This window comes from Haliotis rubra, unplaced genomic scaffold (assembly GCF_003918875.1).
Source record: "Haliotis rubra isolate DU_JTF1 unplaced genomic scaffold, ASM391887v1 Scf538, whole genome shotgun sequence".
NCBI classification, from domain to species: domain Eukaryota; kingdom Metazoa; phylum Mollusca; class Gastropoda; order Lepetellida; family Haliotidae; genus Haliotis; species Haliotis rubra.
The window spans coordinates 699,914-772,002 of NW_025767233.1; the positions used below are offsets into that span (position 1 = coordinate 699,914).

At 40.6% G+C, this 72,089-nt stretch overlaps 1 protein-coding gene across 1 annotated transcript; it reads left to right on the forward strand.

Moving 5' to 3' along the window:
* The first annotated feature begins 309 nt into the window (after positions 1–309).
* Positions 310–51,296, forward strand: LOC124253289 (sushi, von Willebrand factor type A, EGF and pentraxin domain-containing protein 1-like). Its single transcript, XM_046687032.1, has 13 exons — positions 310–609; positions 6,216–6,303; positions 6,778–6,972; positions 9,601–9,765; positions 36,630–36,800; positions 37,460–37,633; positions 39,476–39,649; positions 39,925–40,146; positions 44,940–45,099; positions 46,756–46,889; positions 48,526–48,670; positions 50,060–50,168; positions 50,908–51,296. Exons 1-12 carry the CDS (start codon positions 310–312, stop codon positions 50,151–50,153), a joined length of 2,022 nt encoding a protein of 673 aa, XP_046542988.1. The 3' UTR covers positions 50,154–50,168; positions 50,908–51,296.
* Positions 51,297–72,089: the final 20,793 nt, after the last annotated feature.

Consider the following 72,089-nt stretch of genomic DNA (forward strand, 5'->3'; position numbering starts at 1 on the left):
TTGTGTTTTAGTTTGGGTACGAGAATCAGCTTTCCTTGTTACACTAACGACTTATGTTGATCGTAAAAGAGGACTTAATGGTAGGGCTGGTCACACGGTCAATCGACAGTCATCGTTCCTCGATGGTATTAAGTATTAATCGCTTGAATTTCAGATACAAACTCTATAATTCCAGGTTAAGTCGTCATATTGCTAGAATATAGCTGAGAGTGGCGTTAAGAAAATAAAGCAAACACACGCGTACGCACGTACGCACACTGATATCATTGATTGTCTTGTGATGGTGAGACTTGTAACCTTCAGGCAACGATGGCGGCGGCACTAGTCGTCCTCCTGTCATGGGTAGCTCTTGCTGTGGCCAGGAGACAGTGTGGACCAGCGGAGGAGAGAGGCCGATTACGTTTTGCAGGTGTTGTGTTTCATGAAAAAATTCTGAGAAATTCGCAGCAGTGCTTCAACCTTTGCTGGTCAACAACTCCGTGTAAGACTGTGAACTTTTCCTTCAAGACCAGGAAGTGTTCCCTGATGAAAACTAAGCATCAACGCCCAACCGACCTGGACGTAGATTTCAACAATGTGTACGGAGTGGTGTCCCGACCTCAGTGCAAGGTATTGTCCTACTCTCAGTACTCAAAATCTGTCATGTGTCCGACCTCAGTGCAAGGCAGTGTCCTACTCTCAGTACTCAACATCTGTCATGTGTCCGACCTCAGTGCAAGGCAGTGTCCTAATCTCAGTACTCAACATCTGTCATGTGTCCGACCTCAGTGCAAGGCAGTGTCCTACTCTCAGTACTCAAAATCTGTCATGTGTCCGAATCCAGTGCAAGGTAGTGTCCTACTCTCAGTACTCAACATCTATCAATGTTCAACCTCCCTGCAAGTTAGTGTCCTACTGTCAGTACTCAGCATCTGTCATTTGTCCGACCTCAGTGCAAGGTAGTGTCCTAATCTCAGTACTCAAAATCTTCCATGTGTCCCGACCTCAGTGCAAGGTAGTGTCCTACTCTCACTACTCAACATCTGCCATGTGTCCCGACCTCACTGCACGGTAGTGTCCTACTCTCAGTACTCAACATCTGCCATGTGTCCCGACCTCAGTGTAAGGCAGTGTCCTACTCTCAGTACTCAACATCTGCCATGTGTCCCGACCTCACTGCAAGATAGTGTCTTACTCTCAGTACTCAACATCTGTCATGTGTCCCGACCTTAGTGCAAGATAGTGTCCTACTCTCAATACTCAACATCTGCCATGTGTCCTGACCTCAGTGCATTTTTTGTCCTATTCTCAGTATTCAACATATGCCATGTGTCTCGACCTCTGTGCAAGGTAGTGTCCTACTCTCAGTATTCAACATCTGCCATGTGTCCCGACCTCTGTGCAAGGTAGTGTCCTACTCTCAGTACTCAACATCTGCCATGTGTCCCGACCTCTGTGCAAGGTAGTGTCCTACTCTCAGTACTCAACATCTGCCATGTGTCCCGACCTCTGTGCAAGGTAGTGTCCTACTCTCAGTACTCAACATCTGCCATGTGTCCCGACCTCAGTGCAAGGTAGTGTCCTATTCTCAGTACTCAACATCTGCCATGTGTCCCGACCTCTGTGCAAGGTAGTGTCCCACTCTCAGTACTCAACATCTGCCATGTGTCCCGACCTCAGTGCAAGGTTGTGTCCTACCCTCAGTATTTAACTTCTGCCATGTGCCCCGACCTCAGTGCAAGGTAGTGCCCACCTCTCAGTCCTCAACATCTCTCATGTGTCCCGACGTCAGTGCAAGGTAGTGTCCTACTCTCACTATTCAACATCTGCCATGTGTCCAGACCTCAGTGCAAGGTAGTGTCCTACTCTCAGTACTCAACATCTGCCATGTGTCCCGACCTCAAGGCAAGATAGCGTCCAACTCTCAGTATTCAACATCTGCCATGTCTCCGGTAGTGTCCTACAACGAGTTGGTTCCTATATATGCATCTACACACCAGTTGCTTGCAATATGTGCATCTACACACCAGTTAGTTGCTATATATGCATCTACACATCAGTTAGTTGCAATATATGCATCTACACACCAGTTAGTTGCTATATATGCATCTACAAACCAGTTAGTTGCAATATATGCATCTACACAGCAGTTAGTTGCTATATATGCATCTACACACCAGTTAGATGCAATATAGGCATCTACACACCAATTAGTTGCTATATATGTATCTACACACCAGTTAGTTCCTATATATGTATCTACAAACCAGTTAGATGCTATATATGTATCTACACACCAATTAGATGCTATATATGTATCTACACACCAGTTAGTTCCTATATATGTATCTACAAACCAGTTAGCTGCTATATATGTATCTACACGCCAGTTAGTTGCTATGTATGCATCTACACACACCAGTTAGTTGTTAGATATGTATCTACACACCAGTTAGTTATTATGTATGTATCTACACACCAGTTAGTTGCTATATATGTATCTACACACCAGTTAGTTGCTATATATGAAACACACACCAGACACGAGTTAGTTGCTATATATGTATCTGCACACCAGTTAGTTGCTATATATGTATCTCCTCACCAGATAGTTGCTATATATGTATCTACACACCAGTTAGTTGCTATATATGTATCTACACAGACCACACACCAGTTAGTTGCTATATATGTATCTACACACCAGTTAGTTGCTATACATGTATCTATACTCCAGTCAGTTGCTATATATATATCTACACACCAGTTAGTTGCTATATATATATCTACACACCAGTTAGTTGCTATATATGTATCTACACACCAGTTAATTGCTACATATGTACCTACACACCAGTTAGTTGCTATATATATATCTACACAACAGTTAATTGCTACATATGTACCTACACACCAGTTAGTTGCTATATATGTATCTACACACACGACACACCAGTTAGTTGCTATATATGTATCTACACACCAGTTACTTGCTATATATGTATCTACACGCCAGTTTGTTGCTATATATGCATCTACACACACCAGTTAGTTGTTGCATATGTATCTACACACCAGTTAGTTATTATGTATGTATCTACACACCAGTTGGTTGCTATATATATATCTACACACCAGTTAGTTGCTATGTACGTATCTACACTCCATTCAGTTGCTATATATGCATCTACACACCAGTTAGTTATTATGTATGTATCTACACACCAGTTAGTTGCTATATATATATCTACACACCAGTTAGTTGCTATGTATGTATCTACACACCAGTTAGTTGCTATGTATGCATCTACACACACCAGTTAGTTATTATGTATGTATCTACACACCAGCTAGTTGCTATATATATATCTACACACCAGTTAATTGCTACATATGTACCTACACACCAGTTAGTTGCTATATATGAATCTACACACCATTTAATTGCTATATTTGCATCTACACACCAGTTAGTTGTTATATATGTATCTACACACCAGTTAGTTCCTATATATATATATCTACACACCAGTTAGTTCTCTATATATATATCTACACACCATTTGGTTGCTATCATGTATCTATACACCAGTTAGTTGCTATATATGAATCTACACACCAGTTATTTGCTATATATGTATCTATACTTCAGTCAGTTGCTATATATGTATCTACATACCAGTTTGTTGCTATATATGTATCTACATATCAGTTAGTTATTATGTATGTATCTACACACCAGTTAGTTGCTATATATATATCTACACACCAGTTAGTTGCTATGTATGTATCTACACGCCAGTTAGTTGCTATGTATGCATCTACACACACCAGTTAGTTGTTATATATGTATCTACACACCAGTTAGTTATTATGTATGTATCTACACACCAGTTAGTTGCTATATATATATATATATATCTACACACCAGTTAGTTGCTATGTACGTATCTACACACCAATGAGTTGCTATATATGCATCTACACACCAGTTAGTTATTATGTATGTATCTACACACCAGTTAGTTGCTATATATATATCTACACACCAGTTAGTTGCTATGTATGTATCTACACACCAGTTAGTTGCTATGTATGCATCTACACACACCAGTTAGTTGCTATGTATGTATCTACACACCAGTTAGGTGCTATATATGAATCTACACACCATTTAATTGCTATATTTGCATCTACACACCAGTTAGTTGTTATATATGTATCTACACACCAGTTAGTTCCTATATATATATCTACACACCAGTTAGTTCCTATATATATATCTACACACAATTTGGTTGCTATCATGTATCTATACACCAGTTAGTTGCTATATATGTATCTACACACCAGTTATTTGCTATATATGTATCTATACTCCAGTCAGTTGCTATATATGTATCTACATACCAGTTAGTTGCTATATATGTATCTACATACCAGTTAGTTATTATGTATGTATCTACACACCAGTTAGTTGCTATATATATATATCTACACACCAGTTAGTTGCTATGAATGTATCTACACGCCAGTTAGTTGCTATGTATGCATCTACACACACCAGTTAGTTGTTATATATGTATCTACACACCAGTTAGTTATTATGTATGTATCTACACACCAGTTAGTTGCTATATATATATATATATATATATATCTACACACCAGTTAGTTGCTATGTACGGATCTACACACCAATGAGTTGCTATATATGCATCTACACACCAGTTAGTTATTATGTATGTATCTACACACCAGTTAGTTGCTATATATATATCTACATACCAGTTAGTTGCTATGTATGTATCTACACACCAGTTAGTTGCTATGTATGCATCTACACACACCAGTTAGTTGCTATGACATGTATCTACACACCAGTTAGGTGCTATATATGAATCTACACACCATTTAATTGCTATATTTGCATCTACACACCAGTTAGTTGTTATATATGTATCTACACACCAGTTAGTTCCTATATATATATCTACACACCAGTTAGTTCCTATATATATATCTACACACAATTTGGTTGCTATCATGTATCTATACACCAGTTAGTTGCTATATATGTATCTACACACCAGTTAGTTGCTATATATGTATCTATACTCCAGTCAGTTGCTATATATGTATCTACATACCAGTTAGTTGCTATATATGTATCTACATACCAGTTAGTTATTATGTATGCATTTACACACCAGTTAGTTGCTATATATATATCTACACACCAGTTAGTTGCTATGTATGTATCTACACGCCAGTTAGTTGCTATATATATATATATATATCTACACACCAGTTAGTTGCTATGTACGGATCTACACACCAATGAGTTGCTATATATGCATCTACACACCAGTTAGTTATTATGTATGTATCTACACACCAGTTAGTTGCTATATATATATCTACACACCAGTTAGTTGCTATGTATGTATCTACACACCAGTTAGTTGCTATGTATGCATCTACACACACCAGTTAGTTGCTATGTATGTATCTACACACCAGTTAGTTGCTATATATGTATTTACACACCAGTTAGTTGCTATATATGTATCTACACACCAGTTAGGTGCTATGTATGTATCTAAACACCAATTAGCTGATATAGATACATCTACACACCAGTTAGTTGCTATGTGTGCATCTACACACACCAGTTAGTTGCTATATATGTATTTACACACCAGTTAGTTGCTATATATGGATCTACACACACCAGTTAGTTGCTATATATACATCTACACACCAGTTAGTTGCTATATGTGTATCTACACACCAGTTAGTTGCTATATATGTATCTGCACACCAGTTAGTTGCTATATACACATGGAAATTGTTTTGCAAAACCATATACTCAAAATATTCCTATAACAAGCATAATTATGATATGAATATGAACGACTATGTAGGGGTTAAAGAGCACAGGTGTTGCGATACTTTTTCCGTGTATGTAAGCCCCGGTTTTGCGGCTTGAATTTAAGACAAGGGCTCGCGTCGCCGTATCATAGCGGTGACAGAAGCTCGAAATGACACTTAGAAATATACCAAGGAAAAGATACGCAAAGATACATTACTGTAAATCTGTGACCGGTTGCTGTGAGAGTTATTACTAATATCACAATGTATTTTGAAAAGAAATACTTTTTACTTGTTGTTTGTGTTATTGAGTACTGTTAGATTGATGCATATACCCAACTAGCTATTACTGCCAAATATAGTCTTTCAGAAACCCTTGTGATGACCGGCCATGCAAAGAAAGCTTCACCTGTTTTGGTTACGACAAAACGCATACATGCGTCCCAGCAAGTGAGTGCCTGTCTCGGTGTGGGTCATGTAGTGGGGGTGACGTAAGTCGTGGGCCTTAGTCGAACTGTGAAAACCTTCGAGCACTGTTATTGTGCTGACAAAGATCCGGACACGCCAGCTTGACGCAACTGTGTACACTGAAAGGCAGCGCCTTTGACCATTGGCCCATCTTAGCCATATCAAACTCGTTTCTTGTTTCCGCCGATGTGAATTTTACACATATTTTACCAAAAAAATTATATAGCCTTTCGTAACCATTTATAGCTGTAGGACACAGCTAACTGTATTTCTGTGACAATTCCTCTTTAACCCCTGAGAATCTCTTTCAAAAGATAAAATTCATAAGTTAGATATGCAAGACCTCCTATCAGATGTTTTAGCTATCCATCTTTAACGCCAATGTTACCATTGCACTGGTCAGCATTAGATGCTAAATGATTCATTTGATAACAGTAAATGTCCGTTGGGTTTTAGAGCCCCCCCGAATCCGATGTCCACCCCCAAAGCCTCTCCCCAATGCCCGTGTACGAGCCACCGGGAGATGGCGCAAGAAAGTAGCAACGTTCACCTGCAAGAAAGGATTCAAGTTCAAAGGGAACAGTAACAGCAGCATCTGTACCAAACATGGCTTGAAAGGCATCTGGAAGGGCCTGGACGGAAAATGCATACGTATGTTTAGGTGTTGTTGCTTTCAGTTGTATCGGCACTGGTGTCGGACCTAAATATAGTGACCCGTGAAGGTCCGGGTTAGAATATTGATCTTCAGTAAACCATGCTTGTCGTAAGAGGCGACTAACGGGATCGGGTGGTCAGCTCGCTGACTTGGTTGACACATGTCATCGGTTTCCATCTGCACAGATCAATGCTCATGCTCTTGATCCCTGGATGGTCTGGTCCAGACTCGAATATTTACAGACCGCCGCATATAGCTGGAATATTCCTGAGTGCAGCGTAAAACTAAACTCAATCACTCACTTATCTTTGCTGTTTCCAGAGACATTAGATGTCTAGTCGACTTGAAACTAATACCTTCTGGACTTACACCGTGTCAAACTTTGCTTTCCGGAAGAACCTTTTCCTGCACACATCCGTGCAGATATTACTTCATGGTACCGATGATAATAATGTTGTTGTTCTGGTTAATCGACCCGGCATCCAATAACAGACTTGTCTTTAAATGTGATCAAGCCTTTTACTTTGTTCATTTGATACCAGTATCTATATACAGACTGATAAAAGTATCTCAACACCTATGACTATCAACCTGCAAAACTCCATTTATTTCGGGCATATCGTAGTTTGAGTTTAGATATGCACGTTCTACGATCACGGGCAAACATCACGTGCAATACATGTGCCCGCCATTAAGTAACTACTAGTATTATGTAACCTGTTCTGTCAGTCTTCTTTGATGGGCATTTTAGAAATGAGTTTAGAAGTCATCACTTGTTTGACAAGGACATTAGAATCTATGTCGAAACGTCGCCCCCACAGAATAAAAGAAGTTGTATATCCATAAAATTATCATTATTCTCCTGATCTGTCAGCTCGATAACGCTGACAATCAATTTATTTCGTTGTTCATAAGCAAAAATGGGGCCTCCTCAACTGCTCAAAGATGACAAGGTATTGATATGCGGAATGCTGGCATGTCGTTGAGGACTATTGCCAAATAAATTGTGGTCATCCACCGACTATCAACCGATTGGGCAGAAGACATCAGTTTGACCTCTCACATGACTCTAAACTTGACCTATTGACCATCAGACAAGCTCTGAATGGACAACGGTACATCGCTGATATTCGAGACAGAGTTGTTGTGCCACATGAACAATATCTGAACGCAGGGCAAATCTTCATGGATGAGAATGCTTGGCGACACATGCTGAGACAACTCAACTTTTGAGTCCAGACCTTCATACCGTAGAGCATGTTTGGATCATTATGGATCACAGAATACGACAGGAAAATCCTTCAGTCCTTCAGTCCTTCAGCAATACCTCAACGTCAACACAGGCTTGAGGTACGTTATTGGTTGCAAGTTACACCCTCCATTATGAGGTCAAAAGAACGCGGAACACCGATATTATAATTCAACGTCAACTTCATTGCGGCTGGCGTCCGATATTGATTACAGCTGGAGGATGGCCGATATTGTAACATGGTCAGGGACGTTATTGCGGTTGGCGGAGGTCACACAATACTGTAATATTGCGGCTGGCGGAGGTCACACCCGATATTGTAATTATTGCGGCTGGCGGAGGTTACACCCGATATTGTAATTATTGCGGCTGGCGGAGGTCACACCCGATATTGTAATTATTGCGGCTGGCGGATGTAACACCCGATATTATAATTATTGTGGCTGGCAGGATTGTAATTATTGCGGCTGGCGGAGGTTACACCCGATATTGTAATTATTGCGGCTGGAGGAGGTTGCACCCGATATTGTAACTATTGCGGCTGGCGGAGGTTACACCCGATCTTGTAATTATTGCGGCTGGCGGAGGTCACACCCAATACTGTAATTATTGCGGCTGGCGGAGGTCACACCCGATATTGTAATTATTGCGGCTGGGGAGGTTACACCCGATACTGTAATTATTGCGGCTGGCGGAGGTTACACCCGATATTGTAATTATTGCGGCTGGCGGAGGTCACACCCGATACTGTAATTATTGTGGCTGGCAGAGGTCACACCCGATATTGTAATTATTGCGGCTTATTGCGGTATTGTAATTATTGCGGCTGGCGGAGGTCACACCCGATATATTATTGCGGCTGGCGGAGGTTACACGCGATACTGTAATTATTGCGGCTGGGGGAGGTTACACCCGATAATGTAATTATTGCGGCTGGCGGAGGTTACACCCGATACTGTAATTATTGCGGCTGGCGGAGGTTACACCCGATATTGCAGTTGTGCTCGGTTATTGATAATTATGTATTGCTACTTGGTGAGGATTGTAGGCCGACACTTGTTAACATCACACGATCATAGTTAGCAGCACTACAAAATTAGTAATTTCTTTGTCATGTCTGCTTGCATCAATAAACTACATTTTTTGGCTTTTAGCTTTAATTTAATTGTGCCTTGAAGGCTAATTTATCCAGATATGAAGTTAAATTCCGGGTTGGATAACTGCCTTTGCTATGGTACTGGTAACATCGTGATGCTATGAGAACTATGGTGTGTTGCCATACTTTGTGCATAGGCTGCATGGTACGTTTTCATTTGGTTTTGCTATTTGCAATTCTAACAAATTTCTTGATACCAGTTGCTTCTCCTGTTTAAAGGTCTTAGGTGTGCCGAGCCGGTTGAGGTAGACAACGCACTGCTGATGCCTGGGCCCACGCTTGCTGGCAGTACCAGGGCATACACCTGCAACAACGTCAACCAGTCCGTAACTGTCATCTGCCACAACAACGAGACATGGAGCAGTCATCATCTGCACTGCCCTGGTAGGTAGACACTGTTCACCTCGATTACGGATTTTAACCAGTGGCGTGCTGGTCAGCTGTAGACAATTTAACATGACACTGAGACCATGTTGGCGACCTAGATTATAGAATGTAACCTGACATTAAGAGTGTCATGTTTGTCTCGAGTGTGTAACTTAACATGACACCGTTTTGCCATCCAAGATGGAAGAATTTCACCATTTCAGTGTGTAATATATTAGGACACTGATGAAACCACGTCGACCTACAGCGTGTAATGTATTAGGAGACTGATGAAACCACGTCGACCTACAGCATGTAATGTATTAGGACACTGATGAAACCACATCGACCTACAGCATGTAATGTATTAGGACACTGATGAAACCACGTCGACCTTCTGCATATAATGTATTAGGACACTGATGTAACCACGTCGACCTACAGCGTGTAATGTATTAGGACACTGATGAAACCACGTCGACCTGCAGCATGTAATGTATTAGGACACAGATGAAAACACATCGACCTACAGAGTGTAATGTATTAGGACACTGATGAAACCACATCGACCTACAGCGTGTAATGTATTAGGACACTGATGAAACCATGTCGACCTACAGCCTGTAATGTATCAGGACACTGATTAAACCACATTGACCTACAGCCTGTAATGTATTAGGACACTGATGAAACCATATCGACCTACAGCGTGTAATGTATTAGGACACAGATGAAACCACATCGACCTACAGCCTGTAATGTATCAGGACACTGATTAAACCACATTGACCTACAGCCTGTAATGTATTAGGACACTGATGAAACTACATTGACCTACAGCGTGTAATGTATTAGGACACTAATGAAACCATATCGACCTACAGCATGTAATGTATTAGGACACTGATGAAACCACATTGACCTACAGCATGTAATGTATGAGGACACTGATGAAACCATATCGACCTACAGCATGTAATGTATCAGGACACAGATGAAACCACATCGACCTACAGCATGTAATGTATTAGGACACTAATGAAACCACATCGACCTACAGCATGTAATGTATCAGGACACTAATGAAACCACATCGACCTACAGCATGTAATGTATTAGGACACTAATGAAACCACGTCGACCTACAGCATGTAATGTATTAGGGCACTGATTAAACCACATTGACCTACAGCATGTAATGTATTAGGACACTGATGAAACCATATTGACCTACAGCATGTAATGTATTAGGACACTGATGAAACCATATCGACCTACAGCGTGTAATGTATTAGGACACTGATGAAACCACGTCGACCTACAGCCTGTAATGTATCAGGACACTGATGAAACCACGTCGACCTACAGTGTGTAATGTATTAGGAGACTGATGAAACCACGTCGACCTACAGCATGTAATGTATTAGGACACTGATGAAACCACATCGACCTACAGCATGTAATGTATTAGGACACTGATGAAACCACGTCGACCTTCTGCATCTAATGTATTAGTACACTGATGTAACCACGTCGACCTACAGCGTGTAATGTATTAGGACACTGATGAAACCACGTCGACCTGCAGCATGTAATGTATTAGGACACAGATGAAAACACATCGACCTACAGAGTGTAATGTATTAGGACACTGATGAAACCACATCGACCTACAGCGTGTAATGTATTAGGACACTGATGAAACCATGTCGACCTACAGCCTGTAATGTATCAGGACACTGATTAAACCACATTGACCTACAGCCTGTAATGTATTAGGACACTGATGAAACCATATCGACCTACAGCGTGTAATGTATTAGGACACAGATGAAACCACATCGACCTACAGCCTGTAATGTATCAGGACACTGATTAAACCACATTGACCTACAGCCTGTAATGTATTAGGACACTGATGAAACTACATTGACCTACAGCGTGTAATGTATTAGGACACTAATGAAACCATATCGACCTACAGCATGTAATGTATTAGGACACTGATGAAACCACATTGACCTACAGCATGTAATGTATTAGGGCACTGATTAAACCACATTGACCTACAGCATGTAATGTATTAGGACACTGATGAAACCATATTGACCTACAGCGTGTAATGTATTAGGACACTGATGAAACCAAATCGACCTACAGCGGGTAATGTATTAGGACACTGATGAAACCACGTCGACCTACAGCCTGTAATGTATCAGGACACTGATGAAACTACATTGACCTACAGCGTGTAATGTATTAGGACACTAATGAAACCATATCGACCTACAGCATGTAATGTATTAGGACACTGATGAAACCACATTGACCTACAGCATGTAATGTATTAGGACACTGATGAAACCATATCGACCTACAGCATGTAATGTATTAGGACACTGATGAAACCACGTCGACCTGCAGCATGTGCTGTATCAGGACGCTAATGAAACCACGTCGACCTGCAGCATGTAATGTATTAGGAAACTGATTAAACCACATTGACCTACAGCATGTAATGTATTAGGACACTAATGAAACCACGTCGACCTACAGCGTGTAATGTATAAGGACACTGATTAAACCATATTGACCTACAGCATGTAATGTATTAGGACACTAATGAAACCACGTCGACCTACAGCATGTAATGTATTAGGACAAAGATGAAACCACATCGACCTACAGCATGTAATGTATTAGGACACTAATGAAACCACATTGACCTACAGCGTGTAATGTATTAGGACACTAATGAAACCATATCGACCTACAGCATGTAATGTATCAGGACACTGATGAAACCACGTCGACCTACAGCATGTAATGTATTAAGACACTGACTAAACCACATTGACCTACAGCATGTAATGTATTAGGACACTGATGAAACCACATTCACCTACAGCGTGTAATGTATCAGGACACTGATGAAACCACATTGACCTACAGCCTGCAATGTATTAGGACACTGATGAAACTACATTGACCTAGAGCGTGTAATGTATTAGGACACTGATGAAACCACATTGACCTACAGCGTGTAATGTATTAGGACACTGATGAAACCATTGATCGACTGATGAAACCATATCCTACAGCATGTAATGTATTAGGACACTGATGAAACCACATCGACCTACAGCATGTAATGTATTAGGACACTAATGAAACCACATCGACCTACAGCATGTAATGTACCAGGACACTAATGGAACCACATCGACCTACAGCATGTAATGTATTAGGACACAGATGAAACCACGTCCACCTACAGCATGTAATGTATTAGGGCACTGATTAAACCACATTGACCTACAGCATGTAATGTATTAGGATACTGATGAAACCATATTGACCTACAGCGTGTAATGTATTAGGACACTGATGAAACAATATCGACCTACAGCCTGTAATGTATTAGGACACTGATGAAACCACGTCGACCTACAGCCTGTAATGTATCAGGACACTGATGAAACCACATTGACCTACAGCGTGTAATGTATTAGGACACTAATGAAACCATATCGACCTACAGCATGTAATGTATTAGGACACTGATGAAACCATATTGACCTACAGCATGTAATGTATTAGGACACTGATGAAACCATATCGACCTACAGCATGTAATGTATTACGACACTGATGAAACCACGTCGACCTGCAGCATGTGTTGTATCAGGACGCTAATGAAACCACGTCGACCTGCAGCATGTAATGTATTAGGAAACTGATTAAACCACATTGACCTACAGCATGTAATGTATTAGGACACTAATGAAACCACGTCGACCTACAGCGTGTAATGTATAAGGACACTGATTAAACCACATTGACCTACAGCATGTAATGTATTAGGACACTAATGAAACCACGTCGACCCACAGCATGTAATGTATTAGGACACAGATGAAACCACATCGACCTACAGCATGTAATGTATTAGGACACTAATGAAACCACATTGACCTACAGCGTGTAATGTATTAGGACACTAATGAAACCATATCGACCTACAGCATGTAATGTATAAGGACACTGATTAAACCACATTGACCTACAGCATGTAATGTATTAGGACACTGATGTAACCACATTGACCTACAGCATGTAATGTATTAGGACACTGATGAAACCACATTCAGCTACAGCGTGTAATGTATCAGGACACTGATGAAACCACATTGACCTACAGCCTGTAATGTATTAGGACACAGATTAAACCTCATTGACCTACAGCCTGTAATGTATTAGGACACTTATTAAACCACATTGACCTACAGCATGTAATGTATTAGGACACTGATGAAACCACATCGACCTACAGCCTGTAATGTATCAGGACACTGATTAAACCACATTGACCTACAGCATGTAATGTATTAGGACACTGATGAAACCACGTCGACCTGCAGCATGTACTGTATCAGGACACTAATGAAACCACGTCGACCTGCAGCATGTAATGTATTAGGAAACTGATTAAACCACATTGACCTACAGCATGTAATGTATTAGGACACTAATGAAACCACGTCGACCTACAGCATGTAATGTATTAGGACACTTATGAAACCATATCGACCTACAGCATGTAATGTATTACGACACTAATGAAACCACGTCGACCTACAGCATGTAATGTATTAGGACACTAATGAAACCATATCGACCTACAGCATGTAATGTATTAGGACACTGATGAAACCACATCGACCTACAGCGTGTAATGTATTAGGACACAGATGAAACCACATCGACCTACAGCATGTAATGTATTAGGACACAGATGAAACCACGTCGACCTACAGCATGTAATGTATTAGGACACTAATGAAACCACATCGACCTACAGCATGTAATGTATCAGGACACTAATGAAACCACATCGACCTACAGCATGTAATGTATTAGGACACTAATGAAACCACGTCGACCTACAGCATGTAATGTATTAGGGCACTGATTAAACCACATTGACCTACAGCATGTAATGTATTAGGACACTAATGAAACCATATCGACCTACAGCATGTAATGTATTAGGACACTGATGAAACCACATCGACCTACAGCGTGTAATGTATTAGGACACAGATGAAACCACATCGACCTACAGCATGTAATGTATTAGGACACAGATGAAACCACATCGACCTACAGCATGGAATGTATTAGGACACTAATGAAACCACGTCGACCTACAGCATGTAATGTATCAGGACACTGATGAAACGACATCGACCTACAGCGTGTAATGTATTAGGACACTGATTAAACCACATCGACCTAGAGCATGTAATGTATTAGGACACAGATGAAACCACATCGACCTACAGCATGTAATGTATTAGGACACAGATGAAACCACATCGACCTACAGCATGTAATGTATTAGGACACAGATGAAACCACATCGACCTACAGCATGTAATGTATTAGGACACTGATGAAACCACATCGACCTACAGCGTGTAATGTATTAGGACACTGATTAAACCACATCCACCTAGAGCATGTAATGTATTAGGACACAGATGAAACCACATTGACCTACAACGTGTAATGTATTAAGACACTGATGAAACCATATCGACCTACAGCATGTAATGTATCAGGACACTGATGAAACCACGTCGACCTACAGCATGTAATGTATTAGGACACTGATGAAACCACATTGACCTACAGCATGTAATGTATTAGGACACTAATGAAACCACATTGACCTACAGCATGTAATGTATTAGGACACTAATGAAACCACATTGACCTACAGCGTGTAATGTATTAGGACACTAATGAAACCATATCGACCTACAGCATGTAATGTATTAGGACACTGATGAAACCACATTGACCTACAGCATGTAATGTATTAGGACACTGATGAAACCATATCGACCTACAGCATGTAATGTATCAGGACACAGATGAAACCACATCGACCTACAGCATGTAATGTGTTAGGACACTAATGAAACCACATCGACCTACAGCATGTAATGTATCAGGACACTAATGAAACCACATCGACCTACAGCATGTAATGTATTAGGACACTAATGAAACCACGTCGACCTACAGCATGTAATGTATTAGGGCACTGATTAAACCACATTGACCTACAGCATGTAATGTATTAGGACACTGATGAAACCATATTGACCTACAGCGTGTAATGTATTAGGACACTGATGAAACCATATCGACCTACAGTGTGTAATGTATTAGGACACTGATGAAACCACGTCGACCTACAGCCTGTAATGTATCAGGACACTGATGAAACCACGTCGACCTACAGCGTGTAATGTATTAGGAGACTGATGAAACCACGTCGACCTACAGCATGTAATGTATTAGGACACTGATGAAACCACATCGACCTACAGCATGTAATGTATTAGGACACTGATGAAACCACGTCGACCTACAGCATGTAATGTATTAGGACACTGATGAAACCACGTCGACCTACAGCGTGTAATGTATTAGGACACTGATGAAACCACGTCGACCTACAGCATGTAATGTATTAGGACACTGATGAAAACACATCGACCTACAGAGTGTAATGTATTAGGACACTGATGAAACCACATCGACCTACAGCGTGTAATGTATGAGGACACTGATGAAACCATGTCGACCTACAGCCTGTAATGTATCAGGACACTGATTAAACCACATTGACCTACAGCCTGTAATGTATTAGGACACTGATGAAACCATATCGACCTACAGCATGTAATGTATTAGGACACAGATGAAACCACATCGACCTACAGCCTGTAATGTATCAGGACACTGATTAAACCACATTGACCTACAGCCTGTAATGTATTAGGACACTGATGAAACTACATTGACCTACAGCGTGTAATGTATTAGGACACTGATGAAACAATATCGACCTACAGCGTGTAATGTATTAGGACACTGATGAAACCACGTCGACCTACAGCCTGTAATGTATCAGGACACTGATGAAACTACATTGACCTACAGCGTGTAATGTATTAGGACACTAATGAAACCATATCGACCTACAGCATGTAATGTATTAGGACACTGATGAAACCACATTGACCTACAGCATGTAATGTATTAGGACACTGATGAAACCATATCGACCTACAGTATATAATGTATTAGGACACTGATGAAACCACGTCGACCTGCAGCATGTGCTGTATCAGGACGCTAATGAAACGACGTCGACCTGCAGCATGTAATGTATTAGGAAACTGATTAAACCACATTGACCTACAGCATGTAATGTATTAGGACACTAATGAAACCACGTCGACGTACAGCGTGTAATGTATTAGGACACTGATTAAACCACATTGACCTACAGCATGTAATGTATTAGGACACTAATGAAACCACGTCGACCTACAGCATGTAATGTATTAGGACACAGATGAAACCACATCGACCTACAGCATGTAATGTATTAGGACACTGATGAAACCATATTGACCTACAGCGTGTAATGTATTAGGACACTGATGAAACAATATCGACCTACAGCGTGTAATGTATTAGGACACTGATGAAACCACGTCGACCTACAGCCTGTAATGTATCAGGACACTGATGAAACTACATTGACCTACAGCGTGTAATGTATTAGGACACTAATGAAACCATATCGACCTACAGCATGTAATGTATTAGGACACTGATGAAACCACATTGACCTACAGCATGTAATGTATTAGGACACTGATGAAACCACATCGACCTACAGCATGTAATGTATTACGACACTGATGAAACCACGTCGACCTGCAGCATGTGCTGTATCAGGACACTAATGAAACCACGTCGACCTGCAGCATGTAATGTATTAGGAAACTGATTAAACCACATTGACCTACAGCATGTAATGTATTAGGACACTAATGAAACCACATCGACCTACAGCGTGTAATGTATGTATAGGACACTGATTAAACCACATTGACCTACAGCATGTAATGTATTAGGACACTAATGAAACCACGTCGACCTACAGCATGTTATGTATTAGGACACAGATGAAACCACATCGACCTACAGCATGTAATGTATTAGGACACTAATGAAACCACATTGACCTACAGCGTGTAATGTATTAGGACACTAATGAAACCCTATCGACCTACAGCATGTAATGTATCAGGACACTGATGAAACCACGTCGACCTACAGCATGTAATGTATTAGGACACTGACTAAACCACATTGACCTACAGCATGTAATGTATTAGGACACTGATGAAACCACATTCAGCTACAGCGTGTAATGTATCAGGACACAGATGAAACCACATTGACCTACAGCCTGTAATGTATTAGGACACAGATTAAACCTCATTGACCTACAGCCTGTAATGTATTAGGACACTTATTAAACCACATTGACCTACAGCATGTAATGTATTAGGACACTGATGAAACCACATCGACCTACAGCATCTAATGTATTAGGGCACTGATGAAACCACGTCGACCTACAGCGTGTAATGTATTAGGACACTGATGAAACCACGTCGACCTGCAGCATGTACTGTATCAGGACACTAATGAAACCACATCGACCTGCAGCATGTAATGTATTAGGAAACTGATTAAACCACATTGACCTACAGCATGTAATGTATTAGGACACTAATGAAACCACGTCGACCTACAGCGTGTAATGTATTAGGACACTGATCAAACCACATTGACCTACGGCATGTAATGTATCAGGACACAGATGAAACCACATCGACCTACAGCATGTAATGTATTAGGACACTAATGAAACCACATCGACCTACAGCATGTAATGTATCAGGACACTAATGAAACCACATCGACCTACAGCATGTAATGTATTAGGACACTAATGAAACCACGTCGACCTACAGCATGTAATGTATTAGGACACTGATTAAACCACATTGACCTACAGCATGTAATGTATTAGGACACTAATGAAACCATATCGACCTACAGCATGTAATGTATTAGGACACTGATGAAACCACATCGACCTACAGCGTGTAATGTATTAGGACACAGATGAAACCACATCGACCTACAGCATGTAATGTATTAGGACACAGATGAAAGCACATCGACCTACAGCATGGAATGTATTAGGACACTAATGAAACCACGTCGACCTACAGCATGTAATGTATCAGGACACTGATGAAACGACATCGACCTACAGCGTGTAATGTATTAGGACACTGATTAAACCACATCGACCTAGAGCATGTAATGTATTAGGACACAGATGAAACCACATCGACCTACAGCATGTAATGTATTAGGACACAGATGAAACCACATCGACCTACAGCATGGAATGTATTAGGACACAGATGAAACCACGTCGACCTACAGCATGTAATGTATCAGGACACTGATGAAACCACATCGACCTACAGCGTGTAATGTATTAGGACACTGATTAAACCACATCGACCTAGAGCATGTAATGTATTAGGACACAGATGAAACCACATTGACCTACAACGTGTAATGTATTAAGACTCAGATGAAACCATATCGACCTACAGCATGTAATGTATCAGGACACTGATGAAACCACGTCGACCTGCAGCATGTAATGTATTAGGACACTGATGAAACCACATTGACCTACAGCATGTAATGTATTAGGACACTAATGAAACCACATTGACCTACAGCATGTAATGTATTAGGACACTAATGAAACCACATTGACCTACAGCGTGTAATGTATTAGGACACTAATGAAACCATATCGACCTACAGCATGTAATGTATTAGGACACTGATGAAACCACATTGACCTACAGCATGTAATGTATTAGGACACTGATGAAACCATATCGACCTACAGCATGTAATGTATCAGGACACAGATGAAACCACATCGACCTACAGCATGTAATGTATTAGGACACTAATGAAACCACATCGACCTACAGCATGTAATGTATTAGGACACTAATGAAACCACATCGACCTACAGCATGTAATGTATTAGGACACTGATGAAACCACATCGACCTACAGCATGTAATGTATTAGGACACTGATGAAACCACGTCGACCTACAGCATGTAATGTATTAGGAGACTGATGAAACCACATCGACCTACAGCATGTAATGTATTAGGACACTGATGAAACCACATCGACCTACAGCGTGTAATGTATTAGGACACTGATGAAACCACGTCGACCTGCAGCATGTAATGTATTAGGACACTAATGAAACCACGTCGACCTACAGCATGTAATGTATTAGGACACTGATTAAACCACATTGACCTACAGCATGTAATGTATTAGGACACTAATGAAACCATATCGACCTACAGCATGTAATGTATTAGGACACTGATGAAACCACATCGACCTACAGCGTGTAATGTATTAGGACACAGATGAAACCACATCGACCTACAGCATGTAATGTATTAGGACACAGATGAAACCACATCGACCTACAGCATGGAATGTATTAGGACACTAATGAAACCACGTCGACCTACAGCATGTAATGTATCAGGACACTGATGAAACCACATCGACCTACAGCGTGTAATGTATTAGGACACTGATGAAACCACATCGACCTAGAGCATGTAATGTATTAGGACACTGATGAAACCACATCGACCTACAGCATGTAATGTATTAGGACACAGATGAAACCACATCGACCTACAGCATGGAATGTATTAGGACACAGATGAAACCACGTCGACCTACAGCATGTAATGTATCAGGACACTGATGAAACCACATCGACCTACAGCGTGTAATGTATTAGGACACTGATTAAACCACATCGACCTAGAGCATGTAATGTATTAGGACACAGATGAAACCACATTGACCTACAACGTGTAATGTATTAAGACTCAGATGAAACCATATCGACCTACAGCATGTAATGTATTAGGACACTGATGAAACCACGTCGACCTGCAGCATGTAATGTATTAGGACACAGATGAAACCACATTGACCTACAGCATGTAATGTATTAGGACACTAATGAAACCACCTTGACCTACAGCATGTAATGTATTAGGACACTAATGAAACCACATTGACCTACAGCGTGTAATGTATTAGGACACTAATGAAACCATATCGACCTACAGCATGTAATGTATTAGGACACTGATGAAACCACATTGACCTACAGCATGTAATGTATTAGGACACTGATGAAACCATATCGACCTACAGCATGTAATGTATCAGGACACAGATGAAACCACATCGACCTACAGCATGTAATGTATTAGGACACTAATGAAACCACATCGACCTACAGCATGTAATGTATTAGGACACTAATGAAACCACGTCGACCTACAGCATGTAATGTATTAGGGCACTGATTAAACCACATTGACCTACAGCATGTAATGTATTAGGACACTGATGAAACCATATTGACCTACAGCGTGTAATGTATTAGGACACTGATGAAACCATATCGACCTAGAGCGTGTAATGTATTAGGACACTGATGAAACCACGTCGACCTACAGCCTGTAATGTATCAGGACACTGATGAAACCACGTCGACCTACAGCGTGTAATGTATTAGGAGACTGATGAAACCACGTCGACCTACAGCATGTAATGTATTAGGACACTGATGAAACCACATCGACCTACAGCATGTAATGTATTAGGACACTGATGAAACCACGTCGACCTACAGCATGTAATGTATTAGGAGACTGATGAAACCACGTCGACCTACAGCATGTAATGTATTAGGACACTGATGAAACCACATCGACCTACAGCGTGTAATGTATTAGGACACTGATGAAACCACGTCGACCTGCAGCATGTAATGTATTAGGACACAGATGAAAACACATCGACCTACAGAGTGTAATGTATTAGGACACTGATGAAACCACATCGACCTACAGCGTGGAATGTATTAGGACACTGATGAAACCATGTCGACCTACAGCCTGTAATGTATCAGGACACTGATTAAACCACATTGACCTACAGCCTGTAATGTATTAGGACACTGATGAAACCATATCGACCTGCAGCGTGTAATGTATTAGGACACAGATGAAACCACATCGACCTACAGCCTGTAATGTATCAGGACACTGATTAAACCACTTTGACCTACAGCCTGTAATGTATTAGGACACTGATGAAACTACATTGACCTACAGCGTGTAATGTATTAGGACACTAATGAAACCATATCGACCTACAGCATGTAATGTATTAGGACACTGATGAAACCACATTGACCTACAGCATGTAATGTATTAGGACACTGATGAAACCATATCGACCTACAGCATGTAATGTATCAGGACACAGATGAAACCACATCGACCTACAGCATGTAATGTATTAGGACACTAATGAAACCACATCGACCTACAGCATGTAATGTGTCAGGACACTAATGAAACCACATCGACCTACAGCATGTAATGTATTAGGACACTAATGAAACCACGTCGACCTACAGCATGTAATGTATTAGGGCACTGATTAAACCACATTGACCTACAGCATGTAATGTATTAGGACACTGATGAAACCATATTGACCTACAGCGTGTAATGTATTAGGACACTGATGAAACCATATCGACCTACAGCGTGTAATGTTTTAGGACACTGATGAAACCACATCGACCTACAGCCTGTAATGTATCAGGACACTGATGAAACTACATTGACCTACAGCGTGTAATGTATTAGGACACTAATGAAACCATATCGACCTACAGCATGTAATGTATTAGGACACTGATGAAACCACATTGACCTACAGCATGTAATGTATTAGGACACTGATGAAACCATATCGACCTACAGCATGTAATGTATTAGGACACTGATGAAACCACGTCGACCTGCAGCATGTGCTGTATCAGGACGCTGATGAAACCACGTCGACCTACAGCGTGTAATGTATTAGGAGACTGATGAAACCACGTCGACCTACAGCATGTAATGTATTAGGACACTGATGAAACCACATCGACCTACAGCATGTAATGTATTAGGACACTGATGAAACCACGTCGACCTTCTGCATATAATGTATTAGGACACTGATGTAACCACGTCGACCTACAGCGTGTAATGTATTAGGACACTGATGAAACCACGTCGACCTGCAGCATGTAATGTATTAGGACACAGATGAAAACACATCGACCTACAGAGTGTAATGTATTAGGACACTGATGTAACCACATCGACCTACAGCGTGGAATGTATTAGGACACTGATGAAACCTTGTCGACCTACAGCCTGTAATGTATCAGGACACTGATTAAACCACATTGACCTACAGCCTCTAATGTATTAGGACACTGATGAAACCATATCGACCTGCAGCGTGTAATGTATTAGGACACAGATGAAACCACATCGACCTACAGCCTGTAATGTATCAGGACACTGATTAAACCACTTTGACCTACAGCCTGTAATGTATTAGGACACTGATGAAACTACATTGACCTACAGCGTGTAATGTATTAGGACACTAATGAAACCATATCGACCTACAGCATGTAATGTATTAGGACACTGATGAAACCACATTGACCTACAGCATGTAATGTATTAGGACACTGATGAAACCATATCGACCTACAGCATGTAATGTATCAGGACACAGATGAAACCACATCGACCTACAGCATGTAATGTATTAGGACACTAATGAAACCACATCGACCTACAGCATGTAATGTGTCAGGACACTAATGAAACCACATCGACCTACAGCATGTAATGTATTAGGACACTAATGAAACCACGTCGACCTACAGCATGTAATGTATTAGGGCACTGATTAAACCACATTGACCTACAGCATGTAATGTATTAGGACACTGATGAAACCATATTGACCTACAGCGTGTAATGTATTAGGACACTGATGAAACCATATCGACCTACAGCGTGTAATGTTTTAGGACACTGATGAAACCACGTCGACCTACAGCCTGTAATGTATCAGGACACTGATGAAACTACATTGACCTACAGCGTGTAATGTATTAGGACACTAATGAAACCATATCGACCTACAGCATGTAATGTATTAGGACACTGATGAAACCACATTGACCTACAGCATGTAATGTATTAGGACACTGATGAAACCATATCGACCTACAGCATGTAATGTATCAGGACACAGATGAAACCACATCGACCTACAGCATGTAATGTATTAGGACACTAATGAAACCACATCGACCTACAGCATGTAATGTGTCAGGACACTAATGAAACCACATCGACCTACAGCATGTAATGTATTAGGACACTAATGAAACCACGTCGACCTACAGCATGTAATGTATTAGGGCACTGATTAAACCACATTGACCTACAGCATGTAATGTATTAGGACACTGATGAAACCATATTGACCTACAGCGTGTAATGTATTAGGACACTGATGAAACCATATCGACCTACAGCGTGTAATGTTTTAGGACACTGATGAAACCACGTCGACCTACAGCCTGTAATGTATCAGGACACTGATGAAACTACATTGACCTACAGCGTGTAATGTATTAGGACACTAATGAAACCATATCGACCTACAGCATGTAATGTATTAGGACACTGATGAAACCACATTGACCTACAGCATGTAATGTATTAGGACACTGATGAAACCATATCGACCTACAGCATGTAATGTATTAGGACACTGATGAAACCACGTCGACCTGCAGCATGTGCTGTATCAGGACGCTAATGAAACCACGTCGACCTGCAGCATGTAATGTATTAGGAAACTGATTAAACCACATTGACCTACAGCATGTAATGTATTAGGACACTAATGAAACCACGTCGACCTACAGCGTGTAATGTATTAGGACACTGATTAAACCACATTGACCTACAGCATGTAATGTATCAGGACACAGATGAAACCACATCGACCTACCGCATGTAATGTATTAGGACACTAATGAAACCACATCGACCTACAGCATGTAATGTATCAGGACACTAATGAAACCACATCGACCTACAGCATGTAATGTATTAGGACATTAATGAAACAACGTCGACCTACAGCATGTAATGTATTAGGGCACTGATTAAACCACATTGACCTACAGCATGTAATGTATTAGGACACTAATGAAACCATATCGACCTACAGCATGTAATGTATTAGGACACTGATGAAACCACATCGACCTACAGCGTGTAATGTATTAGGACACAGATGAAACCACATCGACCTACAGCATGTAATGTATTAGGACACAGATGAAAGCACATCGACCTACAGCATGGAATGTATTAGGACACTAATGAAACCACGTCGACCTACAGCATGTAATGTATCAGGACACTGATGAAACGACATCGACCTACAGCGTGTAATGTATTAGGACACTGATTAAACCACATCGACCTAGAGCATGTAATGTATTAGGACACAGATGAAACCACATCGACCTACAGCATGTAATGTATTAGGACACAGATGAAACCACATCGACCTACAGCATGGAATGTATTAGGACACAGATGAAACCACGTCGACCTACAGCATGTAATGTATCAGGACACTGATGAAACCACATCGACCTACAGCGTGTAATGTATTAGGACACTGATTAAACCACATCGACCTAGAGCATGTAATGTATTAGGACACAGATGAAACCACATTGACATACAACGTGTAATGTGTTAAGACTCAGATGAAACCATATCGACCTACAGCATGTAATGTATCAGGACACTGATGAAACCACGTCGACCTGCAGCATGTAATGTATTAGGACACAGATGAAACCACATTGACCTATAGCATGTAATGTATTAGGACACTAATGAAACCACATTGACCTACAGCATGTAATGTATTAGGACACTAATGAAACCATATCGACCTACAGCATGTAATGTATTAGGACACTGATGAAACCACATTGACCTACAGCATGTAATGTATTAGGACACTGATGAAACCACATCGACCTACAGCATGTAATGTATCAGGACACAGATGAAACCACATCGACCTACAGCATGTAATGTATTAGGACACTAATGAAACCACATCGACCTACAGCATGTAATGTATCAGGACACTAATGAAACCACATCGACCTACAGCATGTAATGTATTAGGACACTAATGAAACCACGTCGACCTACAGCATGTAATGTATTAGGGCACTGATTAAACCACATTGACCTACAGCATGTAATGTATTAGGACACTGATGAAACCATATTGACCTACAGCGTGTAATGTATTAGGACACTGATGAAACCATATCGACCTACAGCGTGTAATGTATTAGGACACTGATGAAACCACGTCGACCTACAGCCTGTAATGTATCAGGACACTGATGAAACCACATCGACCTACAGCATGTAATGTATTAGGACACTGATGAAACCACGTCGACCTTCTGCATATAATGTATTAGGACACTGATGTAACCACGTCGACCTACAACGTGTAATGTATTAGGACACTGATGAAACCACGTCGACCTGCAGCATGTAATGTATTAGGACACAGATGAAAACACATCGACCTACAGAGTGTAATGTATTAGGACACTGATGAAACCACATCGACCTACAGCATGTAATGTATTAGGACACTGATGAAACCACGTCGACCTGCAACATGTGCTGTATCAGGACGCTAATGAAACCACGTCGACCTGCAGCATGTAATGTATTAGGAAACTGATTAAACCACATTGACCTACAGCATGTAATGTATTAGGACACTAATGAAACCACGTCGACCTACAGCGTGTAATGTATAAGGACACTGATTAAACCACATTGACCTACAGCATGTAATGTATTAGGACACTAATGAAACCACGTCGACCTACAGCATGTTATGTATTAGGACACAGATGAAACCACGTCGACCTACAGCATGTAATGTATTAGGACACTAATGAAACCACATTGACCTACAGCATGTAATGTATTAGGACACTAATGAAACCATATCGACCTACAGCATGTAATGTATCAGGACACTGATGAAACCACGTCGACCTACAGCATGTAATGTATTAGGACACTGACTAAACCACATTGACCTACAGCATGTCATATATTAGGACACTGATGAAACCACATTCACCTACAGCGTGTAGTGTATCAGGACACTGATGAAACCACATTGACCTACAGCCTGTAATGTATTAGGACACAGATTAAACCTCATTGACCTACAGTCTGTAATGTATTAGGACACTGATTAAACCACATTGACCTACAGCATGTAATGTATTAGGACACTGATGAAACCACATCGACCTACAGCATCTAATGTATTAGGGCACTGATGAAACCACGTCGACCTACAGCGTGTAATGTATTAGGACACTGATGAAACCACGTCGACCTGCAGCATGTAATGTATCAGGACACTAATGAAACCACGTCGACCTGCAGCATGTAATGTATTAGGAAACTGATTAAACCACATTGACCTACAGCATGTAATGTATTAGGACACTAAAGAAACCACGTCGACCTACAGCGTGTAATGTATTAGGACACTGATTAAACCACATTGACCTACAGCATGTAATGTATCAGGACACAGATGAAACCACATCGACCTACAGCATGTAATGTATTAGGACACTAATGAAACCACATCGACCTACAGCATGTAATGTATCAGGACACTAATGAAACCACATCGACCTACAGCATGTAATGTATTAGGACACTAATGAAACCACGTCGACCTACAGCATGTAATGTATTAGGGCACTGATTAAACCTCATTGACCTACAGCATTTAATGTATTAGGACACTAATGAAACCATATCGACCTACAGCATGTAATGTATTAGGACACTGATGAAACCACATCGACCTACAGCGTGTAATGTATTAGGACACAGATGAAACCACATCGACCTACAGCATGTAATGTATTAGGACACAGATGAAAGCATATCGACCTACAGCATGGAATGTATTAGGACACTAATGAAACCACGTCGACCTACAGCATGTAATGTATCAGGACACTGATGAAACGACATCGACCTACAGCGTGTAATGTATTAGGACACTGATTAAACCACATCGACCTAGAGCATGTAATGTATTAGGACACAGATGAAACCACATCGACCTACAGCATGTAATGTATTAGGACACAGATGAAACCACATCGACCTACAGCATGGAATGTATTAGGACACTAATGAAACCACGTCGACCTACAGCATGTAATGTATCAGGACACTGATGAAACCACATCGACCTACAGCATGTAATGTATTAGGACAGAGATGAAACCACATTGACCTACAACCTGTAATGTATTAAGACTCAGATGAAACCATATCGACCTACAGCATGTAATGTATCAGGACACTGATGAAACCACGTTGACCTACAGCATGTAATGTATTAGGACACAGATGAAACCACATTGACCTACAGCATGTAATGTATTAGGACACTGACTAAACCACATTGACCTACAGCATGTAATATATTAGGACACTGATGAAACCACATTCACCTACAGCGTGTAATGTATCAGGACACTGATGAAACCACATTGACCTACAGCCTGTAATGTATTAGGACACAGATTAAACCTCATTGACCTACAGTCTGTAATGTATTAGGACACTGATTAAACCACATTGACCTACAGCATGTAATGTATTAGGACACTGATGAAACCACATCGACCTACAGCATCTAATGTATCAGGACACAGATGAAACCACATCGACCTACAGCATGTAATGTATTAGGACACTAATGAAACCACATCGACCTACAGCATGTAATGTATCAGGACACTAATGAAACCACATCGACCTACAGCATGTAATGTATTAGGACACTAATGAAACCACGTCGACCTACAGCATGTAATGTATTAGGGCACTGATTAAACCTCATTGACCTACAGCATTTAATGTATTAGGACACTAATGAAACCATATCGACCTACAGCATGTAATGTATTAGGACACTGATGAAACCACATCGACCTACAGCGTGTAATGTATTAGGACACAGATGAAACCACATCGACCTACAGCATGTAATGTATTAGGACACAGATGAAAGCATATCGACCTACAGCATGGAATGTATTAGGACACTAATGAAACCACGTCGACCTACAGCATGTAATGTATCAGGACACTGATGAAACGACATCGACCTACAGCGTGTAATGTATTAGGACACTGATTAAACCACATCGACCTAGAGCATGTAATGTATTAGGACACAGATGAAACCACATCGACCTACAGCATGTAATGTATTAGGACACAGATGAAACCACATCGACCTACAGCATGGAATGTATTAGGACACTAATGAAACCACGTCGACCTACAGCATGTAATGTATCAGGACACTGATGAAACCACATCGACCTACAGCGTGTAATGTATTAGGACACTGATTAAACCACATCGACCTAGAGCATGTAATGTATTAGGACAGAGATGAAACCACATTGACCTACAACCTGTAATGTATTAAGACTCAGATGAAACCATATCGACCTACAGCATGTAATGTATCAGGACACTGATGAAACCACGTTGACCTACAGCATGTAATGTATTAGGACACAGATGAAACCACATCGACCTACAGCATGTAATGTATTAGGACACTGACTAAACCACATTGACCTACAGCATGTCATATATTAGGACACTGATGAAACCACATTCACCTACAGCGTGTAATGTATCAGGACACTGATGAAACCACATTGACCTACAGCCTGTAATGTATTAGGACACAGATTAAGCCTCATTGACCTACAGTCTGTAATGTATTAGGACACTGATTAAACCACATTGACCTACAGCATGTAATGTATTAGGACACTGATGAAACCACGTCGACCTACAGCATCTAATGTATTAGGGCACTGATGAAACCACGTCGACCTACAGCGTGTAATGTATTAGGACACTGATGAAACCACGTCGACCTGCAGCATGTACTGTATCAGGACACTAATGAAACCACATCGACCTGCAGCATGTAATGTATTAGGAAACTGATTAAACCACATTGACCTACAGCATGTAATGTATTAGGACACTAATGAAACCACGTCGACCTACAGCATGTAATGTATTAGGACACTGATTAAACCACATTGACCTACAGCATGTAATGTATCAGGACACAGATGAAACCACATCGACCTACAGCATGTAATGTATTAGGACACTAATGAAACCACATCGACCTACAGCATGTAATGTATCAGGACACTAATGAAACCACATCGACCTACAGCATGGAATGTATTAGGACACTAATGAAACCACGTCGACCTACAGCATGTAATGTATTAGGGCACTGATTAAACCTCATTGACCTACAGCATTTAATGTATTAGGACACTAATGAAACCATATCGACCTACAGCATGTAATGTATTAGGACACTGATGAAACCACATCGACCTACAGCGTGTAATGTATTAGGGCACAGATGAAACCACATCGACCTACAGCATGTAATGTATTAGGACACAGATGAAAGCATATCGACCTACAGCATGGAATGTATTAGGACACTAATGAAACCACGTCGACCTACAGCATGTAATGTATCAGGACACTGATGAAACGACATCGACCTACAGCGTGTAATGTATTAGGACACTGATTAAACCACATCGACCTAGAGCATGTAATGTATTAGGACACAGATGAAACCACATCGACCTACAGCATGTAATGTATTAGGACACAGATGAAACCACATCGACCTACAGCATGGAATGTATTAGGACACTAATGAAACCACGTCGACCTACAGCATGTAATGTATCAGGACACTGATGAAACCACATCGACCTACAGCGTGTAATGTATTAGGACACTGATTAAACCACATCGACCTAGAGCATGTAATGTATTAGGACACAGATGAAACCACATTGACCTAGAACGTGTAATGTATTAAGACTCAGATGAAACCATATCGACCTACAGCATGTAATGTATCAGGACACTGATGAAACCACGTCGACCTGCAGCATGTAATGTATTAGGACACAGATGAAACCACATTGACCTACAGCATGTAATGTATTAGGACACTAATGAAACCACATTGACCTACAGCGTGTAATGTATTAGGACACAGATGAAACCACATTGACCTACAGCATGTAATGTATTAGGACACTAATGAAACCACGTTGACCTACAGCATGTAATGTATTAGGACACAGATGAAACCACATCGACCTACAGCATGGAATGTATTAGGACACTAATGAAACCACGTCGACCTAGAGCATGTAATGTATCAGGACACTGATGAAACCACATCGACCTACAGCGTGTAATGTATTAGGACACAGATGAAACCACATTGACCTACAGCATGTAATGTATAAGGACACAGAGGAAACCACATCGACCTACAGCATGGAATGTATTAGGACACTAATGAAACCACGTCGACCTAGAGCATGTAATGTATCAGGACACTGATGAAACGACATCGACCTACAGCGTGTAATGTATTAGGACACTGATTAAACCACATCGACCTAGAGCATGTAATGTATAAGGACACAGATGAAACCACATCGACCTACAGCATGTAATGTATTAGGACACAGATGAAACCACATCGACCTACAGCATGGAATATATTAGGAGACTAATGAAACCACGTCGACCTACAGCATGTAATGTATCAGGACACTGATGAAACCACATCGACCTACAGCGTGTAATGTATTAGGACACTGATTAAACCACATCGACCTACAGCATGTAATGTATTAGGACACAGATGAAACCACATTGACCTACAACGTGTAATGTATTAAGACTCAGATGAAACCATATCGACCTACAGCATGTAATGTATCAGGACACTGATGAAACCACGTCGACCTGCAGCATGTAATGTATTAGGACACAGATGAAACCACATTGACCTACAGCATGTAATGTATTAGGACACAGATGAAACCACATTGACCTACAGCGTGTAATGTATTAGGACACAGATGAAACCACATTGACCTACAGCATGTAATGTATTAGGACACTAATGAAACCACGTTGACCTACAGCATGTAATGTATCAGGACACAGATGAAACCACATCGACCTACAGCGTGTAATGTATTAGGACACTGATTAAACCACATCGACCTAGAGCATGTAATGTATTAGGACACAGATGAAACCACATCGACCTACAACCTGTAATGTATTAAGACTCAGATGAAACCATATCGACCTACAGCATGTAATGTATCAGGACACTGATGAAACCACGTCGACCTGCAGCATGTAATGTATTAGGACACAGATGAAACCACATTGACCTACAGCATGTAATGTATTAGGACACTAATGAAACCACATTGACCTACAGCGTGTAATGTATTAGGACACAGATGAAACCACATTGACCTACAGCATGTAATGTATTAGGACACTAATGAAACCACGTTGACCTACAGCATGTAATGTATTAGGACACAGATGAAACCACATCGACCTACAGCATGGAATGTATTAGGACACTAATGAAACCACGTCGACCTACAGCATGGAATGTATCAGGACACTGATGAAACGACATCGACCTACAGCGTGTAATGTATTAGGACACTGATTAAACCACATCGACCTAGAGCATGTAATGTATAAGGACACAGATGAAACCACATCGACCTACAGCATGTAATGTATTAGGACACAGATGAAACCACATCGACCTACAGCATGGAATGTATTAGGAGACTAATGAAACCACGTCGACCTACAGCATGTAATGTATCAGGACACTGATGAAACCACATCGACCTACAGCGTGTAATGTATTAGGACACTGATTAAACCACATCGACCTAGAGCATGTAATGTATTAGGACACAGATGAAACCACATTGACCTACAACGTGTAATGTATTAAGACTCAGATGAAACCATATCGACCTACAGCATGTAATGTATCAGGACACTGATGAAACCACGTCGACCTGCAGCATGTAATGTATTAGGACACTGATGAAACCACATTGACCTACAGCATGTAATGTATTAGGACACTAATGAAACCACGTTGACCTACAGCATGTAATGTATCAGGACACAGATGAAACCACATCGACCTACAGCATGGAATGTATTAGGACGCTAATGAAACCACGTCGACCTAGAGCATGTAATGTATCAGGACACTGATGAAACCACATCGACCTACAGCGTGTAATGTATTAGGACACAGATGAAACCACATCGACCTACAGCATGTAATGTATTAGGACACTAATGAAACCACGTTGACCTACAGCATGTAATGTATCAGGACACAGAGGAAACCACATCGACCTACAGCATGGAATGTATTAGGACACTAATGAAACCACGTCGACCTACAGCATGTAATGTATCAGGACACTGATGAAACGACATCGACCTACAGCGTGTAATGTATTAGGACACTGATTAAACCACATCGACCTAGAGCATGTAATGTATTAGGACACAGATGAAACCACATTGACCTACAACGTGTAATGTATTAGGACACTGATGAAACCATATCGACCTACAGCATGTAATGTATCAGGACACTGATGAAACCACATCGACCTACAGCCTGTAATGTATTAGGGCACTGATTAAACCTCATTGACCTACAGCATGTAATGTATTAGGACACTAATGAAACCATATCGACCTACAGCATGTAATGTATTTGGACACTGATGAAACCACATTGACCTACAGCGTGTAATATATTAGGACACTGATGAAACCACGTCGACCTGCAACATGTAATGTATTAGGACACTGATCAAACCATATCGACCTACAGCATGTAATGTATTAGGAAACTGATTAAACCACATTGACCTACAGCATGTAATGTATTAGGACACTAATGAAACCACGTCGACCTACAGCGTGTAATGTATTAGGACACTGATTGAACCACATTGACCTACAACATGTAATGTATTAGGACACTAATGAAACCACGTCGACCTACAGCATGTAATGTATTAGGACACAGATGAAACCACATCGACCTACAGCATGTAATGTATTAGGACACAGATGAAACCACGTCGACCTACAGCATGTAATGTATCAGGACACTGATGAAACCACATCGACCTACAGCATGTAATGTATTAGGACACAGATGAAACCACATCGAGCTACAGCCTGTAATGTATTAGGACACAGATGAAACCACATCGACCTACAGCATGGAATGTAATAGGACGCTAATGAAACCATATCGACCTACAGCATGTAATGTATCAGGACACTGATGAAACCACATCGACCTACAGCGTGTAATGTATTAGGACACTGATGAAACCACATTGACCTACAGCGTGTAATGTATTAGGACACAGATGAAACCACATTGACCTACAGCATGTAATGTATTAGGACACTAATGAAACCATATCGACCTACAGCATGTAATGTATTAGGACACTGATGAAACCACATTGACCTACAGCGTGTAATGTATTAGGACACTGATGAAACCATATCGACCTACAGCATGTAATGTATTAGGACACTGATGAAACCACATCGACCTACAGCATGTAATGTATTAATACGATGTGCCGTTGAGATTGACATCCAATGATCGAGGGAAAAAAATACCAGCGCCTTGAGCATGTACTAGTTGGGACACTGATAAAACGATCTCGACCCACACGTCCCTTATGTGTCTGGTTGTTTTCCTGAAGCCCGATAGGCGCACTTATCATACTGATTGCAGATCAAACATGATTTTGAGCATTCTTTGCCTTCAATAAACATATCAACATATGTGAATACGTTTCTGTGCCTGTTTTTGTATGTGTGTATATACACGCGAAACACATGGTATTATTCTGAAGAGTGGAGTTTTCAATGTTTTACTATGAAAGCTATCTCTTTTTATTGAAACAGGAATACATGCGAACAGTATTGGTTTATGGTACATCAATGAGTTATTTTTTGTAAAGGTTTAGAGTACAAAACGGGATACATATTTCATCTTGCATTGACAAGTGTGTACCTGTCGTGAGATTTATTACAACTGAAAATTATTATTTAATTGCCTATTCAATATTTATAGTTGCGATTCATAGCAATCAGGGTAGTTAATTTACACTAAATAGACTAAGGTTTACTTTAACCTATTTTACTTTAAAACTCTTTTTGGAAGTAAGATTACGGATTCATAATTACGGAAGAATACAGTTTTGAAATAGTTTTAATTAATATTGTGCTATTGTTACTGGCATGCCAAATTTAATTCTTACCGACGATTAATCTAGGCTGAAAACAAACAGGAAAGAGACAGTGTCGGTGACCTAAATTAACAATCCTCGTTCATCGATAACTGACGTGCTGTCCTATTGACGTGTGATCGGGACCACAACCCCTTGGATGAAAATTACTACACTCTCCCAACAAAGAAACGCAAAGGTGGTTTTATTGTTATAATATCGCCATGATAGAGCTGGTTTGTGTACATGGAAGGAGTGCACAGTGCAAAAACGCATCTTCGGAAACTTAAATGCACGTTTACGTTCGAAAGTGACAACTTGCATGAAAATGTTAGGGAAAAAAGTGGTTCGCAATATGCAGGTCTGAGGAATCGTGAGCCGTTTGAGTATATGAGGCCGTTTTGCATTTAGACGGTTATTTTTAATTTTTAGTTAAATGAAAGAATAACATGCCGTGAGTCACTGCTTTAAATTGAAACATTGCCGTTGGACGTCAGGAGGCCGTAGCAGGTTATCTCAGTGTTCACCAGAGTACCACCAGTCCTCTATTGGACCGACCTCAACAAACCATTCGCACGAAAGATCGGCCTCAAAGTGATAGACATGTGGCGCAATAAAGTTCGATTCTGGAATCTACAAAACTAGCGACGTGTTTGGTTCAGTGCCGAATCACGCTTTCTGCTTCAATGCCGTGACGGAAGAGTACGTGTCTGTCGACGTCGAAATGAACGTTTTGCCCAGAATTGTGTCGCCCAGGTTGATTGATATGGTGGTGGAGTGTCATGTTGTGGGGGACCATATCCCACACGCAGAAAGTTAACTTTGTGCGCATTCAGGGCAATTCACATTATAGTCGCTACAGAGACAAATCTTCACATAGTTCCTATCATTGACAGCCGGAGGGAGTTGTGCAAGATAATGAGGTGAAATGGGGTTAACGTCATATGATTATTTCGCTCATATGACGACGTGTATGCGTGTGTATGTGTGACGGTTTGTACTAGCCCAGACTTAAGCCGCTTCTATAGTGTCAGCTCACTGAGATTCCATGCCACAGTTAAGCATGTATGTGTGACGGTTTATACTAGCCCAGACTTAAGCCGCTTCTATAGTGTCAGCTCACTGAGATTCCATGCCACAGTTAAGCATGACTACCCCACTCAGACACATCATACTGACTCCTTGTAATACCCATTAATGCCGAGCGTCAGGCAGGGACCAACAAGCGTCATATTTTAACTTTTTTGGGGTATGACCCGCGACTTCATCGCTCTCCGGGCGGATGCTCTAACTACTACACCACGGAGGCGGTCGCAAGATAATGCCAGGCCTCGCACAGCACCTGCCACTATTCAGTATCTTTTATACTATTAAATTTTGGCTGCCACTGATCCATAATTACATGTGCTATCTCACTTTAAAGTTTGCAGATCGTGACAATACCTATGAGTTTCCTTTTCGGGAGAGTATATATACATAGTTTTAATCCGTGATGTATAAGAACAAAACGTCAATGTGTGTATGATTTTGTATGTTGTAGTTGACTGTGGAGCTCCCCCCAACATCAGTAACACCGTCGTGTCTGATGGCGGGACCCTGGAGGGGAGCAACCGAACCTACTTTTGTGACGAGAACAGAGTGCCAAGTGGGAACCGCTACATCACCTGTCTGACCAACTCATCATGGAGTAAAACTGACTTCAAGTGCAAGGGTAGGAACTTCCGTCAGTGTAGACAAAAATATATCTGCTGTGTAATTAAATCTTGTATCTGTTTACTATTCCCGGTCTTGCTTTTCCTCTATAATATACGTATGTGTATAGGGGTCTGTCCTTTCTAACATAAGTACGTGTATACACAGGGGTCTGTTCTTTCTAACATAAGTACCTGTATACACAGGGTTCGGTCCCCTCTGAGAAAAGTACCTGTATACACAGGGTTCGGTCCCCTCTGAGATAAGTACCTGTATACACAGGGTTCGGTCCCCTCTGAGATAAGAACGTGTATACACAGGGGTCGGTCCCCTCTAAGATAAGTACGTGTATACACAGGAGTCGGTCCCCTCTAAGATAAGTACGTGTTTACACAGGGGTCTGTCCCCTCTAAGGTAAGTACGTGTATACACAGGAGTCGGTCCCCTCTAAGATAAGTACGTGTATACACAGGGATCGGTCTCTTCTAAGCTAAGTACGTGTATACGACTTGTCCCGGCATAACACGATTTGGCCACGAATACTTGAAGAAAACCTGCACAATATTTCATGTTACGACAGACTATTATACAAACGTAAATGCAGATTCATGTGTGTACACCGAGGGTAAGAGCAGATAACGGCTGATGACGAGATAACCATTGCCTGATATGTTTCAGTGGACTGCGGACAGCCTCCTCCCGTCCCCCACGCTAACAGTACGTACAACAGCACATATTTGTACGGTAGCGCGACGTATGAATGTCTTCGTGGCTACAAGGCAGCTGGGGTCAACGAACAAACATGTACGGCAAACGGCCATTGGTCTAATCACTCGTTCAGCTGCACCGAAGGTAAGTTTTTCTCCATCTTCACACCCGGCGGGATAAGTTGATATCAGTTAGTTCTAAGCATAATTCTACAATTTAGGCTGATAGAAAATCCATATGTGCGTATTTAGTACATGGCCTTCCATATGAAATTGAACAAAGTGAGATTTTATGATTCAGTAATTAAAATGTTCATTCGTCACCCCTCTCCGCTTTCAATCTCAATGAAAACTCACCCCCATATCACTGAATGGTATGTGAGAAAAAAGGCGCAGAAAGCGCAGGAAAGTTTGAAGTATTTTGGCAGACAGGAAGCACGAATACTTAAAACAGTTATCAGATGTTACCGGGCTAACTTGACTCGATGTGGTGACGAATGTAAATCGTTATGATGATATTACGCTACTCTTGGAGTTGTGTTTTTTCCTGAAACGTTGAGCTTTTTAAAAGATATTAACGTCAAAGTTTCATTAATGTTTAAAGTATTTTCATGTAGAAAGTAAAAACGGCGAGAACCATGGGACATGTATATGTAGTTCTTACTGGTAGCTTCTATTTGGTTACGGCATCATTGTCGACGTCCAACTTTCTGGCGTTTCTCGTTTTCACAGAACCTACAGAAACAAACATGCTAAACCACAGACAGGTTAATAAATAGTGCCCAGAATAGTAAATGGGCATTTTGAAAATGATTATGGTTGAATTCGAAAGCACTGAAAGATCGTCTTGCCCAGAAAGTAAACCATCTGATTTGAACAAGTATACGGTGCTGGCTGAGAACAAGACAACGAAGAAATGGTTATGCAATTGTGGAACAATTGACACGTATAATACTTTTGTTTTGGATCCTGGGTGTCTTGTAAATTGTTTTCAACCTTGTAACGTTTTTCGACCCTTTTGACCATATAAGATTTTCTAGTGAATTCCTTCCTTTTCCCGATAGTTTTTAAAACCAAAACTGTTGGATGTTTGCGTGAATAATTTGTAAAATCGTTTTGTTTGTGAACTTTGGCTTCGCGAGGAGGTCAATGGTTAACGTGACAGGTGTAAGAAATAGAAGGTTCAGATGTTCTGTGTGTCCAAGTTCTATACACGTCATCGTACCCCACTCAAGAGATACAGTCACATTCGTATACAGAACATAAGGGGTGGCACCGAACTTGGGATACACCTGTGCCCCTGCTAACTCTCAACTTTAAGTGGAATGAAATGACTCGTCTAATAAGCCTGCTAGTATAGCGCTTCCATATTAAGCTAGGTGAACATTGAACAAAGAAGCAAAATCGTGATCCTAATGGAGTACATTGCATTAACCAAATCTACACTCTAGGTAAATTGTATAGTCTTTCAATCAACTGCGAGGATAATATGTGGCAAAATTTCCATTACTTTGTTTAAAGCTCTCCTTGGAATATTAAGTATTTTTCTTCTGGATTTTATGTTTTATGATGATGGTTTGTTCATATGAAATATTGCAGTGGCAATAAAACGACATAGCTATAAGGTTCTATTTGGAATATGTTAACAATCGGGGGTATCCAATGCATGTCTACAGTCTAATAAAATGATGCCCCAATTCACTTTTTAGCGTGTGTATTTCTACCTGATAGCATGTGTGATACACATCTAGCAAATAATCGCAAGTTTCAAATGAACATGAATCGTTTGCTGGGAATACAATCTTTGATTGGTATGAATACCCAATTTGTTTAGTTGGAATCATGAAAAATACATCCCCAGAATGGCGGGGAACCTTGGTCTCAAGTAAGTTTTGTATCTATAGAACTCTCTCGGATGTGAATATACAGTGCTGGAAACACTAGTAACACGTAGCAGTGATCAGGTGTTACCTATGTGACATTCCAGTGCAGTGCGTGGATCCCGTGGAAGTTGAGCACGTCGTCCACGAGGGGCAGGGGCCGTGGTACAGCGGAGACACGTTACAGCTTCAGTGTGAGGACGGATTCACAGCATCCGGCAACAGCCAGGCATTTTGCGGCATGGACGGAACATGGCTTAATGTCTCATTACAATGCACAGGTATCAATCGTGTACCAGTGTGAGATAGTTTGGTCAAGAGATACACATACAAATAAGTTGAATGTTAAGGGAGTTTTTATCAAATCAAGGTTGTTACGTAAATGAATGAGCAAAACATTAATTTTGGTAGATAGTTGCATAAATTTTCACCACTGGTGCATGTCCCCACATTGGGGATGTTTCATTCTCAAACGCTCATCTGCCCTTCTTAAGATGGTTATGTTCCATGTTTGCATCCATTTTAGCCTACTTGAGACACTTTCTTCCACATACAGAAGCATTACCCCGTGTCCTGGTTGCCGTAAAGGAAACAGGGAAGTTCCACATCATAGATGTTCGCACCAAGGAGACCGAGGTGTTGCACTTTGAAAGTTCCAAGAGCGTGCAGGACGTTGACTTCTGTCCCTATCTGAAAAAACTCTTCTGGGTGGAGGAAAATTCTATTAAAGCTGCAAACCTTACCGATACAACTACTGAAATGGTTGTCAACTCTACAGGTAACTTGGTAATAGATTACATGTAATAAATATCTCCGATAATTACTTTGTTGATCAATACCGACATGAAATATAACGAGGGACAACTGAAACATTCTAAGACTAAGTAAGAAGGATGTGTTAACATTCCACGCGTACAGGCAGCTTTACAACCCAAACACAACCAGGTTTCAAAGTGACAAAGTATTCTCAGTTGGTCAAAGTAGATAACATGTGCTACCAGGCTTGGGCAGCCGAGTTTCACAGTGGAATGAGGTGCTCTAATGTCAGGAGAACGAACCATGGCGTGAGAGTGGATGGTCGACGACTCCTGTCACAAAACAAATGCAGTAGGCTTCTCTCATTGAACAGAGATGAGAACATTCTGCAGAATGTAGTGGGTATGACAAAGGATCCAGCTTTTACTGTTCAATTACAGTGATTTCCGACTCCACGTCCCTCATGCCGTCTTGAGGCAGACCGAGCTCATGTAGCTGTGTTATTGTAACCAGAGACCATATAATAGATAATCTATTGGGTTCACCACTATGGGCTAGGATCTAAACAACAGTTAACACAGAGGACGTATCTGACGTTTTCACCCCCGATGAAGTCAAGGTTACGTCGGTCAGTCAATACACTACAGTACAAAAGATACTAGTGTGCAGACGTTGAAACTGAGGGCAATACACAGTAGTCGTTCAGGCAATATATAGTACTCGTTCAGGCAATATATAGTAGACGTTCAGGCAGTGCATAGTAGACGTTCAGGCAATACATAGTAGACGTTCAGGCAATACATAGTAGACGTTCAGGCAATACATAGTAGACGTTCAGGCAATACATAGACGTTTAGGTAATATATAGTAGACGTTCAGGCAATCTATAGTAGTCATTCAGGCAATACATAGTAGACGTTCGGGCATTACATAGTAGACGTTCAGGCAATACATAGTAGATGTTCAGGAAAATACTTAGTAGACATCCAGGCATTATATGGTAGACGTTCAGGCAATACATAGTAGACGTTCAGGCAATACATAGTAGACGTTCAGGCAATACATAGTAGGCATCAAGGCAATATATAGTAGACGTTCAGGCAATACATAGTAGACGTTCAGGCAATACATAGTAGATGTTCAGGCAATACAGAGTAGACGTTAAGGGTATTACATAGTAGACGTTCAGCCAAAACATAGTAGACGTTCAGGCAATAAATAGTAGTCGTTGAGGCAATATATAGTAGTCTTTCAGGCAATACATAGTAGACGTTCAGGCAATACAGAGTAGACGTTGAGGCAATACACAGTAGACGTCCAGGCAAAACATAGTAGACGTTCAGGCAATAAATAGTAGTCGTTCAGGCAATATATAGTAGACGTTCAGTCAATACATAGTAAACTTTCAGGCAATACATAGCAGACGTTCAGACATTACACAGAAGACGTTAGGCAATACATAGTAGACGTTCAGGCAATATATAGTAGACGTTCAGGCAATATATAGTAGATGTTCAAGTAATACATAGTAGTCGGTAATGCATAGTAGACGTTCATGCAATACATAGTAGACGTTCAGGCAATATATAGTAGATGTTCAAGTAATACATAGTAATCTTTCAGGCAATACATAGCAGACGTTCAGACATTACACAGAAGACGTTAGGCAATACATAGTAGACGTTCAGGCAATATATAGTAGACGTTCAGGCAATATATAGTAGATGTTCAAGTAATACATAGTAGTCGGTAATGCATAGTAGACGTTCAGGCAATATATAGTAGACGTTCAGGCAATATATAGTAGATGTTCAAGTAATACATAGTAGTCGGTAATGCATAGTAGACGTTCAGGCAATACATAGTAGACGTTCAGGCAATATATAGTAGATGTTCAAGTAATACATAGTAGTCGGTAATGCATAGTAGACGTTCATGCAATACATAGTAGACGTTCAAAAGGCAATATATAGTAGATGTTCAAGTAATGCATAGTAGTCGGTAATGCATAGTAGACGTTCAGGCAATACATAGTAGACGTTCCGGGCAATATATAGTAGATGTTCAAGTAATACATAGTAGTCGGTAATGCATAGTAGACGTTCATGCAATACATAGTAGACGTTAGGCAATACATAGTAGACGTTAGGCAATACATAGTAGACGTTCAGGCAATATATAGTAGACGTTCAGGCAATATATAGTAGATGTTCAAGTAATACATAGTAGTCGGTAATGCATAGTAGACGTTCATGCAATACGCAAGTAGACGTTCAGGCAATATATAGTAGATGTTCAAGTAATACATAGTAGTCTTTCAGGCAATACATAGTAAACTTTCAGGCAATACATAGCAGACGTTCAGACATTACACAGAAGACGTTAGGCAATACATAGTAGACGTTCAGGCAATATATAGTAGACGTTCAGGCAATATATAGTAGATGTTCAAGTAATACATAGTAGTCGGTAATGCATAGTAGACGTTCATGCAATACATAGTAGACGTTCAGGCAATATATAGTAGACGTTCAGGCAATATATAGTAGATGTTCAAGTAATACATAGTAGTCGGTAATGCATAGTAGACGTTCATGCAATACATAGTAGACGTTCAGGCAATATATAGTAGATGTTCAAGTAATACATAGTAGTCGGTAATGCATAGTAGACGTTCATGCAATACATAGTAGACGTTCAGGCAATATATAGTAGATGTTCAAGTAATACATAGTAGTCTTTCAGGCAATACATAGTAAACTTTCAGGCAATACATAGCAGACGTTCAGACATTACACAGAAGACGTTAGGCAATACATAGTAGACGTTCAGGCAATATATAGTAGACGTTCAGGCAATATATAGTAGATGTTCAAGTAATACATAGTAGTCGGTAATGCATAGTAGACGTTCATGCAATACATAGTAGACGTTCAGGCAATATATAGTAGATGTTCAAGTTATACATAGTAGTCGGTAATGCATAGTAGACGTTCAGGCAATATATTGTAGACGTTCAGGCAATACATAGTTGACGTTCAGGCAATACATAGTAGATGTTCAGGCAATACAGAGTAGACGTTCAGGCAATACAGAGTAGACGTTCAGGTATTACATAGTAGACGTTCAGGCAATAAATAGTAGTCGTTCAGGCAATATATAGTAGTCTTTCAGGCAATACATAGTAGACGTTCATGCAATATATAGTAGCGGTTCAGGCAATATATAGTAGATGTTCAAGTAATAAATAGTAGTCTGTAATGCATAGTAGACGTTCATGCAATATATAGTAGACGTTCAGGCAATATATAGTAGAGGTTCAGGCAATATATAGTAGATGTTCAAGTAATACATAGTAGTCGGTAATGCATAGTAGACGTTCATGCAATACATAGTAGACGTTAGGCAATACATAGTAGACGTTCAGGCAATATATTGTAGACGTTCAGGCAATACATAGTAGACGCTCAGGCAATACATAGTAGATGTTCAGGCAATACAGAGTAGACGTTCAGGCAATACAGAGTAGACGTTCAGGTATTACATAGTAGACGTTCAGGCAATAAATAGTAGTCGTTCAGGCAATATATAGTAGTCTTTCAGGCAATACATAGTATACGTTCAGGCAATACATAGTAGATGTTCAGGCAATACATAGTAGATGTTCAGGCAATACAGAGTAGACGTTCAGGTATTACATAGTAGACGTTCAGGCAATACAGAGTAGACGTTCAGGCAATACACAGTAGACGTCCAGGCAAAACATAGTAGACGTTCAGGCAATAAATAGTAGTCGTTCAGGCAATATATAGTAGTCTTTCAGGCAATACATAGTAGACGTTCAGGCAAAACATAGTAGTTCAGGCAATATATAGTAGTCGTTCAGGCAATATATAGTAGACGTTCAGGCAATATTTAGTAGACGTTCAGGCAATACATAGTAGTCGTTCAGGGAATACATAGTGGACGTTCAGGCAGTGGGCAATACATGGCAGTGTGTAGAAGTAAAGGTAGGGGCAATACATAGATGCGTGTACACGTTGAGGCATGGGGCAATGAATTGTATTTAGTTGGCGCTTAGACAGGGGCAATACATTGTATTTAGTAGGCGCTATATAGTCTGTCGTACAGATCCTGAAGCAAATATATCCAAGAAAGGCCACGCAAGTCTAAAAAATGTGGCAAGTCTAGATTTACTCAGCTTCAGGAAATGAAGAAAGTCTCAGGGCTCCTTTTCATTATATATATTTTTTCTTTACTATGAACTTTTTCCAGTAAAATATGTTCATTTCAGAGACTAGTTGTTAGACTAGGGGCAATACATTGTGGTGTGTTGACGCTGATTCGAAGGGTAAGTAGTAATGTGTAGACGGTAAGACAGAGGACAATAAATAATCGTGTTTAGACGTTGAGTCAGGGGGTAATAATGTCGAGTAGACGTTAAAGCAGTTTGCAATGCATTTAGTGGTTGGAGGTTGAGTCAAAGGGCAATACGTAGTACTGTGGAGACGAATAAAGCAGTGAACAATCGTTAGTACAGAAGGCAATATGTAGCACTGTGTAGACGCCAAAGCTGAGGGCAATAGATGGTAGAGGACAAAAGATAAAAGTGTGTGGACGATAAAGCAGGGGAAATACCTGATAGTGTTAAGATGTGACGACAGGGAGTAGTCCTTTTCATTACCAAGATGTTACTGCAGGAATCGTAGTTACCAGGGAGCATGCACTACCCTCTCCCAGACACTACAGGAGCATCTGATTGGACCATATCAGTGAATTACCATGCGTCGTTCTAAAAGTGTTGTTTCTTTACAGGCATCGGGGGCTTTGTGCGCGTTGATGGACAAAAGAATTTTGTTTTCTACGCAATCCGAGGGAAAAAAACAAAACTTATGCGGCTTATAAATGGCAAAGAGAGTAAAACCCTCACAGAAGTGGATGCACCCCTTGCCTTGGAGATCGTTACCCAATCGGAGTAAGTATATCCCGCTGCCTTGAGATCGATAACCAGTTGGAGTAAGTATATCCCGCTGTCTATAGATCGATACCCAGTCGGAGTAAGTATATCCCGCTGCCTTGAGATCGATACCCAGTCGGAGTAAGTATATTCCGCTGTCTATAGATCGATACCCAGTCGGAGTAAGTATATCCCGCTGTCTATAGATCGATACCCAGTCGGAGTAAGTATATCCCGCTGCCTGGAGACGTTCAAGCATAACATGTAGAGTGTAGCCACTGATATATAAAGAGCGGACATTGTTGAGTTCGAGTTTTAAGTCAGTCATGGTCCGTGCAACGTGGGCAGCGATAAGGACACAGTGATACACTAAATATCAAACACCAGACTGCCTCTCGTGGTATACTATACGTCTTCTTGTTACGAGGCCTGCCCAAAGTTTGGTTGGTTGGTTATTGTTTAATGCCGCACTCAGCAATATTCCTGCTATATGGGTTCGGTCTTTAATTAATCGAATCTGGACCAGACAATCCAGTGATCAGCAAATTTTAGACCCCCCGAGATGGGTTGCGACTCCTTCAGTTCAGGAGTTGTTCAGTCGGTGTCATGTGAGGAGGGCTGTGCATGAATCTCTTGCTGCCCCAGACAGCCGATTGCAACACGACGTCTGTGACGTCATTGAGTTGAAAGTTCTGGAAAAAAGAAATGACCAATTGATGTTAGATCTGGACCAAATAACGTACTTTCCATTGGATTGGATCCGTCCTGTACCACAACTCCCTGCCACCTTTGATTCCAGACTGCTTCCGGGTAATACCTGTAATAATTGTGCTGCGAGCAGGCCCAGATAGTCATTTCTTTCTTATACTTGAAATGTTATACTTTCCACTAAATATTGTTCCTCGTATATCAGTGACAAATTGTCCTGCCGTAGCGATAGTCAACGCGGTCACCGTTTTATATCACAGTTCTTTCAATGTCTACTGTGGGTACACAAGAGTTGCTCACAGCTCAAACAACAACCCCGTGAGTCGCTTTACCGCCGTCATAATGTTTACTGAGGCATCTGCTCAGCTGCTTGCCGACACCATGACGTGCAGTGCGTCACGCCTTCACAGGCCGATAATCAGATGACTCTGTCGACAACTAGTGATTGATCTGTACTCACTGTCATAGGAGTCAATTCCCTATATAGGGCTTCAAATATAAATTATTTCATCATATTTTCTACAGGATATAGGTTGCAATAATTTAATAATTACATTAATAGATCAATATTGATGGACAGTGAGTATGGACCCTTTCTGCAATAATTTTATGATTACATGAAAAGTCAATATTGAGGGACGCAAACTTTTTATGAATATATGAATAGGTCAATATTGATGGGCAGTGAGCATGGGTCTTGACCGCTTCTAGAACTATTCCTGGATTGTGGGGTAAATGTCTTTCACACAGTTCACACATATGGAGTTTTCGGCCTTAGGAACTAGCGGATAGTACTAGTATCTTACCACCGTCCTGTGTTAGTCTGTTCATGGGTAATAAGACTCCACCTAGAAACAGTGATATGTTATGCATTACGTGTGTACCAGTGACACAAGATACAGCGCTTACTGCCGGTTCTACAGTATACAATAATCATACTCTAAAGACACACACTTTCTCCTGCAGGCTTGTGTACTGGGCGGAGTGGATCACCGATAAGCAAATAAGACGAATGAAGTACGACGGAACAGATGTGCAGACGGTCATCAAGCTGCATAGGTGCGATCTGGGACCCTGGGCTGTTCATATTGACGAAAACAGTGCGTAAAGTCTATCTGTTTATTACCTTCCTCAGTTTCACATCTCGCCCAGTTTCACATCTTTCAGTATCCTCCCTCACAATACAAACCTCTCTCATCTTTCTTGGTATGGCCTCCCCCGGGTTCACATCTGTTAGTTTCACGCCTCAGCATCGACCCTCTCAGTACTAACCTCTCCCAGTATTTATTCTCTCAGTACTAACCTCTCTCAGTATCAACCCTCTCAGTACTAACCTCTCTCAGTATCAACCCTCTCAGTACTAACCTCTCTCAGTACTAACCTCTCTCAGTATCAACCCTATCAGTACTAACCTCTCTAAGTATCAACCCTGTCAGCACTAACCTCTATTAGTATCAACCCTCTCAGTACTAACCTCTTTCAGTATTTATTCTCTCAGTACTAACCTCTCTCAGTATCAACCCTCTCAGTACTAACCTCTCTCAGTATCAACCCTCTCAGTACTAACCTCTCTCAGTATTCATTCTCTCAGTACTAACCTCTCTCAGTATCAACCCTATCAGTACTAACCTCTCTAAGTATCAACCCTGTCAGCACTAACCTCTATTAGTATCAACCCTCTCAGTACTAACCTCTCTCAGTATTTATTCTCTCAGTACTAACCTCTCTCAGTATCAACCCTCTCAGTACTAACCTCTCTCAGTATCAACCCTCTCAGTACTAACCTCTCTCAGTATTCATTCTCTCAGTACTAACCTCTCTAAGTATCAACCCTGTCAGCACTAACCTCTATTAGTATCAACCCTCTCAGTACTAACCTCTCCCAGTATTTATTCTCTCAGTACTAACCTCTCTCAGTATCAACCCTCTCAGTACTAACCTCTCTCAGTATCAACCCTATCAGTACTAACCTCTCTAAGTATCAACCCTGTCAGCACTAACCTCTATTAGTATCAACCCTCTCAGTACTAACCTCTTTCAGTATTCATTCTCTCAGTACTAACCTCTCTCAGTATCAACCCTCTCAGTACTAACCTCTCTCAGTATCAACCCTTTCAGTACTAACCTCTCTCAGTACCTTTAACCTCTCTCAGTATTCATTCTCTAGGTACTAACCTCTCTCAGTATCAATCCTTTCAGTACCTTTAACCTCCCTCAGTATTCATTCTCTCAGTACTAACCTCTGTCAGTATTAACCTCTCTCGGTATCTACACTGTTAGTACTCAACTCTCCCAGTACTAACCCTCTCTCGGTATCAACCTTCTCAGTTCGAACCTTTCTCAGTATCTATTCTGTTAGTACTAACCCCTCACAGTATCAACTCTCCTAGTACTAACCTCTCAGTATCGACCCTCTCGGTACTGACCTCTCACAGTATCGTCTCTGACAGTTAAAAATTATAGCAAAGCAGCTTTTACTATATACATGTACTTGAAAAATCATTTGCAACAATATTGATTATACGTGAAATAATTGCACTGTAACCCCCAGATTCCCACCCAATTCCCCAGTTTTCACATTACCTATTATGAGTGTCCAGGGGTAATATGGGTAGAACGTTCATACCTATTGCCCCTTTACTTATACCAGCCCTATACTTGTTTGTTTAACTGTTTGATATGTATTCATTCATTTCAAGACGGAAATGGATTAGTCCTCCACCTTTTGGTTTTTAGAGCGGATGTACTGGAGTGTGAACGATGAGGTGAAGTACAGTGACGATAACCAGGACCACAACAAGACCCTCAGCCAGTTCAACAACATCTGTGACAGCATAAAAACGTTCCGCAACATGGTGTTTGTCAGCTGCACCAACGACACGTGAGACAATAGAGCACAGTTCTGTGGGCAGCTTTAGCAGTTGCGTCCCTTGGACACGCCAGAACCCTATGACCACGTGTTCCAATACGTATTGCAAATGTCATTTTGTCCATTACTCAGCCGGTTAGGTGTTGGTCATTATGAGATATGATCTGAAGAATGTTTACTGAATAATAGAGTCATGTGACATTTTGAGTTTTGATCAGGCAGCGTTCTTAAACTTTCACATACCCCATTATTTGTAGTGTTACTGCTTCTCAAGGAGCCTGTTAAGTCCAACATGCATTGCCATTGTGGACAGCTGTAGCTGGGAAAGGGTTTAACACAGAGGTGTCGATGGTTACTTGATTGCGATATTACTAAACCTTTACACAGTATGATGGCTGGTGTAATCAAAGCTGCTTTGTAAACCATATCAAAGATAGCTCAACACCGGGTGTCTTCAAAGTATGTGCATTCATTGGATGACAATGGTAAAAGTTGCATTTTGGTATCCGGTAGCCATGGGAACCACTTTGACATGGTTCAAACAGTGTTGGAGTCAGAAGGGTAGTGACCCGTGAAGGTCCGGGTTAGAATGAACCTTCAGTAACCCATGCTTGTCGTAAGAGGCGACTAACGGGATCGAGTGGTCAAGCTCGCTGACTTGGTTGACACATGTCATCGGTTCCCAATTGCGCAGATCGATGCTCATGTTGTTGATCACTGGGTTGTCTGGTCTAGATTCGATTATGTACAGACCGCCGCCATATAGCTGGAATATTGCTGAGTGCGGGGTAAAACTAAACGCACTCATTCACTCACTCAGAAGGGTAGTTTTGCCAACGTTTCACCTTCCTATGCCCTTGATGGGAATTGTTTTGTCATGTGAGGTTTCATGGGAGATTTTTCCAAGAATCTTTTGTACAATTTTTTTCAAAAACTCAATACACATTTGTACCAGGCTGAGTGTGTAGCTATACGCCACGTGAGCGAGAGCCTTGTACCCTTTCTGTCTTCCAGACAGACACTGAAATTCAATTTCTGTTAAAAATGTAATCATTCCCATCCCAAGCCATTCCAAGGAACCTACTTCCATACATTTTCACATAAAACAACCTGATGATATTTTCATATGATACACATGTATCTTTGTTTACAAACAACACCCATGCTGAAATACAGAAAAGGAAAGCGATTCCCTTATGACAGTTTTAATCTTGCAATTATTTGTGTACCTGTTCAATTGCTCTGTTGCTTCTTCAGGTCACACAAAGTGTCAGGAGGTATTTGATATCAACAGGAGTGATTTGTTACCGCTATTGTTGGTGCCTTAGACATAGATCAATCTGAGATTTGTCTCATCGAGGTATAAATTACTAGGATAATATTTGTTAATAACGTTTTCAGGACAGTAAGATTGCACGTCAACGGGACAATGCAGGCTCCGCTATCCCTGAACGACCACTTCTCCGGGGAGAAGTTCATCACTATCATACCGTGATAACATTGGAAAAATGTGAGTAGCACTCTTTAAAGTCGCCACGTTCCCCCATGACGTAGGTGTCATCCCCATCAACGGGAAAGATTCTTGAATACAGGTGAGTCGCTCCTAGGGTCAAGGTTGATACAGTCCTACACACCCTCCTACCATGATAACAGCAGAAAGGTTTCTGTGTATGCATACGTTCCTCTTCATTCCTTTCTGTCGTGTAACACACTGATACATGTATATATACTACCCATCAAAGGTTTAGACTCACTAGTGTAAATGTAGCCACTGACTTCAGTCACCTGTTCTAAACTAGATTTTGCAAACTATTCCATACTGTTTAAAAGTACTGTTTACAATGAACTGATGTATTGTAAAAAAAAATTTGTAACGTTGAGAAGATTATTGTCATGGGTTCAATAAATGATACAAATCTTTACACTAAAACGCAGATGTTCACATGCACGATATTTGCACATGCTTTTCAGCAATTTGATACATGGTCCTCGTGCAGTTCATCCGCATAAGGTTTGCAGGTGGTTTCCCCAAGTTAGTGGAGAAATTCATCATTGATGTAACCATATATATATGCATAACATATAGTTAGTGCTTTAAGTGAGTCTAAACTTCTGATGGGTAGTATATATGCATGTCAATCTGTGTTAACAAATTTATCCCCAAGCTAGTGGTATATAATATGATTTAAATAACCCTATGAGACGGCATATGTGTTTAGTATAGAATCAGTCCAGTGCTTTTGTTGTAGGGGCCATACCAGGGGGAGACAACCACAGCACTGTATTCAGGTGGCGTCTTGGCAGCTGCACTGGTCCACTACTGTATGGCGATTTCCCGTCTTAACTTTTACTACAATGTGATCTCCCTTCCGCCATGCGCTGACATCAGTTGTATCGAAACACCCTGACCTGCTACCTGGGAAACATGCACCACGGTGCACAGCCCAAGGAGCCCGGACCTGCCTGTGCGGGGGTACATGAACAGCAGTTACCAGCTACAATCTGCAGGAACTACAACCATGGCCAGCTGTTCTGGTTCAGCTAATTCATCTTGTTGTTGAAAATTGTACTCCTATATTGTCAGCACCACTTAAACCTCCCACAACTGTCAGCTCTACACAGATGCTTAACAGGGATGCAAGCTGTTTTTGTATAAAGCATACGCAAATGTTTGTAATTGTACCTTACAATTTTGCACTTGTTATTTATTTGGTGATATCTTTAAAAAATAATCCGACTACCTGAGTCAAATTGGTTGGAGATTACCCTTGATATAACTGGTATCTAAAGGTGATGTAATGCAGTCTGTAATGACTGGCTGTCTATCAAGACACAGATGCTATGGTGAACAGTGGTTGTAGAGCAGCTCTACACTCACATATACGTGGAGACCAATGGAGCACACCCTGTGAGTAAAACAGCTTGTAATAAGACGACAAATATCACGTGCTTTCACATTTGCTGGTGCTTATCTAAAACTGATGGAAATTCAATGTTGGAAAGTGCTGAAATTTTAAGGCATCAAATACTAGAAAAGTTGCAAATTCTGAAAAAAAAACGGTTTGGATATAGACATGCAAGCATTCAGGACAAACATGTACAAACCATCTTCATAATTTCTATGTGATTTCCCTTCTGCGTGTACGTGCATATCTTTGAAAATATGTCCAGTGAGCAGATGCTATCATATACCAACCGAATATGACATCATATTTATCATTTGTTAAAGAAAAGAATACGATCATTCCACTACATGTATTTATGAATGCTGTTAAGAAAACTATCTTTTGTTTAGTTGGTGACGAATCGCGTCCTTTTAACGATGCTTCAGATGAAGAAATCAGATCGGCGAACACATGTACATCTGTTTCAAATTTACGGCTGTACACAAACCTGTTACCCTCTGTTGTGTAAATACAGGAGGCATACCTTAAGCAATATGTTGTTATTATAACCTTTTCACTCTGTAATGCTCTGTTCTTGTCTCTCTGACACTGGTGTACTCACATTTGTCTGTATGTTCTTTGTTTCTGAAATAAATCTTGGGAAAAAACGATGTCTAACGCGCTTTCTCACCAAACAATCCAGCTTGTGGTAACAGACACCCTCCATTCTATACCATTATAAAACTTGGCTTCTGTTGTACTTATCATCTCCTATATTGCACACCACTTCAGATAGATGCATACATATACTGGAGATTGTTGTTACTCTACATACATACTAACCCACGTATAGTGGAGATTGCTGTTACTCAACATACACACTGCCCCACGTATAATGGAGATTGTTGTTACTCTACATTCATTATATCCCACATGCAGCGGAGATTGTAGTTACTCTACATACATGACATCCCACATGTATTGGAGATTCTTGTTACTCTATATACATGACATCCCACGTGTAGTGGAAATTGTTGTTATTCTACATACACACTGCCCCACATATAGTGGAGATTGCTGTTACTCTACATACATGACACCCAACGTATAGTGGAGATTGTTGTTACTCTACATACATGACATCCGACGTATAGTGGAGATTGTTGCTACTCTTCATACACACTGCCCCACATATAGTGGAGATTGTTGTTACTCTACATACACACTGCCCCACGTATAATGGAAATTGTTGTGACTCTACATACATGACATCCCACGTATAGTGGAGATTGTTCTATTCTTCATACACACTGCCCCACGTATAGTGGAGATTGTTGTTACTCTACATACATGACACCCCACATATAGTGGAGATTGTTGTTACTCTACATACATGACATCCCACGTGTAGTGGAGATTGTTGTTACTCTACATACACACTGCCCCACGTATAGTGGAGATTGCTGTTACTCTACATACATGACACCCCACATATAGTGGAGATTGTTGTTACTCTACATACGTGACATCCCACATGTAGTGGAGATTGTTGTTACTCTACATACATGACATCCCACGAATAGTGGAGATTGTTGTTACTCTGCATACATACTTCCCCACGTATAGTGGAGATTGTTGTTACTCTACATACACACTGCCCCACGTATAATGGAGATTGTTGTAACTCTACATACATGACATCCTACTTGTAGTGGAGATTGTTGTTACTCTACATTCATGACATCCCACATGTTGTGGAGATTGTTGTTACTCTACATAGATGACATCCCACGTATAGTGGAGATTGTTGTTACTCTGCATACACACTGCCCCACGTATAATGGAGATTGTTGTAACTCTACATACATGACATCCCACTTGTAGTGGAGATTGTTGTTACTTTACATAGATGACATCCCACGTATAGTGGAGATTGTTGTTACTCTGCATACACACTGTCCCAAGTATAGTGGATTTTGTTGCTACTCTACATACATGACATCCCACATGTAGTGGAGATTGTTGTTACTCTACACACATGACATCCAACGTATAATGGAGATTGTTGTTACTCTACATACATGACTTCCAACATATAGTGGAGATTGTTGTTACTCTACATACATGACATCCCACATGTAGTGGAGATTGTTGTTACTCTTCATACATACTACCCCCCGTATAATGGAGATTGTTGTTACTCTGCACACACACTGCCCCACGTATAGTGGAGATTGTTGTTACTCTACATACATGACATCCGACGAATAGTGGAGATTGTTGTTACTCTACATACATGACATCCCACATGTAGGGGAGATTGTTGTTACTCTACATACACACTACCCCACGTATAGTGGAGATTGTTGTTACTCTACATACACACTTCCCCACGTATAGTGGAGATTGTTGTTACTCTACATACATGACATCCGACGAATAGTGGAGATTGTTGTTACTCTACATACATGACATCCGACGAATAGTGGAGATTGTTGTTACTCTACATACATGACATCCCACGTGTAGGGGAGATTGTTGTTACTCTACATACATGACACCCCACGTATAGTGGAGATTGTTGTTACTCTACATACACACTGCCCCACGTATAGTGGAGATTGTTGTTACTCTACATACATGACATCCGACGAATAGTGGAGATTGTTGTTACTCTACATACATGACATCCCACATATAGTGGAGATTGTTGTTACTCTACATACATGACATCCCACATATAGTGGAGATTGTTGTTACTCTACATACATGACATCCCACATGTAGGGGAGATTGTTGTTACTCTACATACACGACACCCCACGTATAGTTGAGATTGTTGTTACTCTGCATACACACTGCCCCACATATACTGGAGATTGTTGTTACTCTGCATACACACTGCCCCACGTACAATGGAGATTGTTGTTACTCTGCATACACACTGTTCCACATATAGTGGAGATTGTTGTTACTCTACATACATGATACTCAACGTATAGTGGAGATTGTTGTTACTCTACATACATAACATCCCACGTATAGTGGAGATTGTTGTTACTCTACATACATGACATCCCACATGTAGGGGAGATTGTTGTTACTCTACATACATGACACCCCACGTATAGTGGAGATTGTTGTTACTCTACATACATGACATCCCACATGTAGGGGAGATTGTTGTTACTCTACATACATGACATCCCACGTGTAGTTGAGATTGTTGTTACTCTGCATACACACTGCCCCACATGAAATGGAGATTGTTGTTACTCTTCATTCATGACTTCCGAGATATAGTGGAGATTGTTGTTACTCTACATACATGACATTTCACATATAGTGGAGATTGTTGTTACTCTATATACATGACATCCCACATGTAGTTGAGATTGTTATTACTCTGTATACATACTGCCACACGTATAGTGGAGATTGTTGTTACTCTACATACATGACATCCCACGTATAGTGGAGATTGTTCTCACTCTACATACACACTGCCCCACGTATACTGGAGATTGTTGTTACTCTGCATACACACTGCCCCACGTACAATGGAGATTGTTGTTACTCTGCATACACACTGTTCCACATATAGTGGAGATTGTTGTTACTCTACATACATGATACTCAACGTATAATGGAGATTGTTGTTACTCTGCATACACACTGTCCCACATGTAGTGGAGATTGTTGTTACTCTACATACATGAGACCCCACGTACAGTGGAGATTGTTGTTACTCTACATACATGACATCCCACATATAGTGGAGATTGTTGTTACTCTACATACATGACATCCCACATATAGTGGGGATTGTTGTTACTCTACATACATGACATCCCACGTATAGTGGAGAATGTTGCTACTCTACATAGACGACACCCCACGTATAGTGGAGATTGTTGTTACTCTACGTACACATTACCCCACGTATAGCGGAGATTGTCGTTCCTCTACATACAATACACCCCTCGTATAATGGAGATTGTTGTTACTCTGCATACATACCGCCCCACGTAAAGTGGAGACTGTTGTTACTCTACATACACACTGCCCCACATGTAGTGGAGATTGTTGTTACTCTACAGACATGACATCCCACGTATAGTGGAGATTGTTGTTACTCTACATACACACTGCCCCACGTATAATGGAGATTGTTGTTACTCTACATACACACTGCCCCACATGTAGTGGAGATTGTTGTTACTCTACATACATGACATCCCACGTATAGTGGAGATTATTGTTACTCTACATACATGACATCCCACATATAGTGGAGATTGTTGTTACTCTACATACATGACATCCCACGAATGGTGGAGATTGTTGTTTCTCTACATACATGATTTCCCACATGTAGTGGAAATTGTTGTTACTCTACATACATGATATCCCACATGTAGTGGAGATTGTTGTTACTCTACATAGATGACATCCCACGTATAGTGGAGATTGTTGTTACTCTACATACATGACATCCCACATGTAGTGGAGATCGTTGTTACTCTACATAGATGACATCCCACGTATAAGTGGAGATTGTTGTTACTCTGCATACATACTTCACCACGTATAGTGGAGATTGTTGTTACTCTACATACACACTGCCCCACGTATAATGGAGATTGTTGTAACTCTACATACATGACATCCCACTTGTAGTGGAGATTGTTGTTACTCTACATTCATGACATCCCACATGTTGTGGAGATTGTTGTTACTCTACATAGATGACATCCCACATGTTGTGGAGATTGTTGTTACTCTGCATACACACTGCCCCACGTATAATGGAGATTGTTGTAACTCTACATACATGACATCCCACTTGTAGTGGAGATTGTTGTTACTCTACATTCATGACATCCCACATGTTGTGGAGATTGTTGTTACTCTACATAGATGACATCCCACGTATAGTGGAGATTGTTGTTACTCTGCATACACACTGCCCCACGTATAATGGAGATTGTTGTAACTCTACATACATGACATCCAACGTATAATGGAGATTGTTGTTACTCTACATACATGACTTCCAACATATAGTGGAGACTGTTGTTACTCTACATACATGACATCCCACATGTAGTGGAGATTGTTGTTACTCTTCATACATACCACCCCCCGTATAATGGAGATTGTTGTTACTCTGAATACACACTGCCCAACATGTAGTGGAGATTGTTGTTACTCTACATACATGACACCCCACGTATAGTGGAGATTGTTGTTACTCTACATACACACTGCCCCACGTATAGTGGAGATTGTTGTTACTCTACATACATGACATCCCACGTATAGTGGAGATTGTTCTCACTCTACATACACACTGCCCCACGTATACTGGAGATTGTTGTTACTCTGCATACACACTGTTCCACATATAGTGGAGATTGTTTTTACTCTATATACATGACACCCCACGTATAGTGGAGATTGTTGTTACTCTATATACATGACATCCCACATATAGTGGAGATTGTTCTTACTCTACATACATGACATCCCACATATAGTTGGGATTGTTGTTACTCTACATACATGACATCCCACGTATAGTGGAGAATGTTGCTACTCTAGATACACGAAACCCCACGTATAGTGGAGATTGTTGTTACTCTACATACACATTACCCTACGTATAGTGGAGATTGTCGTTCCTCTACATACAATACACCCCTCGTATAATGGAGATTGTTGTTACTCTGCATACATACTGCCCACCGTATAGTGGAGATTGTTGTTACTCTACATACACACTGTCCCACATATAGTGGAGATTGTTGTTACTCTACAGACATGACATCCCACGTATAGTGGAGATTGTTGTTACTCTACATACACACTGCCACACGTATAATGGAGATTGTTGTTACTCTACATACACACTGCCCCACATGTCGTGGAGATTGTTGTTACTCTACATACATGACATCCCACGTATAGTGGAGATTATTGTTACTCTATATACATGACATCCCACATATAGTGGAGATTGTTGTTACTCTACATACATGACATCCCACGAATAGTGGAGATTGTTGTTTCTCTACATACATGATTTCCCACATGTAGTGGAAATTGTTGTTACTCTACATACATGATATCCCACATGTAGTGGAGATTGTTGTTACTCTACATAGATGACATCCCACGTATAGTGGAGATTTTTGTTACTCTACATACATGACATCCCACATGTAGTGGAGATCGTTGTTACTCTACATAGATGACTTCCCACGTATAATGGAGATTGTTGTTACTCTGCATACATACTTCCCCACGTATAGTGGAGATTGTTGTTTCTCTACATACATGACATCCCACTTGTAGTGGAGATTGTTGTTACTCTACATACATGACATCCCACATGTTGTGGAGATTGTTGTTACTCTACATAGATGACATCCCACGTAAAGTGGAGATTGTTGTTACTCTGCATACACACTGTCCCACGTATAGTGGAGATTGTTGCTTCTCTACATACATGACATCACAAATGTAGTGGAGATTGTTGTTACTCTACATACATGACATCCAACGTATAATGGAGATTGTTGTTACTCTACATACATGACTGCCAACATATAGTGGAGATTGTTGTTACTCTACATACATACTCCCCCACGTATAGTGGAGATTGTTGTTACTCTACATACATGACATCCCACTTGTAGTGGAGATTGTTATTACTCTGTATACATACTGCCCCACGTATAGTGGAGATTGTTGTTACTCTACATACATGACATCCCACATGTAGTGGAGATTGTTGTTACTCTACACACACACTGCCCTACGTATAGTGGAGATTGTTATTAGTCTCCATACATACTGCCCAACGTATAGTGGAGATTGTTGTTACTCTACATACACACTGTCCCACATATAGTGGAGATTGTTGTTACTCTACATACATGACATCCCACGTATAGTGGAGATTGTTGTTACTCTACATACACATTGCCCAACGTATAGTGGAGATTGTTGTTACTCTGCATACACACTGTCCCACATATAGTGGAGATTGTTGTTACTCTACATACATGACACCCCACGTATGATGGAGATTGTTGTCACTCTGCATACGCACTGTCCCACATGTAGTGGAGATTGTTGTTACTCTACATACATGACATCCCACGTATAGTGGAGATTATTGTTACTCTACATACATGACATCCCACATATAGTGGAGATTGTTGTTACTCTACATACATGACATCCCACGAATAGTGGAGATTGTTGTTTCTCTACATACATGATTTCCCACATGTAGTGGAAATTGTTGTTACTCTACATACATGATATCCCACATGTAGTGGAGATTGTTGTTACTCTACATAGATGACATCCCACCTATAATTGAGATTGTTGTTACTCTACATACATGACATCCCACATGTAGTGGAGATCGTTGTTACTCTACATAGATGACATCCCACGTATAATGGAGATTGTTGTTACTCTGCATACATACTTCCACACGTATAGTGGAGATTGTTGTTACTCTACATACACACTGCCCCACGTATAATGGAGATTGTTGTAACTCTACATACATGACATCCCACTTGTAGTGGAGATTGTTGTTACTCTACATACATGACATCCCACATGTTGTGGAGATTGTTGTTACTCTACATAGATGACATCCCACGTATAGTGGAGATTGTCGTTACTCTGCATACACACTGTCCCACGTATAGTGGAGATTGTTGCTTGTCTACATACATGACATCACACATGTAGTGGAGATTGTTGTTACTCTACATACATGACATCCAACGTATAATGGAGATTGTTGTTACTCTACATACATGACTGCCAACATATAGTGGAGATTGTTGTTACTCTACATACATACTCCCCCACGTATAGTGGAGTTTGTTGTTACTCTACATACATGACATCCCACTTGTAGTTGAGATTGTTATTACTCTGTATACATACTGCCCCACGTATAGTGGAGATTGTTGTTACTCTACATACATGACATCCCACATGTAGTGGAGATTGTCGTTACTCTACATACACACTGCCCCACGTATAGTGGAGATTGTTGTTACTCTACATACATGACATCCCACATATAGTGGAGATTGTTGTTACTCTACATACATGACATCCCACGTATAGTGGAGATTGTTGTTACTCTACATACACACTGCCCTACGTATAGTGGAGATTGTTATTAGTCTCCATACATACTGCCCAACGTATAGTGGAGATTGTTGTTACTCTACATACACACTGTCCCACATATAGTGGAGATTGTTGTTACTCTACATACATGACATCCCACGTATAGTGGAGATTGTTGTTACTCTACATTCACACTGCCCCACGTACAATGGAGATTGTTGTTACTCTACATACATGACATCCAACGTATAATGGAGATTGTTGTTACTCTACATACATGACTGCCAACATATAGTGGAGATTGTTGTTACTCTACATACATACTCCCCCAGGTATAGTGGAGATTGTTGTTACTCTACATACATGACATCCCACTTGTAGTTGAGATTGTTATTACTCTGTATACATACTGCCCCACGTATAGTGGAGATTGTTGTTACTCTACATACATGACATCCCACATGTAGTGGAGATTGTTGTTACTCTACATACACACTGTCCCACATATAGTGGAGATTGTTGTTACTCTACATTACACACTGTCCCACATATAGTGGAGATTGTTGTTACTCTACATACATGACATCCCACGTATAGTGGAGATTGTTGTTACTCTACATACACATTGCCCAACGTATAGTGGAGATTGTTGTTACTCTGCATACACACTGTCCCACATATAGTGGAGATTGTTGTTACTCTACATACATGACACCCCACGTATGATGGAGATTGTTGTCACTCTGCATACGCACTGTCCCACAAGTAGTGGAGATTGTTGTTACTCTACATACATGACATCCCACGTATAGTGGAGATTATTGTTACTCTACATACATGACATCCCACATATAGTGGAGATTGTTGTTACTCTACATACATGACATCCCACGAATAGTGGAGATTGTTGTTTCTCTACATACATGATTTCCCACATGTAGTGGAAATTGTTGTTACTCTACATACATGATATCCCACATGTAGTGGAGATTGTTGTTACTCTACATAGATGACATCCCACCTATAATTGAGATTGTTGTTACTCTACATACATGACATCCCACATGTAGTGGAGATCGTTGTTACTCTACATAGATGACATCCCCACGTATAATGGAGATTGTTGTTACTCTGCATACATACTTCCACACGTATAGTGGAGATTGTTGTTACTCTACATACACACTGCCCCACGTATAATGGAGATTGTTGTAACTCTACATACATGACATCCCACTTGTAGTGGAGATTGTTGTTACTCTACATACATGACATCCCACATGTTGTGGAGATTGTTGTTACTCTACATAGATGACATCCCACGTATAGTGGAGATTGTCGTTACTCTGCATACACACTGTCCCACGTATAGTGGAGATTGTTGCTTGTCTACATACATGACATCACACATGTAGTGGAGATTGTTGTTACTCTACATACATGACATCCAACGTATAATGGAGATTGTTGTTACTCTACATACATGACTGCCAACATATAGTGGAGATTGTTGTTACTCTACATACATACTCCCCCACGTATAGTGGAGTTTGTTGTTACTCTACATACATGACATCCCACTTGTAGTTGAGATTGTTATTACTCTGTATACATACTGCCCCACGTATAGTGGAGATTGTTGTTACTCTACATACATGACATCCCACATGTAGTGGAGATTGTTGTTACTCTACATACACACTGCCCTACGTATAGTGGAGATTGTTATTAGTCTCCATACATACTGCCCAACGTATAGTGGAGATTGTTGTTACTCTACATACACACTGTCCCACATATAGTGGAGATTGTTGTTACTCTACATTCACACTGCCCCACGTACAATGGAGATTGTTGTTACTCTGCATACACACTGTCCCACATATAGTGGAGATTGTTGTTACTCTACATACATGACACCCCACGTATGATGGAGATTGTTGTCACTCTGCATACACACTGTCCCACATGTAGTGGAGATTGTTGTTACTCTACATACATGCTGCTGATGTTTACCACCTATACAGTTTTGTTCAGGGGTCGGTGAGTGCACATGTTCTTCAAACTGAAGTTTTAAGTCGACATAAACTGAGGGAAAGTAAAGCGTCTACCAAAAATAATGATGGACGGGGCAGTGAGGCAAGTACAGAAGAGAGTAAAGATGTGCTATCTATGATGTTCACACGAATGATTAATATGCATGAAGAAACTGTAAGCAAAGTTATGTATCTACAAACGACTCTTGAGACGTTTTATGATAAATACTCATCAGACATGCTTGAGCTCATTACTTCATGGGAAAGAAAAAATGATGAGGTGAAACGTCAGTCAGATGAAAATCACCATCTATCATCTCAGTTGGATATTCTTACATCAGAAAACAATTTATTGAGAGGAGAAGTTTTACGAAAAGAAAAACACATTCTTTCCCTAGAAACGACAATCTCTGATGAACTCTTAGCAATTAACAAAAAGGCCACTACAATTGATGGGAAAATAGACTGTATAAATACTCGAACCAAGATTGCAGCGACAGACAATGCGAACTTGTCAACAGACAAGCTGAGTCCGACATATGCAACAATGGTCCAATCACCTACTAGCCCGAGCCCGAGCTTGCGCTCTGATCTCCACCCGGACTCTCCTATTGTTTCCCCAGCCAGTAATGCCCTACCAAGCGTGACACCTCAAATTCAGGTACAAGCAGATAATCATCATGTACTAACACAGATGAAAGTGAGGATATCCAATCAAAACAAAGAGACTACACAACGTCGCGTTGTCTTCGATACACACTGGAAAAGAGCGTTTCGTGGATCAGTTAAAGTGAAGACTAAGAGACTAGTACTATCATATGTCAGTGCTGATGAACAATTTGAAACAGTGCAAGATGCCATCTGTGACTATGCACAACAACGAAGTGTTAACATCACTCACACCCAGCTTCTCAAACACTGGAAGGGAGATAACCCCACCTTCACCATCCGTATCAACGCGTCTGAAGATGATGCCAGAAAGATAACCCAAGACAGCAAGTTTTGGCCAGATGGAGTGAGATGCAGAGAATGGGTTCCAAGCAAAGAATGGTATGGAAACGATTATAAGTCGACATGATTAATATGAACATGACATCATTTATACCATTGACTTTTCTTCTCATGACTTTCCACTTACTTACCTGGAATGTGAGAGGAGTAATGTACGGAACAAACTACCTTACAGAACAACTAAGAACATGTGATATTGTCTTTGTATGTGAACACTGGCTTCAGTCGCATAATGAACATTTCCTTGAGTCCATAAACAGTGATTTTAATGTGTTCGTTAAATGCTCGCAACAACACGAACGTAATCAACGCGGATCTGGCGGCGTCTGCTTCTTCATACGATCTGCTATATGTCGATCTATGCGGCAGATTGACACACCGAGTGACAGGATAATAGCAATTGAAATCAAACTTTCTTCACAAAGCGTATTTCTACTCGGTACCCACCTCCCGTCGTCCAATGTTCCTGATAGTGCTTATATAGAAGCTCTCAACGACGTCATGGCATTGTATGACATTTATTCTCAGATTGGTACTACTTTGATTATGGGAGACTTTAATGCAGACCTACGGCAATCTTGTGCGTTGAAACTGCGTGCTAGACATCTGTGGCGGGCTGTGAACACAAGACGTCTATCATCTGTTATACCTCTACACGACAAGATGGCGTACTCCTACAGAAACAAAAGTGAAACTGTCAAATCGCTGATAGACTACATATTCATTAGAGAGGACAACACGAGCAGTGTGTTAACCCACTGCATAGATACCAACGCTCCCTTCACAGTATCGGACCATCTACCTGTGATGATGACCTTCAATGTTCCACCAGAACCAACTCAGTCTAGTGGATATAGGCTGAACTGGCGTAAAGCAAGCTGTGACGAACACACCCTCTATCGCCATGAAACAGAAAACTGTTTCCGTGGACTGGATTTTACCCCTGATAGTTATTCATGTGCTAGTGACTGTATTGAAGCACATAATGAGTACATTACCCAATGTCTTCTAGCAACAGCTGTTGCATACATTCCAGTAACTTCTTTCCGACCATATCTTAACCCTGGCTGGAAGAGAGACAATATTAAACCCCTCCATGTTGATATGCGACGAAGACGTAAGATTTGGGTAGAAAAGGGTAAACCACGCTCAAAAGATGATGTTTCATATGTACAATATAAACAAGCAAAGTCTGTGTTCAGAAGAATGTTTAGAACATCGAAGCGAAAATCGGAAAATGAAAAGCTACAGGAAGTTTATAATGCTGCTGAATTGGACATAAACGACTTTTTTAGAACAACCAAACGATTGAAAAATAAAAAGGGGCATATAAGAACCTTAACTTTTGAATCTGAAATTAGCAGCACTTCTCAAGAGATATGTAAATCATTTGGCAAATATTTCTGTAAACTTGCTACACCTTCTGAACTAGACGATTATGATCATGATTTTCAAAAGGGTGTTTGTGAGGAAATGTCTTCTATTGTTCACAACAAGCAAGATATTTTGCAAGAAATATTGGATGTTCCATTTACCAGTGATGAAATCGTCTCTTCATTAAAACGCCTTAAGAATGGCAAATCTCCTGGCCCTGATAGCTTGTGTAATGAGCACTTAAAGTATGCAGGCAGGTCCCTAACATCCCAGCTCTGTGTCCTGTTCAATAACATCTTAGAGTATGAGTATATCCCAGAGATATATAATATTGGACATATCATACCAATACATAAAGGGAAAGGGAAGAGTAAATGCGACCCCTCCAATTACCGTGGGATAACCCTTACATCAACTATAGGCAAACTATTTGAACGTCTCATTTTGTCTAGAATTGAAAGATGGGCTTCACTTAAGCTAAGTAACTATCCACATCGCCTCCAGTTTGGGTTTCGAAAACATCTTGGAGCTGATACAGCTGCACTGACCTTGATAGAAACCATTTCATACTATAGAGAAAGAAAATCCCCAGTGTTTTGTGTATTTCTCGATAATGAGAAGGCCTTTGACCGAGTTTGGTTGGATGGATTGTTTCTCAAGCTGTATAACCTCGGTATAAGAGGTAAAATCTGGAGACTGCTTCGAATGTCATACTTGTCCATGCAATCATGTGTTTCCTATGCTGGTTTCCTGTCAGATAGCTTTAGAATCAGTCAAGGTGTAGGACAGGGGCGAGTCATTTCCGCTTGGCTATTCAGCCTGTACATCAACGATCTAATGCAGAGTTTAGATAAGTCGGGTCTAGGTCTCCAGCTTCCATGGGGACACTGTCCAGGTATTCTTCTTGCTGATGATACTACTTTAACCTCCAGCAATCCACATAATTCTCAGACTCTTCTAGAAGCTGTGTACGATTATGGTTTGAAGTGGAAATTGAAATATAACGTCAGTAAAAGTGCCTTGCTTGTATTCAATACAGACAGATATCTTACACCAGTTAGTCTGTATCTTGGTTCTGTGGCCATCCCTCTCATGCAATCTGTTACGTACGCTGGAGATCAGTTGTCTTCATGTAATAAATCGTATGATAGAACAATGTCATCATGTGAAAAAGCACGTAAACTGGTTAATATGTATCATGACCTTGGCTTGTGCTATGGTTCACTCAATCCTATTTGTGCTTGTCGTATATGGAACAATGTCATTTTACCATGTGCTTTATATGGTTGTACTGTCTGGAGCAGCTTAACGTCAAAAGAATTGGACGTGTTGGAGTTAACACAAAGGTATTTCTGTAGAAAGGTACAAGGTCTGCCTAAACGCACTGCTTCTCCTGTGGTTCTAGATACCCTGGGCCTACTGCCAATTCAAGGGTATATAGAAAATCTTGTTTGCTTATGTTTGGTAGAATCTGCCGTCTAAATGATGCCTATGTTGTTAAACAATTATTTCTTCATCGTCTATTTGAATCCAGATGTATGACTACCATTGGTAAATCCCCATCACCTATCCTGTACATGGTTAAGCTCGTAAACAAGTATGTTGTAGTGGAGATTGTTGTTACTCTACATACATGACACTTTGTTGTAACCCACGATAATCTATCTATCATGTAGTGGAGATTGTTGTTACTCTACGTATAATGGAGATTGTTGTTACTCTACACACTGCCCCACGTATAATGGAGATTGTTGTTACTCTACATACATGACATCCCACTTGTAGTGGAGATTGTTGTTACTCTACATACATGACATCCCACATGTTGTGGAGATTGTTGTTACTCTACATAGATGACATCCCACGTATAGTGGAGATTGTTGTTACTCTGCATACACACTGTCCCACGTATAGTGGAGATTGTTGTTACTCTACATACATGACATCCACATGTATAGTGGAGATTGTTGTTACTCTACATACATGACATCCCACGTACATGGAGATTGTTGTTACTCTACATACATGACTGACCCCACATATAGTGGAGATTGTTGTTACTCTACATACATGACTGCCCCCACGTATAGTGGAGATTGTTGTTACTCTACATACATGACATCCCACATGTAGTTGGAGATTGTTGTTACTCTACATACATGACTGCCCCACGTATAGTGGAGATTGTTGTTACTCTACATACATGACATCCCACATATAGTGGAGATTGTTGTTACTCTACATACACACTGCTGTTACTCCCCACGTATAGTGGAGATTGTTGTTACTCTACATACACACTGCCCCCACGTATAGTGGAGATTGTTGTTACTCTCCACATACATACTGTCCAACGTATAGTGGAGATTGTTGTTACTCTACATACATGACATCCCACGTATAGTGGAGATTGTTGTTACTCTACATACACACTGCCCCACGTATAGTGGAGATTGTTGTTACTCTACATACACACAGCCCCACGTATAGTGGAGATTGTTGTTACTCTGCATACACACTGTCCCACATATAGTGGAGATTGTTGTTACTCTACATACATGACACCCCACGTATAGTGGAGATTGTTGTTACTCTACATACACACACCCCACGTATAGTGGAGATTGTTGTTACTCTACATACATGACATCCCACGTATAGTGGAGATTGTTGTTACTCTACATACATGACATCCCACGTATAGTGGAGATTGTTGTTACTCTACATACATGACATCCCACATGTAGTGGAGATTGTTGTTACTCTACATACATGACATCCCACGAATAGTGGAGATTGTTGTTACTCTCTACATGACACATGATTTCCCACATGTATAGTGGAGATTGTTGTTACTCTACATACATGACATCCCACATGTATAGTGGAGATTGTTGTTACTCTACATACATGACATCCCACGTATAGTGGAGATTGTTGTTACTCTACATACATGACATCCCACATGTAGTGGAGATTGTTGTTACTCTACATACATGACATCCCACGTATAGTGGAGATTGTTGTTACTCTACATACATGACATCCCACGTATAGTGGAGATTGTTGTTACTCTACATACACACTGCCCCACGTATAATGGAGATTGTTGTTACTCTACATACATGACTGCCCCACGTGTAGTGGAGATTGTTGTTACTCTACATACATGACATCCCACATATAGTGGAGATTGTTGTTACTCTACATAGATGACATACCCACCCATAGTGGAGATTGTTGTTACTCTACATACATGACCCCACGTATAGTGGAGATTGTTGTTACTCTACATACATGACATCCCACATATAGTGGAGATTGTTGTTACTCTACATACATGACATCCCACGTATAGTGGAGATTGTTGTTACTCTACATACATGACATCCCCACATATAGTGGAGATTGTTGTTACTACATACATACTGCCCAACGTATAGTGGAGATTGTTGTTACTCTACATACATGACATCCCACGTATAGTGGAGATTGTTGTTACTCTACATACATGACATCCCACGTATAGTGGAGATTGTTGTTACTCTACATACATGACATCCCACATATAGTGGAGATTGTTGTTACTCTACATACATGACATCCCACGTATAGTGGAGATTGTTGTTACTCTACATACATGACATCCCACGTATAGTGGAGATTGTTGTTACTCTACATACATGACATCCCACATATAGTGGAGATTGTTGTTACTCTACATACATGACATCCCACGTATAGTGGAGATTGTTGTTACTCTACATACACACTGCCCCACGTATAGTGGAGATTGTTGTTACTCTACATACACACTGCCCCACGTATAGTGGAGATTGTTGTTACTCTACATACATGACATCCCAACGTATAGTGGAGATTGTTGTTACTCTCATACACACTGTCCCACATATAGTGGAGATTGTTGTTACTCTACATACATGACACCCCACGTATAGTGGAGATTGTTGTTACTCTACATACACACTGTCCCACATGTAGTGGAGATTGTTGTTACTCTACATACATGACATCCCACGTATAGTGGAGATTGTTGTTACTCTACATACATGACATCCCACGTATAGTGGAGATTGTTGTTACTCTACATACATGACATCCCACATGTAGTGGAGATTGTTGTTACTCTACATACATGACATCCCACGTATAGTGGAGATTGTTGTTACTCTACATACATGACATCCCACATATAGTGGAGATTGTTGTTACTCTACATACATGACATCCCACGTATAGTGGAGATTGTTGTTACTCTACATACATGACTGCCCCACGTATAGTGGAGATTGTTGTTACTCTACATACATGACATCCCACGTATAGTGGAGATTGTTGTTACTCTACATACATGACATCCCACATATAGTGGAGATTGTTGTTACTCTACATACATGACATCCCACATATAGTGGAGATTGTTGTTACTCTACATACATGACATCCCACGTATAGTGGAGATTGTTGTTACTCTACATACACACTCCCCCACGTATAGTGGAGATTGTTGTTACTCTACATACATGACACCCCACGTATAGTGGAGATTGTTGTTACTCTACATACATGACATTGACATCCCACGTATAGTGATTGTTGTTACCTACATACATGACATCCCACGTATAGTGGAGATTGTTGTTACTCTACATACATGACATCCCACATGTATAGTGGAGATTGTTGTTACTCTACATACAGTGGAGATTGTTGTTACCCACGTATAGTGGAGATTGTTGTTACTCTACATACATGACATCCCACATATAGTGGAGATTGTTGTTACTCTACATACATGACATCCCACGTATAGTGGAGATTGTTGTTACTCTACATACATGACATCCCACACGTATAGTGGAGATTGTTGTTACTCTACATACATGACATCCCACGTATAGTGGAGATTGTTGTTACTCTACATACACACTGCCCCACGTATAGTGGAGATTGTTGTTACTCTACATACACACTGCCCCACATATAGTGGAGATTGTTGTTACTCTACATACATGACATCCCCCACGTATAGTGGAGATTGTTGTTACTCTACATACATGACCCCCACGTATAGTGGAGATTGTTGTTACTCTACATACATGACATCCCACGTATAGTGGAGATTGTTGTTACTCTACATACATGACACTGCCCACGTATAGTGGAGATTGTTGTTACTGACATCCTACATAGTGGAGATTGTTGTTACTCTACATACCACATCCCAGTATGGAGATTGTTGTTACTCTACATACATGACATCCCACGTATAGTGGAGATTGTTGTTACATCTACATACATGCATATGGAGATTGTTGTTACTCCCACATGTATAGTGGAGATTGTTGTTACTCTACATACATGACATCCCACGTATAGTGGAGATTGTTGTTACTCTACATACATGACACCCCACGTATAGTGGAGATTGTTGTTACTCTACATACACACTGCCCCACGTATAGTGGAGATTGTTGTTACTCTACATACATGACATCCCACGTATAGTGGAGATTGTTGTTACTCTCATACATGACATACATAGTGGAGATTGTTGACGCCCCACATATAGTGGAGATTGTTGTTACTCTACATACATGACATCCCACATATAGTGGAGATTGTTGTTACTCTACATACATGACACCCCCACGTATAGTGGAGATTGTTGTTACTCTACACATCCCCACATAGTGGAGACATCCCACGTATAGTGGAGATTGTTGTTACTCTACATACATGACATCCCACATATAGTGGAGATTGTTGTTACTCTACATACATGACATCCCACGTATAGTGGAGATTGTTGTTACTCTACATACATGACACCCCACGTATAGTGGAGATTGTTGTTACTCTACATACATGACTGCCCCACGTATAGTGGAGATTGTTGTTACTCTACACATACATGACACCCCACGTATAGTGGAGATTGTTGTTACTCTACATACATGGAGACATACATGACCCCACGTATAGTGGAGATTGTTGTTACTCTACATACATGACATCCCACGTATAGTGGAGATTGTTGTTACTCTACATACATACAGATTGACACCCCACGTATAGTGGAGATTGTTGTTACTCTACATACATGACATCCCACGTATAGTGGAGATTGTTGTTACTCTACATACACGACTGCCCCACGTGCATAGTGGAGATTGTTGTTACTCTACATACATGACATCCCACATATAGTGGAGATTGTTGTTACTCTACATACATGACACCCCACGTATAGTGGAGATTGTTGTTACTCTACATACACATGCCCCATGTATAGTGGAGATTGTTGTTACTCTACATACATGACTGCCCCACATATAGTGGAGATTGTTGTTACTCTACATACATGACATCCCACATGTATAGTGGAGATTGTTGTTACTCTACATACACACTGCCCCACGTATAGTGGAGATTGTTGTTACTCTACATACATGACATCCCACGTATAGTGGAGATTGTTGTTACTCTACATACATGACACCCCACGTATAGTGGAGATTGTTGTTACTCTACATACACACTGCCCCACGTATAGTGGAGATTGTTGTTACTCTACATACATGACATCCCCACGCATGTAGTGGAGATTGTTGACATACATGTCCCACGTATAGTGGAGATTGTTGTTACTCTACATACACACTCCCCCACGTATAGTGGAGATTGTTGTTACTCTACATACATGACATCCCACGTATAGTGGAGATTGTTGTTACTCTACATACATGACATCCCACGTATAGTGGAGATTGTTGTTACTCTACATACACACTGCCCCACATAGTGGAGATTGAGATACTCTGTTGTTACTCTACATACATGACATCCCACGTATAGTGGAGATTGTTGTTACTCTACATACACACTGCCCCACGTATAGTGGAGATTGTTGTTACTCTACATACATGACATCCCCACGTATAGTGGAGATTGTTGTTACTCTACATACATGACATCCCACACGTATAGTGGAGATTGTTGTTACTCTACATACACACTGCCCCACGTATAGTGGAGATTGTTGTTACTCTACATACATGACATCCCACATATAGTGGAGATTGTTGTTACTCTACATACATGATTGTTCCCACATATAGTGGAGATTGTTGTTACTCTACATACATGACACCCCACGTATAGTGGAGATTGTTGTTACTCTACATACATGACACCCCACATATAGTGGAGATTGTTGTTACTCTACAGTGGAGATTGTTGTTACTCTACATACATACTGACCCCACGTATAGTGGAGATTGTTGTTACTCTACATACATGACACACGCATAGTGGAGATTGTTGTTACTCCTGCCCACGTATAGTGGAGATTGTTGTTACTCTACATACACACTGCCCCACGTATAGTGGAGATTGTTGTTACTCTACATACACACTGCCCCACGTATAGTGGAGATTGTTGTTACTCTACATACATGATTGTTGTTACTCCACATATAGTGGAGATTGTTGTTACTCTACATACACCCCACATGACATCCCACATATAGTGGAGATTGTTGTTACTCTACATACACGACTGCCCCACGTATAGTGGAGATTGTTGTTACTCTACATACATGACTGCCCCACGTATAGTGGAGATTGTTGTTACTCTACATACATGACACCCCACGTATAGTGGAGATTGTTGTTACTCTACATACACACTGCCCCACGTATAGTGGAGATTGTTGTTACTCTACATACACACTGCCCCACGTATAGTGGAGATTGTTGTTACTCTACATACATGACATCCCACGTATAGTGGAGATTGTTGTTACTCTACATACATATGTATAGTGGAGACTGTTGTTACCCCACATGTATAGTGGAGATTGTTGTTACTCTACATACACACTGCCCCACGTATAGTGGAGATTGTTGTTACTCTACATACATGACATCCCA

Bases quoted from the DNA above. Each gene is read 5' to 3' on its own strand.
- LOC124253289 (XM_046687032.1), top strand. From the start codon at position 310: ATGGCGGCGGCACTAGTCGTCCTCCTGTCATGGGTAGCTCTTGCTGTG. The intron at 9,766-36,629 runs GTAGGTAGACAC...TGTATGTTGTAG, and splicing joins TCATCATCTGCACTGCCCTG to TTGACTGTGGAGCTCCCCCC. The intron at 48,671-50,059 runs GTGAGACAATAG...TAACGTTTTCAG, and splicing joins GTCAGCTGCACCAACGACAC to GACAGTAAGATTGCACGTCA.